This window comes from Lactuca virosa, chromosome 4 (genome assembly GCF_052849685.1).
Source record: "Lactuca virosa cultivar CGN04683 chromosome 4, Lactuca_virosa_CGN04683_v6, whole genome shotgun sequence".
NCBI classification, from domain to species: domain Eukaryota; kingdom Viridiplantae; phylum Streptophyta; class Magnoliopsida; order Asterales; family Asteraceae; genus Lactuca; species Lactuca virosa.
In genome coordinates, this window is record NC_136429.1 from 193,814,069 (window position 1) to 193,886,157 (window position 72,089).

The 72,089-nt window shown below is 34.5% G+C and overlaps 4 protein-coding genes and 1 long non-coding RNA gene across 7 annotated transcripts; 3 read left to right on the plus strand and 2 right to left on the minus strand.

The window, feature by feature from the left end:
- Positions 1-16,559: 16,559 nt before the first annotated feature.
- LOC145107860 (PX domain-containing protein EREX-like) lies at positions 16,560-18,789 on the plus strand. Of its 2 annotated transcripts, none has more exons than XM_079044816.1 (8): positions 16,560-16,873; positions 16,990-17,100; positions 17,241-17,339; positions 17,413-17,499; positions 17,593-17,701; positions 17,798-18,135; positions 18,204-18,437; positions 18,531-18,789. In XM_079044816.1, exons 1-8 carry the CDS (start codon positions 16,673-16,675, stop codon positions 18,684-18,686), a joined length of 1,335 nt encoding a protein of 444 aa, XP_078900942.1. In that variant the 5' UTR covers positions 16,560-16,672; the 3' UTR covers positions 18,687-18,789. The 2 variants fall into 2 exon arrangements, with proteins under 2 accessions (XP_078900942.1, XP_078900943.1); XM_079044817.1 differs by having other exon boundaries at positions 16,777-16,873; positions 16,963-17,100.
- A 6,961-nt stretch (positions 18,790-25,750) lies between these two features.
- LOC145107861 (PX domain-containing protein EREX-like) lies at positions 25,751-29,052 on the plus strand. The gene is made up of 9 exons (XM_079044818.1): positions 25,751-26,185; positions 26,355-26,456; positions 26,612-26,710; positions 26,783-26,869; positions 26,964-27,072; positions 27,707-27,927; positions 28,009-28,239; positions 28,416-28,616; positions 28,758-29,052. The coding sequence occupies exons 1-9, from the start codon at positions 25,922-25,924 to the stop codon at positions 28,923-28,925; spliced, it is 1,482 nt and encodes a 493-aa protein (XP_078900944.1). The 5' UTR covers positions 25,751-25,921; the 3' UTR covers positions 28,926-29,052.
- Positions 29,053-29,905: 853 nt separating this feature from the next.
- LOC145107862 (signal recognition particle subunit SRP54 2-like) lies at positions 29,906-32,472 on the minus strand. 2 transcript variants are annotated; one of them, XM_079044819.1, is made up of 9 exons: positions 32,019-32,472; positions 31,816-31,915; positions 31,590-31,743; positions 31,364-31,514; positions 31,125-31,273; positions 30,926-31,026; positions 30,686-30,843; positions 30,504-30,618; positions 29,906-30,438 (listed from the first exon to the last, which is right to left on the minus strand). In XM_079044819.1, exons 1-9 carry the CDS (start codon positions 32,247-32,249, stop codon positions 30,107-30,109), a joined length of 1,491 nt encoding a protein of 496 aa, XP_078900945.1. In that variant the 5' UTR covers positions 32,250-32,472; the 3' UTR covers positions 29,906-30,106. The 2 variants fall into 2 exon arrangements, with proteins under 2 accessions (XP_078900945.1, XP_078900946.1); XM_079044820.1 differs by having other exon boundaries at positions 31,816-31,954; positions 32,019-32,133.
- Positions 32,473-62,548: 30,076 nt separating this feature from the next.
- Positions 62,549-63,464, plus strand: LOC145168705 (uncharacterized). Its single transcript, XR_013742020.1, has 5 exons — positions 62,549-62,676; positions 62,818-62,873; positions 62,958-63,040; positions 63,129-63,171; positions 63,384-63,464. It is a non-coding gene; the product is annotated as an uncharacterized LOC145168705 (long non-coding RNA).
- A 5,556-nt stretch (positions 63,465-69,020) lies between these two features.
- LOC145107863 (uncharacterized) lies at positions 69,021-71,142 on the minus strand. The gene is made up of 5 exons (XM_079044821.1): positions 70,657-71,142; positions 69,937-70,063; positions 69,630-69,832; positions 69,385-69,558; positions 69,021-69,292 (listed from the first exon to the last, which is right to left on the minus strand). Exons 1-5 carry the CDS (start codon positions 70,867-70,869, stop codon positions 69,206-69,208), a joined length of 804 nt encoding a protein of 267 aa, XP_078900947.1. The 5' UTR covers positions 70,870-71,142; the 3' UTR covers positions 69,021-69,205.
- Between the last annotated feature and the right edge of the window lie 947 nt (positions 71,143-72,089).

A 72,089-nucleotide genomic window follows, 5' to 3' on the forward strand; every position in this document is an offset into this window, starting at 1 on the left:
TACTTGGGAGCAGTTCAGGGACATGTTCCGCGCCCGTTACATTCCGCGGGTTGAGCGGGAACGTTTGGCACAGGAGTTTCTGAGTTTGAGACAGGATGGGGAGTCGGTGACGGAGATCACCCGTATATTCACTGAGAGGGCGATGTTTTGCCCGGAGTTTGCTTCAGAGCAGGCTCAGATGACCCGTTATCTGAGCATGCTCAAGACGGATATCCGTCAGTTTGTGTCTACCCAGCGATGTGATACTCTTCTAGAGTTACAGGAGGCCGCCAGACGGCGTGAGTTGGAGATTGAGCTCCAGTTGAGAGAGCAGCGGCAGGCCCCGACACAGTCTCAGCCGACGCCTAAGCGGTCTAAGATCGCTGATACTAGGACCGGGGGTCAGCAGAGCCGCACTTGTGGGAAGTGTGGCAAGGGTCATTCTGGTATGTGTCGAGATGGTAGTGGGTGCCACAGGTGTGGCAAGGAGGGGCATTACGCGAAGGACTGCCGCCAAGCAGTCCCAATTCAGGGTATGAGGTTGCGATCAGGTTGGCCACGTTAAGGCCAACTGTCCGTTGCTAGCCGCCAAGCCGGCGCATGCTCCAGCGCCGACTACCTTGAGGATTACGGATGGGAGACCAGTCAGGACAGAGCCTCCAAAGGCTCAGGGTCATGCCTTCCAGCTTACAGCCGGGGAGGCCAGGGCAGCACCATATGTGGTTGCTGGTATGTTTCTATCCTTACTCTCATTGGTTATATCTGTTGTATGCTTATCCATTATACTTGTGATTAGGTACATTCCTAGTGAACTCCTTACCTGCATTGGTTTTATTTGATTTGGGGGCGAGTCGGTCTTTTGTATCTCAGACATTTAGTAAGGAGTTCAGAGTGCCAGTAGGCGAGTTAGAGTGTCCGTTGCGAGTTTCTATCGCCAACGAACACGGGGTTTCTGCTTCTTCGATCTACCGAGGGTGCGAGATGGAGATCTTCGGGGTACCTTTTCCGATAGACTTGATTCCGATCCCCATGGGGGATGTGTGCGTGATTGTGGGGATGAACTGGATCAGTCGTTTCGGTGCCATGATTGATTGCGAGGGTCAGCGGGTAGTGGTTCGAACCCCAAGTGGGGGAGTGATGCGACATCGACCTCCGGCGAGTCTTCTGGTCTTCTGCTGCGACGGAGATCTGGACATCACAGTGTAAAGTCATTAGAGCCGCCCCAGGGACTGTGCCCTGGGAGCGGACTCCGACGGTCAAGTTAGATCATATGGAAGATCTGAGATGGTTCTCCATAGCTGGAGGGAACCATCTTGGTGCTTGTGGTGGTGTATGGTGGTTGACGGCGGTGGGTGGCGGCTGAGCCATGGGGGAGATCTAGGGAAAGGTCTTAGTGGTGGCTGGACCACTTGGGAAAGAGTCCTCCTTCAAGGAGGAGGCACTATTCTATTTATAGTGGACAATTAGGTCAAAGGGAATTAGGGCAGGCCTTGGGCCAGCCCAATTCAGGCCCAACTAGCAAGGAGCTGGGCAAGGCCGCCCGGAGGCGCCAGGCGGGGCTGGCGGGCATGCACCAGGAAGGGATGACAAGGAGGGCGCCAGGCACGGGAGCGCCAGGCCGGGCCGGCAGGAGAGTCCCCAGCAGGGCTGGCAAGGGAGTCCCCAGCAAGGCTGGCAAGGGAACGCCAGGCAAGGCTGGCAGGAGCGCGCCAGGCCAAGCTGGCGCGCTAGAGCAGTCTAGGCCATGCTAGTGGACCATATATCATCAAGTCCCCCCAGTCTGGTGTTATTGGTACGCAGCCAATGACATCGGACTGGAACTAGTCATATAAACTGTGCGTCGTTAAGTCCCCCTAGTCTGATGCGATTGGGTTGCTGACAATCGGATCGGACTAGATAAAGCACCAAAACATTTAAATAATAGAGAGAATGACCGAACCTCACCCACGAGAGTCGTGGGGTTGTGCGATGACCCAAACATTGCTTATGCAGCTTGAGATGACTTGATACTCCTTCATTGAGAGGAGTGCGAGCCGATCGGTGCGATGCAACGTAACGATTGTTGCGATCATGTGGACCGAGGCTGCTAAGGAGTGTTACGCGACACTAATGTCGATAAAATGTCGGACCGGGGTAGCTAAGAAGCGTAACCTCGCCATGCAGTCTCTGAGACTGTTATTCGGCACAGATGTTGTTGTAGTTACGCGCAAATGGTATGTCACCGATAACCATCTACATGGTCTGCATTAATAACCGTCTTGGATGTATTTCTTGCTTGGGCTACACCTAGCTGGATTCCCCCCAGTCTGATTTGGGTAGCGTAGGTAGCCGCATCAGACTATGTTGTTGAACCAATAAACCGATAGGTTGCTGACCATAATATAAGTGGCAGAGACTCCGAGAGCTGGGCGATTAGGTTGCTAGCGAGGGTCACATAGTGAGACTATTGTCGATAGCCAGACAACAGAATTCTTGAGGAACAGGTAGTGAGGCTATAGGTAGGAAATATGCAGTAAGACTGTTGCCGAGAGCCAGGCAGCAGAGGTGCTAAGGGATAAGCGGTGAGGCCAGAGTTATGGGTTGCACAACAAGACCGTTTTCGAGGGTCAGGCAACAGTGATGCTAAGGGATACGCAGCGAGGCTACAGGTAAGGTTGCATAGCAAGACCGTTTCCGAGAGCCAGGAAACAGAGATGCTGTGGGATACGCGACGAGGCTACAGGTAAGGTTGCATAGCAAGACCGTTTCCGAGAGCCAGGAAACAGAGATGTTGTGGGATACGCGGCGAGGCTACAGGTAAGGTTGCATAGCAAGACCATTTCCGAGAGCCATGAAACAGAGATGCTGAAAGGTATTAGGTAGCAGGTCCGCTGTCGGGATGACCTTCTTGCTGGAGAGTAACCTCACTATAGCAGGTTGTAATGTAGATAACACTTCATCGATCGTCCGAGCACAAGAGAACCATGATGACTGTGAGAGGGGAAACACCAAGGGCGCGGTGTTAGGCGTAGAATAAATTTGTGGTGCACGACTTATGGTGCGCGATGATGTGCGACTTAGGAGAATAACTTGGGCTTAGCGGTTAGCGACCATGGAGATGTCACGCGTGAGAGCATCGCGTGGGATGGATCGGGCTTAGCTGCCAACGATCGTAGATACATCACGCGGGAGAGCATCGCGTGGAATGGATCGGGCTTAGCTTCCAACGATTGTAGATACCTCACGCGGGAGAGCATCGCGTGGGATGGATCGGGCTTGGCTGCCAACGATCATAGATACATCATGCGGGAGAGCATCGCGTGGAATGGATCGGGCTTAGCTGCCAACGATCATAGATACATCACGCGGGTGAGCATCACGTGGAATGGATAGGGCTTAGCTGCCAACGATCGTAGATAGATCACGCAGGAAAGCATCGCGTAGGATCATATAGGCTAAGGTTGCAAGCCTTTGAGCCTCGTATGCGGAGCATGCCGTTGGAGCCGAGCTGAGAAGCCAGGCGACTGAAGGCAAGGGTGTTGAACCTCGCATGCGGCGCTTGCCGCTATAACGGAGTCAGGCTGAAGAGCCAGGCGGCTCGGGGCGAGGGTACTGAACCTCGCATGCGGAGCTTGTCGCTGTAATGGAGTCGGGCTGCGAAGCCAGATGACTCGAGGCGAGGGTACTGAACCTCGCATGTGGAGCTTGCCGCTATAATGGAGTCGGGCTGCGAAGCCAGACGACTCGAGGCGAGGGTACTGAACCTCGCATGCGGAGCTTGCCGCTATAATGGAGTCGGGCTGAGAAGCCAGGCGACTCGGGGCGAGGGTACTGAACCTCGCATGCGGAGCTTGCCGCTGTAATGGAGTCAGGCTGAGAAGCCAGGCGACTCGAGGCGAGGGTACTGAACCTCGCATGCGGAACTTGCCGTTGTAATGGAGTCGGGCTGAGAAGCCAGGCGACTCAATGCGAGGGTACTGAACCTCGCATGAGTGGGCGTAGCGACCTACAATCTATGTGTCTAGCTCGTGTGATCAATTTGGGTTAAAGCAGAGTGGTACCTGATGCTTTGCTGCATCGCTAGTCGTACTAATAATTGATGCCTCGATGTCTTGGCTGTTTATGGAGAGCTATGTGGCGGTGCTACTTAGAGCTTGATAGTGTAGCTGCTGTTAAGAGATGCATAGCGAGACTGCTGTCAGGAATTGGTCAGCAGGGCCGTTGAGGCCCGGGTAGCGAGCTGCTAGCGATAAGTGAGCAACACGACTATTGAGAGTTGGGCAACAAGACTACCGAGAGTTGGACCACGAGGCTGCTCATTCAGCCCGGAATACTAATGTCGTCTCGGGAATGCACTATCGTGCATAGTATCTATTCTTCATGTACTTTAGCTCTTCCCCTTGGGAATAAAAATCACTTCTACATAGTGTCGTACCAACCCTTATCTCCCCCCCCCCCTTTTCTCAAAAAAGGCGAAGGAGGGGAGTAATGGATGCCTAGTTGTTGGAAACTGGGCGACATAACTGCTGGCAAAGGCTAAGTGAAAATAGGTGCCGACAAAGGTTGGGTAGCGTAGCTGCTGAGCTGGGTCGCATCGCTGATGAGGGCCGAACTGTGCGACTACTGAGAGCTGGGCGGCAAGATTAGTGGGGGCCGGTCAACGTGAATGGCGAGAGGTGAGTGGCGAGACTCCCTAAAGCTGGTCAACACGACTACTAATAGCCGGGCAGCGCAGTTGCTGAGGGTTATTTTGAAATGCGTCACGAGTAGTAGTAGCATACTACTCTTCTCCCTCCCTTTTTTTTGGAAACATCAGGTAGTCCGGGCTGCAACACATTTTCTGAAAACGTTTTTTGTTGAGTTAAGCATGCAACGCCCGGTCGTTAAATAGGTGATCTTGTAATGTTAGCCCATATAAGTTCTTGAGGTGGCCCAATAAAATAGAAAATTGGCTTGGAAGGAGCCCAAAATAATAATAGCCCAAGGAGGAGCCCATTTGAAATGTTGTAACCCATCTACAAATAGTAAGCCAATTTTTTTGTACGTAATAAAACTATCCCCTGGGTCCACCTCCATGTTTTTCTTTTTTGCTGACCCCCCGCTTTTTGCTTTAGACCCCTTTTTTTTTGTTTTTTTTTTTGAATTTTTCGAAGATGTTGAGTGGAATATTAGGCCCAATTTGACTTGTATATTTTTCCCGCTTTAATGCAGGTTAGCCCAGTAGAATGAGAAAACCAAGTTTGATTGACGCCCGAGTAAAATTATGCACCCTACTTATAAGCATGCAACCCACGATGAATCTGTTGGGCTCGCTGGAGGAGTTGTTGGCCCAAATCCTTTTCCCTTCCTTTTCTTTTACGAGTGGAGCACCAAGTTATGGGTCCATTCATCAGTTTTGAGTCCAGGTTTCCAGGCACGATTCGAAGACGTCAAAAGAGGAAAAACATCGGAGATTGTCAACTGTGATGTGAGGTCAGAATAGCGAGATCGCTGGGGATGTAGGGCTACCGGAAGTCATTGAAGGTGTTCGATGGTGACCAGGGTGATGATTTTGGTGGTTCTCGTTGGAGAATCGTCGTCTGGAGGCTAGATCGGCCAGATCATTTGGGCGTCGTGGCTTCGCCGGTGGTGCCGATCAATCGCGTCGTCTTGGTTGGGATCGATCGGTCGACGGATGCAGTTGTTCTTTAGATCAGACCGGTGACGACGACTCAAGAGAATGAGGGCTGCAATCACCATCGACATTGTTGTGGGCTACCTATAGATTACGTGCGATGGTGACCCGATTCTTATCGTCGGAGTCAAAAGCGCCTGGTGGTCTTTCAACCAACCAGGGGAAGAGCGTCAGAATCAGTAATCAACTTCTAGGAGTGGTGCTGGTCTGTTGGGTCACCATTGTTAAGGTAGATCAGAGGTGGCAACTGTCGAGAGGAGGTGGCACGAGCTTGTCGGTGACGTGGGGTCAGGTGGAGGTCGCGCTAACCAGAGTAGGTGGTCGACGGTGGTGGAGTAGCGATGTACGTCTGGTGGCAGCGGTGGTTGTTGACATTGAGGTTGCTACCGACGGAGAGCTGACCGGTGGCGCTGGCATTGACCGACAATGGCAATTGTTGATGAGTAGTTTTGTTGACTGCCAAGATGTGTTGACCGGGCGGGCCCCGACTTTTTTGTCTTTTCTGTTCATTGAGCATTGGACCACGTGGGTCCCACACGGATTTTTAACTTTTGGCTTATGGTGTACAACCTGTACACCCTTCCTTTTTTTTGTCGGTTGAAAGCAGAAAAATGCATATATCTTTTTGACCAACCACTTCTCGTGTACATCTCTCTTTCTCTTCTTTTTATATTGTTGGTTTGAGAGTGACAGCCCATGTATATATATATTTTTTAAAACCACTTTGAGTAGTGAATTGTAAATATGTGGGGTAAATGTCTAAGGTAAAATGTCGAAATATGATCTCGGAACGATTTTTTCCTTATTGGCTATTTTGAGATGTACAAGTAATATAACTGTGTGTACAAACAAATGTTTCAGAGAGTGAAATTGTTTGCAGAAAAAGCTCAAATATGTAGAGATTTTCGGGTTATGTATGGGTGTATGATGAGGCAAAATTTTATAAAAATTTATTTTCTACTCAAAACACCAAAATGATATTGAATATAGGGTAGGAACTCGTGAGAACCCACCTTTTTTTCTTTTTTTTCAAGCTTTTAAGCAACTTGAATATACAGAAAATCATATTCTAAATGAAATTTTCTAAAAGTATATGAACTAAGAGTGGGGTAGAAAACCATCAAAACTTCTTCTATCTTTTTTTTTGAAGGTATTGTAAAATGTACAAGCCACAGAGCTGTGAACACAAATAGCTGTCAAATTGGTAAAAACACACGAAAATCCTTAGCTAAAAAAGGGATTTTCTTTTCAATTTGAACAAACAAAATGATTTATGAACTGAAAATAAGGGTAGAAACTCAAAAAACTTTTTTTTTCTTCTGAAACTCCCAATAAACCCCCAAAATATAAACAAAAACGGATCTAAGAGAATTCTTGCAAACTTGAGGAATATTTGAGTGAAGAAAATCATGTAGATCCATAGATCTTGGAAAAACCAAGAAGATCTGGACAAATGATGGGGCAAAACTCATAGAGAACTTCTTTTCTTCTCAACTTACTGAGAAAACCCTCAAAATATGAACAAAAACGGATCTAACAAGGTTTTTTCGCACTAAACCTTCTCTACTCTTCAGCTTGCTCAACAGATCTGAAAATCTTTTGTTTTCCATCTCTAAGCTTCTAGAGGAAGCACCAAATAAACAACTTGAATGAAGTTGTACATGAGAAATTAGGAACCAAAACCGTTTTTCTTGAAAATGAGCAAGCAAGAGAGATAAAGACTTGTAAAATATTGTTTGCTCTTCAACTTGCTGAATAAAATTCGAAAATATGTACAAGATGGGGAAAAACTCATAGAAATCTCTTTTCTCCCCAACTTTCTGAATAATCCATCAAAATATAGATGAAAATGAGATCTGATAAAGTCCTTTAAGACTTGAGAGTTGCTCATGAGAACTAAAACAAAACATATCTAGACATATGAGTAAAAACAAGGCAGATCTGAAGATCTAAGCGAGAAAACTCAAACAGATCAAAAGATCTAAGTGAAAAAAAACAAGCAAATCAAAAGATCTGTGCATAAAACTAAGCAAATAAAGAGATCTGAACGATTGTTAGATAGATCTGAAAAGATCTTGGCAAAAACCAAGTCGATCTGAACAGATATTGGTAGAATCCAAATGGATCTGAACCAAATGGTGCTAAACATGAACAGATCTGAGCAAACCTGAGCTAAAGCACAACAGATCTGAACAGGTCTGAGAGAAAAACGAGCTTGAAACCAACTGAGGCTTTTGCTACTTGCTCGAATCCGGGATGGTGCCAAATGATGCGACATCGACCTCCAGCGAGTCTTATGGTCTTCTGCTGCTGCGGAGATCTGGACATCACAGTGCAAAGTCGTTAGAGCCGTCCCAGGGACTGTGCCCCGGGAGCGGACTCCGACGATCAAGTTAGATCAGCTGATAGATCTGAGATGATTCTCCCTAGCTGGAGAGAACCATCTTGGTGCTAGTGGTGGTGTATGGTGGATGACGGCGGCGGGTGGCGGCTGAGCCACCCGCCCGGAGTATAGTGTGGCGGCTGAGCCCTGGGGGAAAGAGTCCTCCTTCAAGGAGGAGGCACTATTCTATTTATAGTGGACAATTAGGTCAAGGGGAATTAGGGCAGGCTTTGGGCCAGCCCAATTAAGGCCCAACTAGCAAGGAGCTGGGCAAGGCCGCCCGGAGGCGTCGGGCGGGGCTGGCGGGCGCGCACCAGGAAGGGATGACAAGGAGGGCGCCACACACGGGAGCGCCAGGGACGGGAGCAGTCTGGGTGCGAGATGGAGATCTTCGGGGTACCTTTTCCGATAGATTTGATTCCGATCCCCATGGGGGATGTGTGCGTGATTGTGGGGATGGACTGGCTCAGTCGTTTCGGTGCCATGATTGATTGCGAGGGTCAGCGGGTAGTGGTTCGAACCCCAAGTGGGGGAGAGTTGATTATATATGGCGAGGGCACCAGATCGGGGTCAGGGTTTTGTTCAGCCGCCAGGGCTCGGCAGTAAATTCAGCACGGGGGTGCGGGTTACCTAGCGTATAATTGGATACGCGAGTCAGGGATCAGATTTCAGTTTCCGATGTTCCGATAGTCAGGGAGTTTGCATATATGTTTTCGGAGGAGTTGCCAGGGATACCTCCGGAGAGGCAGGTCGAGTTCAGGATCGACCTGGTGCCAGGTGCGGCCCCTATCGCTAAGGCGTCGTACCGATTGGCACCGCCAGAGATGCAGGAGCTGTCGTCACAGCTACAGGAACTGCTGGGCAAGCAGTTCATTCGACCTAGCAGTTCTCCATAGGGAGCGCCGATTCTTTTTGTCCGGAAGAAGGACGGTTCGCATCGGATGTGCATTGATTACCGGGAGTTGAATAAGTTAACGATGAAGAACCGTTACCCACTCCTGAGGATAGACGATCTCTTCGATCAGTTGCAGGGCACATCTTGGTTTTCCAAGATAGACTTGAGGTCTGGGTATCATCAGGTCAGGGTCAGAGAGGAGGACGTGGAGAAGACCGCGTTCCGAACTCGTTATGGACATTACGAGTTCGTGGTGATGCCGTTTGGGCTCACCAACGCGCCAGTAGTGTTCATGGACCTGATGAATCGGGTCTGCAGACCGATGCTTGATTGCTCGGTCATAGTGTTTATAGATGATATCTTGGTGTATTCCAAGACCCGAGAGTAGCATGAGGAGCATCTACGGGAGCTATTGGGAGTTCTGAGACGAGAACGGTTGTACGCCAAGTTCTCGAAGTGTGAGTTTTGGCTATGAGAGGTGCAGTTCCTCGGACATCTCGTTAACCAGGAGGGGATTTTGGTCGATCCGGCCAAAATCAAGGCGGTTATGCAGTGGGAGATTCCGAAATCTCCCTCAGATATTATGAGCTTTCTGGGATTGGCAGGGTACTACCGTAGGTTCATACAGGATTTCTCCAAGATTGCAGTACCCCTCACTCGTCTGACGAGGAAGGGGGTGGATTTCCGGTGGGGCCCTGAGCAGCAGAGGGCGTTTGAGACCCTCCGACAGCGTTTGTGCGAGGCCCCAGTCTTGACACTCCCGGAGGGAGTTGAGGATTTTGTGGTGTTCTGTGATGCACCCATCACAGGCTTAGGGGCGGTCCTCTTGCAGAGGGGACGAGTGATAGCTTATGCATCGCGGCAGCTGAAGCTGCATGAGACGAGATACCCTACGCATGACTTGGAGCTGGGGGCGGTGGTGTTCGCCCTCAAGATATGGAGACATTACCTTTATGGGGCCCGCTTTACCATTTACACGGATCACAAGAGTTTGAGACACATCATGGATCAGCCGAACCTGAACATGAGGCAGCGCAGCTGGTTGGACGTTGTCAAGGACTACGACTGCGAGATCCTTTACAATCCTGGTAAAGCGAATGTGGTTGTGAATGCTTTGAGCCGCAAGTCAGCTGGGTCTTCTACCCCAGCGGTATGTATGAGGATAGCAGTGGACTCTCCGCTTGTGAGTTTGATCAGAGATGCCCAGGTTGAGGGCATGCGACCGGAGAACTGGAAGCTGGAGAGGATCAAGGGTGAGAATACCCGGTTTGAGCAGGATAGTCGGGGATTATTGACTCGATGCGGTCGGGTTTGGGTACCGACGTCTGGTGGGGTTAGGCAGACGGTTATGGAGGAGGCTCATAAGTCTCATTTTTCTATTCACCCGGGGGCCACCAAGATGTACCGGGATTTGAGTTTGAGCTATTGGTGGTCGTGCATGAAGCGAGAAATCGCTTGGTATGTCGAGAGGTGCTTGACCTGTAGGATGGTCAAGGTCGAGCACCAGAGGCCGCATGGCAAGCTGCAACCTCTAGAGATTCCCATGTGGAAATGGGAACAGATCACGATGGATTTCATTACCAAGCTGCCGAGGACGGCAAATGGATTTGATGCTATATGGGTCATCGTGGATCGATTGACCAAGAGCGCCCATTTCTTGGCGATTCGGGAGAGTTCGTCGGTCGAGAAGCTGGCCGACATGCACGTTCGCGAGATCGTGTCTCGCCATGGGGTTCCCGTCTCCATTGTCTCCGATCGGGATGTCAGGTTTACATCCCGTTTCTGGCAGAAGTTTCACGAGGAGCTGGGCACACGGTTTCACTTCAGCACAACATTCCATCCGCAGACTGATGGTCAGAGCGAGCGGACCATTCAGACCCTCGAGGATATGTTGAGGGCGTGTGTCATTGATTTCGGTGGGAGCTAGGATTCCCACCTACCGCTTGCGGAGTTCGCCTACAACAACATCTATCATTCCAGCATTGGCGCCCCGCCTTTCAAGCTGTTGTATGGGCGGAGATGTCGCACCCCGGTTTGCTGGGGTGAGGTTGGTCACATGGTGATGGGTCGGACGGAGGTGGTCCTGTAGACTACCGAGAAGATTCAGCAGATTAGGCAGCGGCTACAGACCGCTCAGAGTCGGCAGAAGAGTTACGCCGACCGACGCCGATCCGAGTTAGAGTTTCAGGTCGGTGACATGGTACTCCTGAAGGTCTCGCCCTGGAAGGGTGTGATCCGCTTCAGGAAGAGGGGAAAATTGGGTCCTCGATACATTGGGCCGTTCAGGATCGTTGCCAGGGTTGGCAAGGTGGCTTACTGGCTAGAGCTGCCCGAGGAGCTTAGTCGGATCCACAACACTTTCCAAGTTTTGCAATTGCGAAAGTGCATTGTGGACCCGGAGGCAGTGGTGCCATTGGATGACATTCAGGTTGATGAGCGCCTGAATTATATTGAGAAGCCGATTGCTGTTTTGGAAAGGAAAGTGAAAGTCCTGTGCAACAAGGAAGTTCCGTTGGTGAAGATACAATGGGAGCATCGGATGGGATCCGAGTGGACGTGGGAGTCGGAGGCTGAGATGCGGGAGCATTACCCGGAGTTATTAGTTGCAGCAGACTTCGAGGACGAAGTCTAAGTTAAGTGGGGGAGAATTGTAACATCCCAACCGTCAGATCAAGAGGCTAGCATCAAGGTTTTGTGTGGATCCAGAGTCTACTCCACTTTGGGCACATCTTGAAGGTAATAAGCCGTTACCTTAATCTCTTTTTCATTCTTATGTGAAAACTAGGGCTTTCTTTAGTTGTTCATGAAGGGATTTTGGTATGGGAGCTAGATCTGAAGTTGAAACTTCAGATCTGAACCTCTTTTGAGTCCTAAGTCCATAAAGTTTCCAGCTCTTGCAAGGATGAGACTCTCCTAAGGTGTAAAGCTCCATTAGAAGCTTTGAATGGTCATTTAGAGCCTTTAGGGCCTTGCATGCGTGTAAAGTTTGCAAGTTTACGTGATAAGCATGCCTTAGAAGCTTGGATCTGTCATCTGGAACCTTGGCATGGCTTAAAAAGTGTCTGCATGGATGAAGGTCTGCAAGGACTCGGCGAGTTGCATAGTCAACTCGGCGAGTCATATGAAGATGGTCATGAACTCGTCGAGTTGACGAACAAACTCGGCGAGTCCGTTGAAGATTACCTTGAACTCGGCGAGTCGTTCGAAGACTCGGCGAGTCGGCTAGGGTTTCTCCCAATTCTTGGACACGTATGAACTCGGCGAGTTAAAGGGGAACTTGACGAGCCAATCAAGGATTTCACGACTTCTCGAGTTCATGAAGGACTCGACGAGTCGGTGAACTACACTCGACGAGTCGAGTCAACATGGACTGTTGACTTTGACTGTGGACTTTGACTTTGACCAAGAGTTGACCAGTTGACTTCTGAGGGTATTTTGGTAATTTGGAAACTTATGAAAAAGGGTTTTATGGTAACTATAGGTGGGGGAGTTCGCGTGGGTGATCCGGGAGTCGAGCTTTCTAGTTTCAGACGACAGTTGCGAGGTGAGTTATCCTCACTATACTAAGGGGTCTAAGGCACCAAGGCCGGCCCATTGGAAATGTTGTCCTAGCAGTGTTAGATGTTGAGTATGAGTTAGTGTTGCATGCCAGTGGTTATGCCAGATAGGTAGACCGGTAGGACTACCTGATATGTTATATGATTGTTGCATGCTAGTGGTTATGCCAGTTAGGTAGACCTGTAGGACTACCTGATATGTTATATGATTGTTGCATGCTCAGTAGTGATGTTGTATGTTATATGTTATGTGGGGTGGGTTGAGGTTGTACCGCTCCGTGCGGTAGCCAACAAACCCTAGGAGCATTCCAGATACGGGCTAAGGGAGACTCGTACTGTGGGCTCGGGAGCATTCCAGTTACGGGCTAAGGGAGACTCGTACTGTGGGCTCGATGGCAAGCCAAACGTGAGCTGTGGACCCGTAAGGCAATCCAGACTCACACTGTGGGCCCAGGGGGGGTAATCCAGTCTGTAAAGCTGTGGACCCAGTACATGCTGTTGTTTATATACGTGTTATGTGCAGTGTATCGGTATTTTGGGGGAACTCACTAAGCTCTCGGGCTTACAGTTTCAGTTTATTGTTTCAGGTACATCAGGGGATCACGGCAAGGCGAAGGCATGATCGTACAGCTCCTCACTTTATGTTTATGTTTCTGGGATATGCTCTGATAAATAATATTTTGAAAACAAAGTTGTAATGTTTGACAAAATTGATGTGTTCTTTAAAAGTTTAAATTTGCTTGAAATTTTCGGGTGTTACACTATTGAGGGTTTTTATGGCATAAAGGTGCCCACCTTGTTGCCATAAACACCCCATGCACCTTGTACACCACCTTTTATGGCTTTTTGAGCCAAGGACCCCATGCATGCACACCAAGTTTGGAACTTTACGTGTAAAATGGACATTAGGAGGCCAGATCTATGATTTTGGTGTGTTAAAACCCATTTAAATCGACTGTATAGTAATGGTCAAATATGGACTCGACGAGTCGTTCTTGGGACTCGGCGAGCCAGGGTGTAATGACCACCAAATCCTTTCTGTCGATGGACCAGATGATAGTGTGGAAGGTCCCTCAGTTGTTTAGGCCCTTAAGGGACCTGAGAATCATGGGACTCGACGAGTGGTTGAGCAAACTCGACGAGTCCAAGGCAATCTCCCAACTCATGAAGATGGACTCGACGAGTTGTTCATACAACTCGGCGAGTCATAGACTGAACACGTTCGTATGAGGGAGATGCACTCGACGAGTTCAAAGGGAACTCGGCGAGTCGATTGAAGATGGTCCCGATATTATGGTTGAAGAAGGACCCGTCGAGTTCTTGCTAGACTCGACGAGTAGAGTCGGGGGTTGTATCATTTTGAAAGGATAGGGACTCGACGAGTTGGAGGACCAACTCGGCGAGTCAAGTCAACTGGATGTTGACTTTGACCAGGGTTTGACCTTGACTTCGACTTGGATTTGGATTGACCCTTGTAAGGGTTATGAGTATGCAATAGTAATCGGAAAAGGTTGTTGTGTAGGGATTGGAGAGTAGAGACGAGTCGATTTCCGTGCCGAGGACAGTGTAGATACTACACGACATCGAGGTGAGTTACCTTCCAGTAGCGGTGGGTCAACGGCCACAATGTCGGCCCACCAGTAGGAGTTGTATGTGAGATGATTGTCTTTGTGATATTCATCTAGGTTTGCTACTACCTGATATGTTTATGTGGTAGCATGATATGATATATGTGATAGTGGTAGTAAGGGGAGAATAGTCCCCCAAGTTCGGTCGTTAGGACCGAAGGGTAGGCCGGGCACCCTAGAATTGCCTGACAATATGTTTATGCTATGATATTATGTGGTAGTAGTAGGAGGTGAAATAGTCCTCAGATGTCGGTCGTAAGGACTGTCGGGTAAATCAAGCACCCCAGAATGGCTTGACCTGGGTGGTCAGGCACCCAGAATTGTCTGGCAGTATATGTGTGTACGTGGTAGTGGTAGGGGTGAAATAGTCCGCATTGAGTTTTCTGGGATTGTACTCTAATTATTATTATTATTATCTGATGATATGATTTTGAGACACGACGAAATGGTTTTATGAATTAATGAAATACTAGCAATGTTTGATGAATGAGTTCACATGTTACCTAATTAAAAATGAAATTTTTAGCCTTGAAAATTGGGATGTTACATGATCCAAACCCTAAAAATTATGGTTTGGGACCTTCATGAGTACGCCATGCGTATCACTGGAGTACGCCCAACGTACTCAAAGGAACCTCGTCATCCACTTAATGAGTTACATATGTCATACCTACTAGGGGTACGCCTGCGTAAGGACCAAATTGCAACTTTTTTAAACTTTAAGCCAAAATGGAAAATTATCTGGAACACGGATGTTACACCTACGGATGCCCTTACAACAACAAATGATTAATTTTGTTTGTTATGGCTTCTTGGTTCCATAAATAAATGTAACACTATAAAATTTAGACATGAAATGGAGAGCAAATAAATGTAACACTATAACATTTGGACATGCAATGGTGAGCGGTGACTATGATGAGTTAGTCGATGTGTGCCACTTCAAAGGCGACAACACACTCATTAGGCAATCAGTGACTATATGAAGAGTGTTGAAACATGGGAAATGAGAAAAAAAACCATAATTAGCCAAAACCAACTCCTATATTCTTTTGCAAAGTTTGTCGTTTTAACAAGTAAATATTTTGCACATTTAAATGTATTTTGTTGCTTTTTTTAGAAAGTGTTACATATTATAAACATGTCATGCCATGTGTGAATGCATTATAAGGAGAATAAGAAAATGATTATTTGTCGCTAAACATTGATATTAAGTGTTGGTTTTTAGTTTCCAAATGAATTTGTATTTGACTTGTTAGTTTTTTAGTATTAACAGTGTAGTCTCTTATGTATTAACAAATAACAAAGTTAAACCTTTGTTAGTATTTTAGAGTTCTAGACAATCTCCAACCTTACCAAGTTCCCATCATTTTTTGCACAAAATATATATAAAAACATGGCAAATAGTTATGTATATTCGAAATGGTTTAAAAATATAGTAGATTTTAGGTTAAAAAAAATAAATTGTAGCTAGACAATTAAATTAACTTGAAATACATAGATTTATAATGTGTTTGGCAACGAGCTTAGAAAGGCTTTAACTTTTAGTTCCTAACAAAAAAACTCGATTTAAACAAAAGTTTTGCTTGAAAATACGAACTTTTAGCTTTTTGTTTAAATTTTAAATAAATAACTTCAAATCTAAAAACTAGTATATGTAACGTTAAAAAAAAAATTATTTAGTTTTTTCATCAATTTCTAGAATTGTCCTTAATAAAATTAATACATTCTATTTTAATCCTCATTTTATGTCATTTTATATATTTTAAAAGCTTACATAATAAATAAAAACTATAGTTTTCACAACTTTCATTTAGTTTTGACAAAAAAAAAAAAAGAAAAAAAAATCTCAAACTCCAAAAATCACAAATGGCACATGAAAGTAAAAATTGATGAATTATATATAAAAGCATCTCCAATGGAGACTTATTTTAGAGTTTTTTTTGATTAATTCATCACTTATTTTTATTTAACACCATTGGGGTTAATTGTTTTTTATGTATTTATATTGACCACTCAATATATATTGAGTGGTCAATATAGTATAAAGCTTTAAGCATCTAACCCTTTCTACTTTTAACATATTTTATTTTTACCCCTTAATTATATTGTAGTTTTATATGTTTTTCATTTATTTAACTATTTAATTATTTTTACCATAGTTTTTCATTTATTAAATGTTTATATACTAATCTTTAGTGATAATCTTAATTTGAAATATTTTCTATTTAATTATAATATGTTTAAAGACTATTAATTAAATTAAATAAGGAGGTTGTATGAATATTTTAGATAGATAAGGATCAATAAATTAAATTTATGAAAAAAGTTTAACCATTGAAGAGCCCATTTAATTAGAGGTCAAAAATATTAAATGAATGATGTTGCAAAAATATTAAGTGATAGGATAAGATTGAAAATACTCTGAAACAATTATATAACTTGGTTTTATTACATCTACTACACAAAATCAATATGGTGTTGCGATAGAAAATAACATCACTATCCAAACGAAGAGACAGCTGCGATTTTTTTAATTTTAATTTTTTTATTTTTAAAAAGGAGTCCAAGAACACGATGAGTGATGTATCTTTCTACGATTACGGTTCTTCTGATCCGGCGATCTCCGGTTCCCTCTATGGAGATTCACTTTCTCGGTTGGCAGCCGCAGTTGAGCATGATGATGGGCTTTATAGCATCAGGCCGCCGGAGCACCGCCATGACGGCACTTCTCCTCTTCCTCTAGGCATGGACTGGAGTTTCGCCCCTCTTATTTGGGTACTTCGACACCTCTGTGCATTTCCACAAGTTTATCATGTTTTCAATGATTCCAATTCCAATTCTAAACCTAAAAATTTCATTCATAGAACTAGAAATAAGAAATCTCTATGCAGGAAGGCAGAAACTCTGTTTGGCCACATGATTTACATAAAGGATGGAGTTACTGTGTCACAATTCCTTCCTTGATCAGTGGCATACCGACTGCTGGCTCTTCGGACACTGTGGTATGTCTTTTTGATTATCAGTTAATGAAATACGAATCCAAGTAATTTAACATGTAATTAGCTAGTTTCGTAGTGTATCTATGTGATAATTTCATGAATTTATTATGTGATACATGTTGATTTTTATGTTGTTCATTCAGTTTTATGGTGTTAAAGTTGGTATACAATCACCAGAAGGAATCACCACAACTCGAACAGTTCCAAGAAGATTTAACGAGTTCTTAAACCTATATTCTGAGGTTCTTCAAGAATTTATTATCCTTTTGGTTTTCAAAAATTATCATTTTTCTAATATTTCATTTCTTTTTACAGCTTAGAAAGGGATATCCTAAGAAAAATTTGCCCCGACCTCCCCCAAAGAGGTTTGTGAAAGCAAAAAGCAAGAAAGTTTTGGTAGATGTATGTTCATTTTTCACAAGTTTTGCATCCTTTTTTTATATTTATATCAATAAATTTATGAGATTTGTTATATTATTCTTAATGTTTTATCAGAGAATTTGTGCTTTGGAGTGTTGGATGACAAAATTATTGTCAGATATTGATGTGTCCAGAAGTGCTCCTGTGGCAATCTTTTTGGAGTTAGAAGCAGCTGCAAGAGAAGGCATGTTTCTCTTTCTATTTCTTCTAACTATTAAATAATAAATATAATATTTTATATTTTTATATATTTATATAAACTATTCAATTGGTATTTCAGCATGCAATGAGTTGAATCAGAATGATTCTGCTGACATGGAGAATTCTGATGAACTTAATTCAATCAAGGAAAATTTCAGTGATACTTCAAATGTAAATACAAATCATGATGATGATGATGAAAGAGATTCCAATTTGGGGTTAAAAAGTGAACAAAATGGTGTAAACATTGAAGATCTGATTAGAAGATTAAATCAAGAAACTGTTGCAAGACAATACTTGACAACAAAAATCAAAGATTTGGAAATGGAACTTGAAACCAGAATTCAAAGCAACAAAAATATGGAAGAGCTTCGAAGAAAGTGTATGGAATTGGATTTGAGATTGACAATTGAACAGGTAAATTTACTTTTTAGACCTTTTTGTAAACATGGCAAATAATGTATTGGAAATAATATACATATTAGGAGGCTAGAGCATATGCAGAATCAATGAAAGAAACCATGATCCAAAAGAATGAAATGTTGATGAAAGAGATTGAGATTTTGAGGAAAGAGAAAGAAGAGATGGAATTGAAACTGAAATCTTTTAGTAAAATTTCAGAAGATAAATTAATGGTGGATACTTGTGTATCATTATCAGACACCATTGATGTATTGGAAACATCTGATACCCAAATTGGTCTTATACTTGCAGCAGAGGTAACTAAATTTACACTTTTGGCCTAAGTTTTAATTTTTGTTACGAATTTGGTACGCGTTGTAAATATTGTTATGGAAACGGACATTTAACAGGCGGGGGTTGTTGGTGAAGATGGTGACAATGGTAATGAAGATGATGATGATGAGGAGTTGAGGAAGTTGTTAGGTGATATTTTAATTGAGAATGCAAAGTTGAGAGAACAAGTGAATTCTGTGATTAGTCATGCTCTTAGTAAACCTGTCAAATGAAATAACGATAATGTAATCTATTGAAAATACTTGTGGAGATATGTAAAGGAATGTAATAATATATTTAGTTGAGCTCATGGAATCTTAAAACGAAAATCATTTACATTTTTGGACCACTTTTGCATACACATGGTTATTGGCAAAACACAACATTCCTCTTTGTCACATTTCAACAAACATCATAGAAGTTGTATTTTGTGTTTCTTGCTTACAAAATTATTACTGCAATATTGTTCAAAATACGAATTATGAGCCAAACACTAGGTGTCCTCTTTCAAGTGTTATTTCTTACTCACGTTGTTTATCGCCTAAATATCAAGCTTATACTTTAGCATTATCCACACAATGCGAGTCAAAATTATATAATGAAGCTTTCAAATCCTTAGAATGGAAAGAGGCTATGAATGAAGAATTAAAGTAGCTTTAGAGTTAAATAATTAATACTTATAAAAATGGGTGTTAAGGGATTTAATCAACAAAAAACGTGTTAGAATTTTTGGATACTTTTTCACCGGTAGTTAAAATTCGTCACAATTAAATTGTTTTTAGCATTATCAACACAAAATTCATGGCCTTTCTTTGCCATTCTCTTTCTCTTGCCAAATGCTTTCCTCCTTTAGCTCCCACCTCGTTCACGTTGTTTGGACCAAACATACCCTTGAACCTCCACCATTATCACCACATACCCTTCACCGCTGCCATTTCCATTCTCCAAAAATTAAAAAAAACATATCTCTGTTCATCGCCTAACTCAAAGAGCCACACCTAACATCACCATTAATACTACCACCGGTCAGCCTTCATCGCCAACTTCACAAACCCACGTCTGCAATTTAAAAAATGAAAAAAAATAGGCCTGCAATTTGAAGGCTGGGGATAGAAAATCATGTATATGTGATTGATTTAGAGAGAAAGAAAGGCTAAAATTTTATTTTTTCCTTGGTAGATTGTGATCGTCGAGTTTGAGAAAGAAAATAACGAGATGCAACAAGGAAACAAAGGGAGTTTTCTTCTTATTTTACTAGATGTACATTTGTTCAAGAAGTGATGCAGTTTGCGGTTTTGAGTCTAACCACATCGTTAGCAACACTGTTAAATTCATTATCCAAAAAAATTTCTATTTATCAAAGTATTTTATTATGAGAAATTAAATATCCTCCTACCAATTGTTCCTACCAACCCTCCTATCCATTTAAATGATGACATGTGTCATTTTAGTATCCTAAAATATCATTAAATTTCATTAAATGAACATTAGGTATTACACGTGTTACCATTTAATTGGGTAGGATGATATGCAGGAACACAAAACAGAAGAATATTTAATTTCTCTTTTATTATTATTCTAAAAAACAAAATCACATTCCTAAACCTTATTTCATATCTCTAAATATTATTAAAATAGAACCTTAAATTCCAACCTAAAACAATCGGGACCGTTATTTGCATATCAATCCTATATTATCCATCATTGGATTATTTGCTGACATCACGCTTGAGTCAAACACGGTTACGTATTTGTATTCCTTCGTTCGTCTTTCTCTCTCTCTCTCTCTCTCTCTCTCTCTCTCTCTCTCTCTCTCTCTCTCTCTCTCTCCAATCGTAACCTAAAGAAACAAAGAAACCATTCCCGTCTACTTCAATCTTCTTCATCAATCTCATATTTTTGGGTTTCATGTAGTAATCTTCTTCTGTTCTTCAAGGAGTCTAGCAATTTGTTGGTGAGTTTCCATTTTTATTCTTTAATGTAGTTTTGTGATTGATTACTCCATGTGTGATCTATCGTTTTTGAAACTTTCGTTACAATGCATCTGTTGAGATGTTTAATTTTGTGACGAGGCTTGTGTTTTGCTAATTGCATCAATTGAATAGCTAACATAGGGAATTAGGGATGATGGTTTTGTTATTGACCGAATGTTATTACATATATGTAATCGGTCATTTGTTAAATTTCTATGGTTCGACCTGCGATTAGGATTGTACATGATCGATTCAAATTGGAGAATGAATCGATGGCCCAACATTTGGATTCCAGTTGATGTGTTGTACAACTAAACTTATTTCACCATTTTAAAGAATTGACAGTTATACCCATTAACCTAATAAATCCCTTGATACGTTTTTTTTTTAAATTTGCAAATCATTGACAAACAAATAATTGAAGCCACTGTTGATATGTTATGTTGCATCATTCTGTATTTTAGGTTTCAGAGAAACAGTTTGTTGGATCAAATGGCTCCCAGTGCTCTTCAAATGTTTGATACAGGTTTGCATTACCTTCGATTCTGTAGCAGATGCAGCCTCAAACACCGGTGAGAGAAATCTTGATCCCTTCATTAGATAACACATGTTATGAAGGTTCAAGTCTAACAATACTACCATCTGAAGTATCAAGTCTCCAACTCCAAGTTATTAGTAGCAGCATGAAAAGTTTGAGGACTTCCTCAACATTGATTGCTTCCCAAAATGCCCTTGCAAATAATATTTCAGAAGCTACCATGCTTCCCATGGTCAAACAGACCGTTTGGCTGCTAAAAAGTGCACATGATGAATTGGAATGTTTTAGGAGCTTCTTTGACATGGGAGAGATGTATTATTGAAAGAGATTCACCAAATTTGTGTAAAAACAAACTCCTGTCTTGCAAATAACTTTTCCAATTCCATCTAAAACCAATGAAGCTTGCTCTCTATCCACACACAATCCCAGAGTCAACTGTGCAGAGTGCCGAACAAAAATTTGAATAAGAGAAAATCCGGCTCAATGAAGAAGAGAAGAAGTTGTTGCTGCCAGTACAGTACATGTCAGTTTCCTGTTCGCTTTTTTTTTTTTTTTTTTTTTTTTGCTTTTGTTGTTATCACACTCTGGTTCTATAATAAGTTTATATGTTGTTGAATCAATTTTGAATATCTAACAACCATATCACATCAACTCCTCCCAGTGGTTGGATATAACAGTCTGATCCATATGTTATTGTATCTTTCACCTTACCTAGGTTCAGTTGTCATTCATGAACTATGTTATGTGCTAGGCGCAAATTAGTAGCTAGCGAGTTACATATACATGGTATATGAGTCATAGGTGAAGATGATTTGTGATTATTTAAGTTCAGATGATAATGATAGTGATATATTGACAAACAAATAATGCATGATATTAAACTATTCTTTAGGTTTATTTACATCCCATGATTCGCAATGTACATGGGCGGAAAATGTCGAAATCTTTGGGCAATGTGGTAGATCCTATACAACATACTACTTTGAAAAATAAAAAATTATCAAAGTACTTTCTTTAATGTGTTCATTAAAATATCATACTATAAATGCTAGTTGGTAAATAAACAAATAATTGGAATAAGTTGTTATTCTTGCATTTAGCTATTCATGAATTATTTCTATCACATTTATGACATTTAAGAATTATATATACCGTAATGGGCATAAATATAAAAAGGTTTAAATTTTTTTAATTGTGACAGGGATAGAGGGTGGTGGACCAACTTAAAGTGCTTCAGCATTGGCAGCCTTGAACTCTGCTTTTAAACCATATTTGGTGGAAATAAAGTAGGTTGTTATGTATCCAACATTTTTTTGGTGTTATTTCTTTATAAAGTACGATGTTCTTATTTGTATTTTTTCCTTTCACAAAATGATCTCAACAAAAAATAGGTAACTGGATGAAATGGTCATAAATTTGAGCAATTTGAAACAGGAAGGCAAATTGGTCATAATTTTCAACAGTGGAAGCAAGGCAAAGTAGGATGTTATAAAGACTCTTTTGCTGCCACTTGAAAATTATAGCATTATAGCTACCACTTGAAAAATTGTTTTATACATGCTAAAAAATAATGCTATAAAGAGTCTTGCATTAAAAAAATGTCCAACGGTTGAAGCAAGGGAAAGTAGGATGGTATAAAGAGTGATGTTGAACCATTTCTGTAATTTTTGTTACAGATGGAGTATTTATCTAATTTTTTTATTACATAGGGACCATCTTAAACAGTGCTAAATTTTCATTGTATGGATCAATAGGATACATCCGAAGTCCCGTTTGAATTGCTTCATAAATTGATTGATTCAGGGTATGATGTTTGAGATAAAAAATATAGTGCTTAAATCAATAAAATTGAATAAACGAACTATAACAAGTTTTATTTGCTACAAGATGAACTAAGAAGGCAAGTTTGATCAATTTTTTTACATTAATAACTATTTTTCCAGTTACGTTACCCTTCTCCCTTATTCTCTGTATTTATTTTACAATTTACAATTTCCTATGTCCCTTATTCTCCGTATCTATTTTGCTTTCTCACAATTGCATCTGTGTTGAGTTTTAATTTTGAAATTTTGCATTTTTATGAACATGTACTAAGGGACGTATGAGCAATATTTCAGCTAATTACAGCACTGACCCAACTGCATATTTGTTAATGGCATTATTATTGCTAAATGACCCAACTGCATATATATATATATATATATATATATATATATATTACATCATGGTAAAAACCATGATTGTGGTTCTTGATTAACATAATAACCAACAATGATGTTTGCATATGCTAATTTTTGTATGCATTGTCTCAAAATCCTAATAACTTCCTCAAGGGCGTTAAATGGTAAAATTGTCATCTATTCTTAAGTTCAATGCTCATTGTTTGTGCGTTGCTTGTGATGATGAATGTTGTTTCTATAGGTGGGTCGGATGGTTCGTGGTTTCTGACGAGCTCTGATAACAATACTCATACTCTTACTTTATTCACATCGTAAGTAACTTCTATTATCAATTCTCCCTTTAATTAAATTTATGTTGTTTTTGAGTTTTCTGAATAAAAATTACAAGTAATAATTATTCAACAAAGGTAGAAACATTTGTATGCAATTGAAATCATTCTGTTTTTCTTTTACAGACTAGATTATCAGAACTGTACAGATGAAAAGTCTTGGTCTTCAATTGCTTTTTAAGGTTAGTTTTTCTTTCACTGCCTTAAACTAATTAAAATTATCCTAAATTAGCATGAGTAAATGATAAATAATCAATCGCATGGAAAAAATTATACCCAAAGAATGATTAATGTTTTCATAAGAATTTTGATATTGACATTAGTTTGACATCAAGAGTGGAAGATATTAGTCTAGCTGTCAAAACTTGATAATGACCATTTTACCCTTCAACCAAAACTTAGAAAGTATAATGTACCATAGGGACCAAGTTTATCATTTTCTCTTATCTCTTAATTAAAGTTTATAATATTTCTAATTTGATCTTTTTTTTTGAAGGCCTGTTGGTTTTATTTTTCAGATCTCCTTCTAACAAGTTTTATCCTCCAAATCTCCTGTGTTGGGTGTTGCTGATTGTTCTATTTTTTTTACATCAAAATACAAAGCCCTAGATTTTTTTTCCATTCGATCTCTCTTGAAAAAGGGCATTAGGTGACATGCCATTACCTTTCCTCCTTAGAATTGTTAGTTTCTTGGTCTTTTGTTTTATATTAATATAATCGTTTTAATGAATTTGTTTTAATGTAGTGTAAAATGAGGAAGAGCATCAATAAATGGAAGCTACGAAGGAGAAGAATAATAAATATTTTAGTAAAAAATGACCCTGTAGCATAAATTCCAATAATTTCGGTTTTCAAGGTTGCTTACCATAAGTGTGGTTTTGCTTCAACTTAATTAAGTATTGATTAAAAGAATTACTAACATGATGAAGTCTGATTATGTTGAAATTTAGAGCTAAAAATCGTGCCTTCATTAAATGACAACCATTGCACATAGAATTGTAGAAGTTCGGGCAATAGTTGAATCGGTGCATAATAAACCTAATGCAGCCTATGGTTATATTGATGAGTGACCCTGTGTTCTTGGATGTTGTAGGTAACAGGATGTAAGATTTTAGAGGTAGCATAAACAAGATTATTATGGAAGATGGGATTTTTTGGTTGTTTTGAACCACATTTCTTGGGTAAAATTATGTTTATGATTTGCCATAGCTAAATTATAGTGTTTTTGTTTCAGTATTTCAATAAAGATTAAATAAATTTACGTTGGATTTTTATGTAGGTTTTACATTAAAAGTTAATATGAAATCTATTGTACAGAAAAACATATTATATTTTAGAACTCGATATGTTTAATATTTTGATATTCGATTGTATAATATTTTTTATGTGTATAGAAGAGATGACCATATTATATTTTAGAACTCGATATGTTTAATATTTTGAGATTCGATTGTATAATATTTTTTATGTGTATACAAGAGATGACCTTTTTTGTGAGTGACTTAATCTATTTCTAACCAATCGAAGGTGTGTCGCATCATAGTTAACTTTCAAAAAAAATAATAGCAAAATAATTACCTTTCAATCCAATAACAAAAATGAACTTATCTTTTTTACAAATAATAACATTCTTGTCTTTTTACCAAACAATAGCAACATATTTTTCTTTTCAACCAATAATAGCAACATATTTACATTTTAATCCAATAAATAGCATTGAAGTTATCTATTGTTACAAAAAATAAAAGCATGCTTAACTTTTTAAAAAATAATAGAAACATACTTTTCTTATGAACCAATAAAAGCAACATAATTATATTTTTATCTAATCATAGCATCATATTTATATTTTCAAGTAACTATTGTTTATTTGACACCATATAATGCATCATCAATTGTATAGACAATTATGTTATACAAATAAATTGTCAATTTATATTTTCAAGTAACAATCGATTCAATCTATTGCACTTTGTTATGACTTTTATCAATGTGATAAGATTCTAATAAATTGTCAATTTCTTGATCTTTTAGAAAAAAATGTTCTAACTGGATTACCATCTATAAAGAGGTCCTTCAACGACTATATATATTTACCGATTTCAATATATTTTTTACACATTTCAATAATACCAATAACCCTGATTTTTTTATAATTATTTTGCAATATCTATATACATTTGTATTTTATGTATGCGTTCCCCGCGTTTAACGCGGGTCATAATCTAGTTTTTATTTATTAAATCTGAAAAACGAAATCAATGTGGTCTTCCAATCTAAACTGATCATCCCCCCTTCGGCGCATTCCAATAGACCAATACTATTTCACCATTCTTCGAGTGAGAGAGCAGGAGGAAACAATAAACATCTTACACCATTGCAGTCGGGCGTAATCGGCGAAACGAAGACGGCAGCTACGAAATTGTTAAAAAGGAGTCGAAGATCACCATGAGTATGTACGGATACGATGTATCTTTCTACGATTACGGTTTTTCTGATCCGGCGATCAACGGTTCAATCTATGGAAATTCGATTTCTCGGATGGCACCCGCAATTGATTATGATGATGAGCTCTATGTCAGAAGAAGGCCGCCGCCGCGGCCGAGGCAGAGGTCTCCAAGCAAAACCCCTAGCAGCCCGCCGAAGCACCGCCATGACGGCACTTCTCCTCTTCCTCTAGGCATGGACTGGAGTCTACCTCCTCTGAATTGGGTATGATTATCATTTACCCCCTCTCTGATAGCTATATTCATGTATTTATATGCGTCTCTGTAATTTTCTCATGCTTTGAAATCCAGTGAGCTTCTGTTGAATTTTCGTAATTTCAATTCCAGTTAAAAACCTCTAAATTTCATTCATAGAACTAGAAATCTCTATGCAGGAAGGCAGAAACTCTGTTTGGCCTCATGATTTCCACAAAGGATGGAGTTACTGTGTCACAATTCCTTCTTTGAGTAGCGAAGCGTCTGCTGGCTCTTCTGTGGTATGCCTTTCTGATTATTAATCAATGAAATACGAATCCAAGTAATTTAACAACATTGGAATCTTATCATAACATGTACTTACCTACTTTCTTAGTGTATCTATGTGATTGAATTTATGATGTGATACATGTTGATGTTTATGTTCTTCATGCAGTTTTATGGTGTTAAAGTTGGTATACAATCACCAGAAGGAATCACCACAACTCGAACAGTCCCAAGAAGATTTAACGAGTTCTTGAACCTATATTCTGAGGTTCTTCAAGAATTTATTATCTTTTTGGTTTCCAAACATCATCATTTCCTAATATTTCATTTCTTTTTGCAGCTTAAAAAAGAATTTCCTAAGAAAAATTTGCCCCCACCTCCCCCAAAGAGTCTTTTGAAAACAAGAAGCAAGAAAGTTTTGGTATATGTATGTTCTTTCTTCACAAGTTTTTTTCCATCCTGTTTTTTTATAAATCTATGAGATTTGTTACATTATCCTTAATTGGTTTAAATTGTTACAGCGAATGTGTGCTTTGGAGGGTTGGATGACAAAATTATTGTCTGATATTGATGTTTCTAGAACTGCTCATGTGGCTATATTTTTGGAGTTAGAAGCAGCTGCAAGGGAAGGTATGTTTCTATTTCTTTTAAGGGGCAATGTCATTTAATAGTAATCAGGTTTTACATTTGTTCCACATAGCTACCTTAAACATTTTTTAAGAAGTATAATGACACTATAATCACTATACCTTTCATTTTTGTTCCATTCTTATGAAAATCTATACTCTTTTGTTTCATTTTTGTGAAAATTTCAATTGTGTTTTACCTTCCAGCAGTTATTTTTTAAATCTTTACTTAGATGTATTTATTCAGTTTTCCTTAAAAATGGCAGGATAATTGTCTTTAAGATTTATATCTTGTTGCTTGTAGAATATTTTATTATTATGTAAATCTAATATTATTTAGCTAGTATTGATATAAGCTTTTTTTTTCATTAATGCATATGATGAATTGAAAATAGTTAATACACCATTCTGAGAAAATAACTATATGAATCACTAACTTTGATGTATACAAGGAATATACAAGTATAATATTCACTCTATTAAACATAATAAACATTTTAAAATGGATTAACTACAAACGAATATTGAATATTGATTATACACTTTCCCTTCTTTTAAGCATAAATTTTGCTATAGCTGCTACAAAACTCAAGTGATTTTACTTATTTGTATAATAAACTACTTTATTTGTATTTCAGCATGTTGTGAGTCGACTCAGAATGAATATGCTGACATGGACAACAACTGTGCCCATGAAACATCTGATCTTAGTGCTCCTGAAGAGGAAAAATATGATGAAATTACCATAGAAAATGTATCTGAGAGAGGTATTAATAATTCAACTGGAGAAAATATCATGGATATGGAAGAGCTTCAAAGAAAGTGTACAGAGTTGGAGTTGAGAGTGACAACTGAACAGGTATAAGTATTTATTTTTGTCACATGAACTTTTTTGTAATTTTCATGGTGAATAATGTGTTGGAAATAATATACATATTAGGATGCTAGAGCATATGCAGAATCAATGAAAGAAACCATGATCCAAAAGAATGAATTGTTGATGGAAGAGTTGGATGATGTTAAGGAGCAGATTAAGATTTTGAGGAAAGAGAAAGATGAGGTGGAATTGAAGTCAAAATCAGATGTTGAGGAAGTCAACTCTCTTAGAGCATCACATTCAGAACTAAAGGAGGAACTTAACAAATGTCTGGAAAAAAAAGTTGAATTAGAGGTAACTTTTAGTATGTGGATTTTTTTCTTTCTTCTTCTATGCAAACAATGTTTTCATAACATAAAGAATTGCAATTTTGTGTTTAACAAATGGTGTTTGAAGGAATTAATAATTATTATATGAATTTGTTATATAAAATTTCTTGTAATTGTGTGCATTGTATGGATGTATACCAGAAGGAGAAGCAAAAATGGGAAGATGAAAATGCTTCTAAAGCCACATTTTTGAATGAATGTGAAATTCTTTGCAATCGGCTTCAAGAATGTAGTGCCAAATTTCTTGTTGAAGATGATAATTTGATGCTGAATGCTTCTTCATCAGATGTCATTGATGTGTTGGAAATATCTGATAGTCAAATCGATCTTTTACTTGAAGAGGTAAATGTTCAGGGTTTTTTGGGGTAACCCATTAAGTCATTCTATCTAGATTAAGTAAAAAAACAGCATGTATAGCTGTGTAGATGAAGTACTTAATACATTAAGCCCGTTAAGTATTCTTGTATCTGATAATTTTAACAGGTACAAGTGGTTGGTGAAAATGGTGCAAACGAAGATGATGATTTAAGGAAGTTGTTTGGTAATATTTTAATTGAGAATGCAAAGTTAAGAAAACAAATCAACTCCATCATCCGTCATGCTATGAGTAAAAAGCATGGGAATACTCTCGAGGACAATGTTGAAGAATGACATAATGATGTAATCATGCATAAAGACTCTTGTGAGATATGTAAACAAATGTAATAATATTTACTATTTAGTTGAGCTCATGTTGATCCATGATCATTAAGGTAATGAAAAAGGTGTGTTTCAGGAATGGAATGGATGGTTATGTTAATACTACTATTTGATAGTATAAATAAGGTCATAGAATGAGTTATTAAAAGCATGGTTGTTAAGATCCTGATGTTGACCATAAGATCTGATCCTATTAAGTGAAAAATGATGCCGCTCAGATTAAGATCCATCACTGAGATCTTAAAATATGGACTGAGATCTTAAAATCTTTAACCAGATCAGATCCTACCTTTTTAGTCTTTGTTATATAGTCGAGTCTAAAAAATTCTCCACTACAACTTGAAATCGAGCATTGTATGTCACAAGTGGCAAAAAGTCTTATCAAGTGACGTCATTTTATTAATTCATCTTGAATTAGGTAGAGAGTCATGACACTCAAGTTATTCTTTTTATGATCTTATGTCTTTAGTTGTATAATTTATAGTATATGATAACACTTATTTGTTCTCTTTTTATGTTTTGATGTTTTTGTTTCGTAATTTTGTGGTTTATAGCAATAAGAATTATGATTCATGCTTAAAAAGGTAAAATTAATTCCAACAACAATGTATTAATCAATATCAGTTATACCAAGTACCAAAAAACAAGACCTTTATTATTACTATAGTAACTGTAATAACAAATTAAAATTTATAATAATCATAATAACAACAGTTTTCTTAAATGTTCATAATCAATATTATGGTTTAACTATATAATAAAATAATTAAATTGTTAAATAAACAAAATAGTAAGTATTATTTCTGTATTTTATATTGATATCAAAACCAAATAATTAAAAAAAAAAGGGATAAAAATATAATGATTTAATAACTATAAAAAACTAACTAATCTTGCTAACAAACTGCATAAATTCAAAATGTGACAAATGATTAAAAAAAAACATGTATATCATAAACACATTCATGGTACTTACAAAGGGTGAGTAACATGCTCTTTCTCAAAAGATTAAAAAAAAAAAAACTCAAATTTCTTAACAATCAATTGCCTATATGACTTTAGCCTGAAATAACAATTACACTATAAAATAAAAGATTTAAGAGAATAATTAATTAATTAATTAATTAAAAGATTTACTTATCTCCAGCTCCTCCAAACATGCCCATCATGTCCTTATTCGAACCCATTTGCTTCATCAAATTTTGCAATCCACCCATTCCCCCAATTTGCTTTAGCATTTGTGGAGGAAGGACTTTACTCATATGTTGTGCATTCATGTTTCTAGACAAAGCACTCATTTCCCCTTTTTTAGGAATCTTAAGTCCTTTCATTTTGCTCCAAATCTTTGCAAGTCTTTTATATTCTTCCAACATCTCCATTACTTCCCTCACTTGTCTACCCGATCCCCTCCCTATCCTCATCATTCTTGACTCATTCATTAGCTTCGGATTCATACTATCCAACTCTACAAAATCAAATCCCACAAATTAAATCAAATAATTCATGTTTAAATAATATTTATATTTCTACCTTCATCAGTCATTGAGTCCATCATTGTCATGTATCGTTTGATCTTTGCTTGACTTTCCTTCTCTTGACCCTTTGGCATTAACTCTGAACTAAACCCCGGAAGCATTGAGAAAACCTATGATTTTAAAATTATGTTACTTAAAAGGGTATTATAGTCTATTTACTAAATAGTAAAGATGAACCTGGCCGATGGGACCCATTTTGAGAATATTATGAAACTGTTCATACATAATCCTTAATGTGAAATTTCCCTCTGAAAGCTTCTGTAGAAGCTCGGGTTGTTGATCCATTGGAACAATATCATGAATCTTGTCCATGAATCCAGACCAATCACCCATTCCTAATAATTTATAATAATTCAAATTTTTAAAATATAATTTAATTACAAATTCGCATGGAATGGAACAAGTAAATTTCAGAACCTAAAAGACGGCTGACAAATGGTTTAACATCAAAAACTTCAAATTCATCCATATGTTCTCCAGTTCCAATAAAAATTACTGGACTTTTTGTTGCTGCAACTCTGAGAAACAAGAAAATTTTTGTAAGATAATGGAATGGAATGGAATGTACGATTCCATTCCTTCCTTCAATTCCATCATATACCAAAACGACACTTACGCACTAAGAGCTCCACCTCCCTTTGCATGTCCATCCATTTTAGTAACAATTACAGCTCCAACAGCAACACTTTGTTTAAAAGCTTGAGCTTGGTCAAATGCAGCTTGACCAATGCTACTATCCATCACAAATATAACAAGATCTGGTTTCTATAACATTACAAATACCATTTTTTTATCATTTTCTAATAGGAAATTAAATTTATAAAGTAATAATCAATTTGAGTAAGAGTAACATACTGTTGCTTCAGAAACTTGACGCATCTCTTCAAAAAGAGCCACTTCTTGTTTATGTCTACCACTAGTATCAACAATAATAAGATCACAATTTTCTTTCCTGAATCTTTCTACACCTTCCACAGCAATTTTCACAGGGTCTGACTCCATATAGCTGTTGAAATGATAATCAAGAATCTGATAGTAAGTAACTGGAAATATGTTTAGTATACTATGAATGCAAATGTACCTTCCATAGAAAGGAATTTTAGCTTTTGTTGCATTTTGCTTCAATTGATCAAAAGCACCAGCCCTGAATGTATCTGCACATACTAAAGCTGGTTTCCAACCTTTCTTCTGGTGGTAGTAAGCGTATTTTGTACAAGTTGTAGTTTTTCCAGAACCTAAAATCATTCCGAATTTGTAAGAATGTAATTTGAGAAGAATTAGTATAAGATTTATGATCATGATAATACCTTGTAGACCAACAAACATGACAACACTTGGTTTGCCTTTTTTGGGTGTGAAAGAAGGTTTTCCAGGATCCAACATCTTGCAGAGCTCATTGAATATAGCCTAAGGTAAGAAGAGAATGCTCAATTCTTCATCGGTAGACTAAAAATTCAGGCGTTATTTCTCAATTTCGAAACCAGGAAGACGAAGTCAAACACAAGCTTACCTGTTGGATGATTTTGCTCTTATTATGACCTGCCGCGAGATCATCGAGATTGACGATCTTCTTAATATTGGTTTGCATATCACGAACGAGCTTGAACTGAACATCGGACTGAAGAAGAGCGCGAGTGATCTCATTTAAGCAATCATTAAGAACCTTCTCATCGATGATCGTGGCGTTGCTCATCTGCTGGAGAGCACGTGAAATGCTCCCCCCTAGCTCCGCCAACACCATCTTCGATTATGTTATTAACAACGAAAAATGTATGTTTAGATTAGAGGGGATTCTGTCCGAAAACCTGACAATTATGCTACCAATTGAATGTACGAAATTTGGGGAAACGGATAGGGTTTCAAATTTAGGGTTTGGAAGGACGAAAAGGAGGATAAGACTAAGAGAACCCGGCTTTCACCGGCGGGTTAACTGCGGCGGGAGGATGGGTAATTAGGAATCAAGATTCATGTTTTGTTTGCCTCCGGAATCAAGATTTATTATTATTATTATTATTATTTTTGAAAAAACATCATAAATGGTCCCTGTGTTTTCCTAGATTCTGAAGTTTAGTTCCCGTGGTTTAAAAATCTCATAAATGGTCCCTATGCTTTCAAAACTTTTGACAGATGGTCCTTATCCCTCACACCGTTAGAACCCCACCGTTAACCCTTATTTCATTAAAATAATATAAGGGCAAATCGGTCTTTTCGCCTGTGCCCTCTTCTTTATTGAGGGAAATGATTATGCCACTGTCACACCCCGCTAAAGCGGAAACACAGGGCGTGGCAGTACAAAGGGTTTCATCACAAAAGTTAAAAGACAACACCAACCATAGTATTAAAAATCATTACAAATTCACAATGGGTTTGAACAACTTTTAAAAGAAATTACAATGTAAATTGAAATACAACACATGCGAATGCTCCTAAAAGTGAAGTGTCCCTAAGTGCCACTTACTCGATGATTCCTGAAAAAGCATGTAAAATGAGCGTCAACTATAAAAATAGTTGGTGAGTACTCACAGATAAACAAAATAATACTGGTTCCATGAACTGAAATCAAAGTTTTGATAAAAGTTTCCAATAATAAAAGTATATTGTTAAAATGAGTCAATAAGTTTGTAAAAACAAAGTTCTTTGTCATCATGAGAGATAAGGTATGTTGCCCAAATAAGATGCAACATTCATATTCTCATGGAAGATAAAGTTCGTTACTCAAACGAGTAAACAAGTTTCATTGCTAAAATGAGCAATCAGTTTCGTTGCTACAAGGAGCAAACAATTTCATTGCTAAAACATGTATATAAGTTTTCAGTAATAAAAGTTCGTTGTTGTAATGAGAAACAAAGTTCATTGCTATAATTAATAACAAGTTTATTGCTATAACGAGAAACGAGTTTGTATGTGTATGAGCAAACAATGAGTCTCAACCAAACCTATGACTGAAGCCCTATCAAGATCTATGCTTATCGTTCCATAGATGAATATGGTATCATGCACTCCAGCAATAGGGCGAGTGAGGAGTTGTCAATTCCTAATAGCGTTATCCATAATGACCATTGGCTCAAAGAGTTAATGGTTAGAGATAAGGGAAGGGCCTTAGTACGATAAGTTCTCATGTTCCGTGTTGCATAGACATACATAGAGAGACATAGCAATAAAATAGCAATCATGTTTGATGCAAATCAATTTAAATACAACATTCAAATAATAGTTTTTCGGGACATGCTTTTCCACCCCAAAACATAAAAACCGAAAATAGGGGAGTGCGTGAATACTCACAATGCATTTAGATGATACAAATGGTGCCTTGAACTACGTTCCACGTGTACCACTACCGATTCCTACAATAATGGTATTCGCTAGTGAGTCTCTAATCGAAATCTAACACTTGTATACTTACTACTACAATAGAATTATGTCAATATTGTGTCAAAATTTAATATTGATAAGTTACAAACATTTTTCTGTGAAAATTAAATTTCAATGAATCAATTGTTATATAATAATTTAAGTGGAAATTTCTCATTATTGAAATGCTAATATTTAACAATTTAAGAGGTGTTCCAATGATTAAATATTCAAAAACTAAATTAATTTAGTTCTAAAATTTCCCAAAGTTTGCATTTCAGTTTTAATTGAAGTGAAAGACCTCAAGATAAATTTTCTTGAATTTTTTATTTGTCTGACTATTTTTCACGATTTTAGTTTCTTGAATAACCATAAAATCTTGAAAAATACTAAACAGTTAATAAATATTACCAAACTTCAGATTTTGGTTCTAAATGTACTAAAAGACTTCTAGATAAATTTTCATGGAGTATGAATATGTATAACCATTTTTCATATATTTAATTCTCTAAATAGATACAAATTCATGAAAAATAGAAATCAGTTTCCAAAATTACCCAAACTTTTTGTATTACTGTTATTAAACATTATTAAGCTGGGAAAAATATAAAAATTGATTTCTAAACTGTTTAACCCAATTTTATGATTTTTGAGCATTTATTCCAATAAAAATTGAAACAAATAGAAAACAGTTTCCAAAATTGCCCAAAATTTTTGTAACACTTTTATTATACATTTAGAAGCTGTGAAAAATATAAAAGATATTTTTCAATTAGTCTTTCTATTTTTCTTTGTTTTATCCTCTTAAATAATCATTAATTGGAGAATAATTATTAAACAGTTAAAGTAAATTACCAAAATTTTTGTACACTTCATTTTCAGAGTAAATAATCTGGGAAAAATACCAAATGTGGTTTTTATATACTGAAATCCGATTTTGTGTATTTAAGTGTATTTAATCTTAGAAAATAGGAGAAAAATAGTATACAGAAGAGAAAAATCATCAAAATTTTTATGTAGCCTCCTAATGTACTACAAGGTGTTCTGGTAAATTTGCATGAATTTTGGATGATTATAAATATTTTTTCTATTTTTAGGCCATTATAATTACAAAAATTGGGGAAAAATAGAAATTTATTATAAAAAATCTTGAAATTTTATTTTCTGAGTCTTCCACCTCTGGTAAGAGGTGCGAAAATTGCTAGATGGCATTTTCACACTCTCTAAAGTGGTTTTGTGATTTATTGGAACCACACAAAAAGAAAATCAAAAGACACATCAAACAGTAACAAAAATCGATGAAATTTTATGAGGGGTCATTATTCACCATAAGGGTCATCCACGAATGTTTCTAGGATTTATAGACCTCAGAAAGTATTTTATGTGATTTATGCCCTTGTTTTCTTGTAACAAATTTAATAAATCAAAGAAATGGTAAAAACTCTTGGGATTTTCCAGATATTCATATTATCTTAATGGGAATCTGGGAAAATTTTTATTTCGAACAGAAAGAACTTTTAGATATTTTTTATAAATAAAATCATTTACATGCACTATTAACAATGTACTTTAATCATCAAGCTCTTTAGCTTGGTGTTCATCACATGCATCACGGTTTGAAGACCATGCATGGACATATGTTGGTCATAGTGATGTTTTCAAAGGAAATACTTGAATGGATAAGGTATATGAACCTTCAAAACTTGTAAACATCCGTATTTTAGTGTTTGACATAGGTTTTGGTCCTTGGATTTCACCATTTACAACATGCATGTTGTTTTTGGTTGAAATCCTACCACCATCATCATCAAAACCATGAGTTTGTGTGTGTGTATGTTTATGTGTTCGTGATCTTTCATTAGAATGGTGTAGAAGAACAAAGAAATGCAAGAAAATCCATGAAAACTTGAAGGAAAATTAAAGGAAATCGTGTTCTACCTTAATGAACACCATTAGATGATGAAGATTTTGAGTATCTTGAGTGTTCTTGGACATGTTGGCTGTAAAATTTCGTGGTTCATAGTGGGAGGAAGAGAGAAAATGTGTGTGAGAGTGTGAGAGAGAAATGAGAGAAAATGAGGGAATATGGAGTGTGAGAGAGAAGAAGAATCATTTTGTGTTGGGAAGAGGAGAGGCATCTTGGGAGGAGGGAGTCCGACTTTGGAGTGGAGGGAGGGTCCCCCTCTCTTAAATTTTATAAAATTATAACTTTATTTTATAAAAATATCAAGTTTTTATAAAATATGCACCTTATTTTAATTTTCATTCACAAAACCTTGATTTTTTTTTTTTGCATAGAAAATAAGGTTAAATACTAATGACTTAAATTTTATTTTTTTTAAATGCATTATCATAATTTTTATTATTATAAGATCATATTATAAGTTTCATAATTATTTTTATAGAAAATTTTAAGGTTAAAGTTTATAAATATGAGTTTTTATGGCTTTTAGGGTTTTGGAGTTTAATAAACTTTGAATATCAAAATAAATAGAATATTTGAGACTTTAAATTATCTTATGGTATTATAACTCTTTTATAGTTATAAATAATGTTTGTAATTTATTTTTATCGGTTTATTGGCATTCTATGTAGTGACTCCGAGATTCAAGCGAAATTGAGGAATCAAGTATACTAGTCCTAGTCTACAACTTTGACTTAAGTTTCTATGAGACTCCGACCTAATTTCTACTACTAGGTCAAGTGCATAATGTGTGTATATGATTCATGAAAAGGTGTTCGAGTCAAAGAGTGGCCCGAATAAGGATAGTCACTACCGTTCAGTAGATGCAGAATTCACATATCAATGTGAAATCTAAGCACATTATCCATTGTTTCTAATTGTTTCCAAGTTTCTAGTAGGTCATAACTTAGCTTCTAGTTACTAAGTCTAGTATGTGTCGTGCCTATATGTGCAACTAAGTTTATTCAAATCTAGAACTAACTCGAATTTTGACGGTTGTCACAGTGTCCCCCGGTTGAAAGAATTTCGTCCCGAAATTCAATTCGTGACGTATTCTATTAGAACTCAGCCGAATACTATTGTATAGTTGGAGAGGTGGTGACTTGAAGAGCTATTTGATTATTTTGGGTTAATTCCTCAAGGGAAGAGCCTAACTCTTTAGCTATAATCAAATTAATGTTTCCCTAATTCGAGTTCTACAGTCTAGATTGCGAGAAATTTGGATCATGGAAATCATGATCCAACCATGGCGACCTAGTCGAAAAGGATCATCTAGTTAGATATTATCTGAATTAAGATAGCGGTATAAGAAGCACCAACTGCACTGAGCGTTAAATCCGCATTGATGCTTAAGTCGCATTCTAAATTAGCACTAAGTGTAAATTCGCCGCCTAGTAAAGAAGAGATTAGGAACAATTTGTTCACTTCCGGGTTAGCTATTACCTCTGGAAAAGATATATTTCGAAATAAGAAGGGGTAGCACGAATGCAAGGGAAGCGATCGAGGGTAAGTTCCTAAAAATACGTACTAAGGGTAGGCAACGAAGTTTTGGTACATCTCAAATGTAAAGGCTATTTAAGTGTCGTCCACAAAATAAATTACGAAATGATTGAGGATCTCCGAGGCTATAATTACTACTACGGTTACTCTTACAATAATAGAACTATATTCGAAGAGTATATATAATTAGAGAGTCATTGTTTCTAATGAAGGCGGTGAAAGTTTATGATAAATTAAATCACATTGTGTAGATAGCATTTTAAGTGCTTAGAAGTGATAAAAATCTCACTGTTATCAAAATGTGGGTTTAGAAATGATAATTAATCTCACTATTATCAAAATGTGTAATAATTCCAAGATAATGAAGATACATGTGTGGCGATCCAACAAAGTAGTGAAATAATATAAAGATTAATTAAGGTTAAAGGTTTAAGACGTCATTAAAAGAATTTGTATAGAAATATTTGTATTAAACTTTTGAGAAATTGTCCAATTGTCAAAGTCAGGACAAATTCAAGTTTACGAGGAGTCAGAATACTTATGAAAACAAGTTTGAAAGTTTAGGAACTCACTGAAAATTGCAAAGTAAAATACTATTTTAAGAAAGGTGTAAAAATATCGATCATTGAAAATAGTGCATTCATAGTCTAGTGTTTTTATAAAAACAATCATTTAGAGAATAGATAATCGTAAAATACAAAACTTTTGATGTATTTAAAAAAAAAGAAACATAAGGAAACATATCCTTCACATATATTTTATGGATTTAGAAAAATAATAAGAACAATGCTATTCTTCTTGTGTATTAATTGTAAGAAAAATACAATGAAAATTACATTTTAAATCAAGTTTCCGAATCTAGGACGAAAGAGCAATGTAAATAAGGATCACTTGTTTATAGAGATTTCAAAATAAAAACAAGATGTATATGATAAAAGGTGTAATTGAATATATCAGAGCTGACTAAATCAAAATTATGTCTCACGACTATACACGTATAAATCGCTCAAAACGAAAAGGGTAGACTCCTAGTCTTTATGTATACGAACATGATACCACGAGAAGCAAAATAGACAGAAACAAAGTTAGACAATGTATTATGTTACTATTATGGGCGTGCGAGATCTAAAATCAAAAAGAGAGCGAGAAATCAAGTTCGGGGGAAAGAAAAAGGAGGGTAGCGGCGGCAATGATTGTTATTGTTGAAATTATAAGAACAATACATATAGGTAGATTTAAAACCAGGTTGAGATATATTTCAAACTTCAACATGTGATGTATATTGATGATTAGATAGAAATGAAGAAGTTTTAAAGTGTTTTCTAAGGTTTGCTAAAAATTCACGAGTTATCTATTAAGTTAAACTCCATTTGTGAAAAAGAAGAAACACTAAAACTTGTAATTGAAAATCTGACAGTTTTGACCTTTTTGACCGGAGTCCAACAATGCTTAAAACGGATAAGGTAAAGACTTAACATATTTAGATGAATAATTGTGCATTGTCGAAAGTGCGCCACTGGAACTTTAAAAGTGAACACTAAGTTTTGCAATGCTTTATATTTTAGAATCTTTATAAAGTATAAAAGTAATTTGAAATAAAATAAATAAATGAGGTATGTTGGAAATGTAGGAATTAGAGATTTCTTATAAACATGTTTGAATTAGAAAGTTGTAAAAATACCATGTTGGGTTTCAGGAAAACACATTTAAGTAAAGTAAAATGCCTAAATGAGAAAGTGGTCAAAAGAGCCAAAACAAAACTCGTTTGAAAGATCCGATGAAGCTTTTACACGTAATATGAACTTCAATGTCATATGTCTAAGTTTTATAGCATAGAATTTAAACACTTTTATAAAATAAAATGTTTCTAAGTTTTTCGAAAACGTGTCAAAATGGTAATCAAAGTTTAAAATGGTTTATATGCCCTTAAAAGCACATCTATCCATTGAAATGGATTGAAATGAAATTGAAATAGCAATGTTAAAACCAATATTGGTTAAATTGAGTTTTGAAGAAAAGTGTTAAATTAAAGCAAGTTGTCAAATTTTTTTTTAGCGAGAATATGGCTTACATTGTTAGGAAATGTCTACTAAGTTAACTGAAGTGGTTATAAAATATTTTATCGATGATAAATAAAACCGATGAAGCGAAATAATTTTTCGATGGAAGATTAAGAAGTAAGGAGAAAGTATGTTAGTGTAGTTGATCGTACCTAAATACTAAGGCGAGTACAAGGCGAGTATAAGACGAGTACCGATGTCTTTTTCCCCTAAGATAAAAGGCAAGAAAATTGTTTGAAAAACGTTTTATGGTGTCAATGCAGTTTACGACCTTTTATAGAGGTCAAAGGGACATCCTATGTTAAGTTTTAAGCTCAAGGTGGAAACAACATAGAGCTAAATCATAGCGTAGTAATAAGGTCTCACGTATGCGTTAAACCTCCGTGTCTCCTTGTGAGTCGAATCCGGAATGCCCACCAATGGTATCCAAGTGATTACTTAGAAACGACCCATCTATCTCCTTACGCGATGCTCCAATTTTCATCCGTGTCAGTATCAGAACGCTTTCCTAGTTGTAACTCTAGTACGAAGACGATGAAGAGGTATTGAGGAATAATTGGTATAGGTTTCGACTTAAGATTATTACTAGTGTATATCTAGCTACTAACCTTACATCTAAAGTCAATAGCTACCGAGGAATACCCATTATCAGTACTAAGTGCATTGCTCCTAGAGTGACTAGTGATATAACCTAAGTGGTTAACCTAGCACTTGATAAGGGGTAAGAATATTTCTAAATAAAGGCATTGTTATAAAAGTGAACTTAGTTTCTAAGTGTGTCTAGATGAATGCCTATAATATGCAATGCCCGTACGCACACCGAGTTTTTCAAAAGTTTAAGTTGAAAATTGTTTTGAACATAATTCTACTATAACCGTTTCCAGCCTCACATTAACTTTCCTTAATTAAGCATAGTTGGCCAGGCTATACTTAATTAAAGTCTGATAATGCGTACTCGAATTAGTTATACCAGTAGTATGTTCAGTATTTTAAAAACGTTTAGAAAATTTTTGGCTATAGTTGTGGTTTTCCAAAGGAAAACCGGTATTCTCTATAACCTTCGGCTCTGATACCATTTTCTGTCACACCCCGCTAAAGCGGAAACACAGGGCGTGACAGTACAAAGGGTTTCATCGCAAAAGTTAAAAGACAACACCAACCATAGTATTAAAAATCATTACAAATTCACAATGGGTTTGAACAACTTTTAAAAGAAATTACAATGTAAATTGAAATACAACACATGCGAATGCTCCTAAAAGTGAAGTGTCCCTAAGTGCCACTTACTCGATGATTCTTGAAAAAGCATGTAAAACGAGCGTCAACTATAAAAATAGTTGGTGAGTACTCACAGATAAACAAAATAATACTGGTTCCATGAACTGAAATCAAAGTTTTGATAAAAGTTTCCAATAATAAAAGTATATTGTTAAAATGAGTCAATAAGTTTGTAAAAACAAAGTTTTTTGTCATCATGAGAGATAAGGTATGTTGCCCAAATAAGATGCAACATTCATATTCTCATGGAAGATAAAGTTCGTTACTCAAACGAGTAAACAAGTTTCATTGCTAAAATGAACAATCAGTTTCGTTGCTACAAGGAGCAAACAATTTCATTGCTAAAACATGTATATAAGTTTTCAGTAATAAAAGTTCGTTGTTGTAATGAGAAACAAAGTTCATTGCTATAATTAATAACAAGTTTATTGCTATAACGAGAAACGAGTTTGTATGTGTATGAGCAAACAATGAGTCTCAACCAAACCTATGACTGAAGCCCTATCAAGATCTATGCTTATCGTTCCATAGATGAATATGGTATCATGCACTCCAGCAATAGGGCGAGTGAGGAGTTGTCAATTCCTAATAGCGCTATCCATAATGACCATTGGCTCAAAGAGTTAATGGTTAGAGATAAGGGAAGGGCCTTAGTACGATAAGTTCTCATGTTCCGTGTTGCATAGACATACATAGAGAGACATAGCAATAAAATAGCAATCATGTTTGATGCAAATCAATTTAAATACAACATTCAAATAATAGTTTTTCGGGACATGCTTTTTCACCCCAAAACATAAAAACCGAAAATAGGGGAGTGCGTGAATACTCACAATGCATTTAGATGATACAAATGGTGCCTTGAACTACGTTCCACGTGTACCACTACCGATTCCTACAATAATGGTATTCGCTAGTGAGTCTCTAATCGAAATCTAACACTTGTATACTTACTACTACAATAGAATTATGCCAATATTGTGTCAAAATTTAATATTGATAAGTTACAAACATTTTTCTGTGAAAATTAAATTTCAATGAATCAATTGTTATATAACAATTTAAGTGGAAATTTCTCATTATTGAAATGCTAATATTTAACAATTTAAGAGGTGTTCCAATGATTAAATATTCAAAAACTAAATTAATTTAGTTCTAAAATTTCCCAAAGTTTGCATTTCAGTTTTAATTGAAGTGAAAGACCTCAAGATAAATTTTCTTGAATTTTTTATTTGTCTGACTATTTTTCACGATTTTAGTTTCTTGAATAACCAAAAAATCTTGAAAAATACTAAACAGTTAATAAATATTACCAAACTTCAGATTTTGGTTCTAAATGTACTAAAAGACTTCTAGATAAATTTTCATGGAGTATGAATATGTATAACCATTTTTCATATATTTAATTCTCTAAATAGATACAAATTCATGAAAAATAGAAATCAGTTTCCAAAATTACCCAAACTTTTTGTATTACTGTTATTAAACATTATTAAGCTGGGAAAAATATAAAAATTGATTTCTAAACTGTTTAACCCAATTTTATGATTTTTGAGCATTTATTCCAATAAAAATTGAAACAAAAAGAAAACAGTTTCCAAAATTGCCCAAAATTTTTGTAACACTTTTATTATACATTTAGAAGCTGTGAAAAATATAAAAGATATTTTTCAATTAGTCTTTCTATTTTTTTTTGTTTTATCCTCTTAAATAACCATTAATTGGAGAATAATTATTAAACAGTTAAAGTAAATTACCAAAATTTTTGTACACTTCATTTTCAGAGTAAATAATCTGAGAAAAATACCAAATGTGGTTTTTATATACTGAAATCCGATTTTGTGTATTTAATCTTAGAAAATAGGAGAAAAATAGTATACAGAAGAGAAAAATCATCAAAATTTTTATGTAGCCTCCTAATGTACTACAAGGTGTTCTGGTAAATTTGCATGAATTTTGGATGATTATAAATATTTTTTCTATTTTTAGGCCATTATAATTACAAAAATTAGGGAAAAATAGAAATTTATTATAAAAAATCTTGAAATTTTATTTTCTGAGTCTTCCACCTCTGGTAAGAGGTGCGAAAATTGCTAGATGGCATTTTCACACTCTCTAAAGTGGTTTTGTGATTTATTGGAACCACACAAAAAGAAAATCAAAAGACACATCAAACAGTAACAAAAATCGATGAAATTTTATGAGGGGTCATTATTCACCATAAGGGTCATCCACGAATGTTTCTAGGATTTATAGACCTCAGAAAGTATTTTATGTGATTTATGCCCTTGTTTTCTTGTAACAAATTTAATAAATCAAAGAAATGGTAAAAACTCTTGGGATTTTCCAGATATTCATATTATCTTAATGGGAATCTGGGAAAATTTTTATTTCGAACAGAAAGAACTTTTAGATATTTTTTATAAATAAAATCATTTACATGCACTATTAACAATGTACTTTAATCATCAAGCTCTTTAGCTTGGTGTTCATCACATGCATCACGGTTTGAAGACCATGCATGGACATATGTTGGTCATAGTGATGTTTTCAAAGGAAATACTTGAATGGATAAGGTATATGAACCTTCAAAACTTGTAAACATCCGTATTTTAGTGTTTGACATAGGTTTTGGTCCTTGGATTTCACCATTTACAACATGCATGTTGTTTTTGGTTGAAATCCTACCACCATCATCATCAAAACCATGAGTTTGTGTGTGTGTATGTTTATGTGTTCGTGATCTTTCATTAGAATGGTGTAGAAGAACAAAGAAATGCAAGAAAATCCATGAAAACTTGAAGGAAAATTAAAGGAAATCGTGTTCTACCTTAATGAACACCATTAGATGATGAAGATTTTGAGTATCTTGAGTGTTCTTGGACATGTTGGCTGTAAAATTTCGTGGTTCATAGTGGGAGGAAGAGAGAAAATGTGTGTGAGAGTGTGAGAGAGAAATGAGAGAAAATGAGGGAATATGGAGTGTGAGAGAGAAGAAGAATCATTTTGTGTTGGGAAGAGGAGAGGCATCTTGGGAGGAGGGAGTCCGACTTTGGAGTGGAGAGAGGGTCCCCCTCTCTTAAATTTTATAAAATTATAACTTTATTTTATAAAAATATCAAGTTTTTATAAAATATGCACCTTATTTTAATTTTCATTCACAAAACCTTGATTTTTTTTTTGCATAGAAAATAAGGTTAAATACTAATGACTTAAATTTTATTTTTTTTAAATGCATTATCATAATTTTTATTATTATAAGATCATATTATAAGTTTCATAATTATTTTTATAGAAAATTTTAAGGTTAAAGTTTATAAATATGAGTTTTTATGGCTTTTAGGGTTTTGGAGTTTAATAAACTTTGAATATCAAAATAAATAGAATATTTGAGACTTTAAATTATCTTATGGTATTATAACTCTTTTATAGTTATAAATAATGTTTGTAATTTATTTTTATCGGTTTATTGGCATTCTATGTAGTGACTCCGAGATTCAAGCGAAATTGAGGAATCAAGTATACTAGTCCTAGTCTACAACTTTGACTTAAGTTTCTATGAGACTCCGACCTAATTTCTACTACTAGGTCAAGTGCATAATGTGTGTATATGATTCATGAAAAGGTGTTCGAGTCAAAGAGTGGCCCGAATAAGGATAGTCACTACCGTTCAGTAGATGCAGAATTCACATATCAATGTGAAATCTAAGCACATTATCCATTGTTTCTAATTGTTTCCAAGTTTCTAGTAGGTCATAACTTAGCTTCTAGTTACTAAGTCTAGTATGTGTCGTGCCTATATGTGCAACTAAGTTTATTCAAATCTAGAACTAACTCGAATTTTGACGGTTGTCACAGTGTCCCCCGGTTGAAAGAATTTCGTCCCGAAATTCAATTCGTGACGTATTCTATTAGAACTCAGCCGAATACTATTGTATAGTTGGAGAGGTGGTGACTTGAAGAGCTATTTGATTATTTTGGGTTAATTCCTCAAGGGAAGAGCCTAACTCTTTAGCTATAATCAAATTAATGTTTCCCTAATTCGAGTTCTACAGTCTAGATTGCGAGAAATTTGGATCATGGAAATCATGATCCAACCATGGCGACCTAGTCGAAAAGGATCATCTAGTTAGATATTATCTGAATTAAGAGAGCGGTATAAGAAGCACCAACTGCACTGAGCGTTAAATCCGCATTGATGCTTAAGTCGCATTCTAAATTAGCACTAAGTGTAAATTCGCCGCCTAGTAAAGAAGAGATTAGGAACAATTTGTTCACTTCCGGGTTAGCTATTACCTCTGGAAAAGATATATTTCGAAATAAGAAGGGGTAGCACGAATGCAAGGGAAGCGATCGAGGGTAAGTTCCTAAAAATACGTACTAAGGGTAGGCAACGAAGTTTTGGTACATCTCAAATGTAAAGGCTATTTAAGTGTCGTCCACAAAATAAATTACGAAATGATTGAGGATCTCCGAGGCTATAATTACTACTACGGTTACTCTTACAATAATAGAACTATATTCGAAGAGTATATATAATTAGAGAGTCATTGTTTCTAATGAAGGCGGTGAAAGTTTATGATAAATTAAATCACATTGTGTAGATAGCATTTTAAGTGCTTAGAAGTGATAAAAATCTCACTGTTATCAAAATGTGGGTTTAGAAATGATAATTAATCTCACTATTATCAAAATGTGTAATAATTCCAAGATAATGAAGATACATGTGTGGCGATCCAACAAAGTAGTGAAATAATATAAAGATTAATTAAGGTTAAAGGTTTAAGACGTCATTAAAAGAATTTGTATAGAAATATTTGTATTAAACTTTTGAGAAATTGTCCAATTGTCAAAGTCAGGACAAATTCAAGTTTACGAGGAGTCAGAATACTTATGAAAACAAGTTTGAAAGTTTAGGAACTCACTGAAAATTGCAAAGTAAAATACTATTTTAAGAAAGGTGTAAAAATATCGATCATTGAAAATAGTGCATTCATAGTCTAGTGTTTTTATAAAAACAATCATTTAGAGAATAGATAATCGTAAAATACAAAACTTTTGATGTATTTAAAAAAAAAGAAACATAAGGAAACATATCCTTCACATATATTTTATGGATTTAGAAAAATAATAAGAACAATGCTATTCTTCTTGTGTATTAATTGTAAGAAAAATACAATGAAAATTACATTTTAAATCAAGTTTCCGAATCTAGGACGAAAGAGCAATGTAAATAAGGATCACTTGTTTATAGAGATTTCAAAATAAAAACAAGATGTATATGATAAAAGGTGTAATTGAATATATCAGAGCTGACTAAATCAAAATTATGTCTCACGACTATACACGTATAAATCGCTCAAAACGAAAAGGGTAGACTCCTAGTCTTTATGTATACGAACATGATACCACGAGAAGCAAAATAGACAGAAACAAAGTTAGACAATGTATTATGTTACTATTATGGGCGTGCGAGATCTAAAATCAAAAAGAGAGCGAGAAATCAAGTTCGGGGGAAAGAAAAAGGAGGGTAGCGGCGGCAATGATTGTTATTGTTGAAATTATAAGAACAATACATATAGGTAGATTTAAAACCAGGTTGAGATATATTTCAAACTTCAACATGTGATGTATATTGATGATTAGATAGAAATGAAGAAGTTTTAAAGTGTTTTCTAAGGTTTGCTAAAAATTCACGAGTTATCTATTAAGTTAAACTCCATTTGTGAAAAAGAAGAAACACTAAAACTTGTAATTGAAAATCTGACAGTTTTGACCTTTTTGACCGGAGTCCAACAATGCTTAAAACGGATAAGGTAAAGACTTAACATATTTAGATGAATAATTGTGCATTGTCGAAAGTGCGCCACTGGAACTTTAAAAGTGAACACTAAGTTTTGCAATGCTTTATATTTTAGAATCTTTATAAAGTATAAAAGTAATTTGAAATAAAATAAATAAATGAGGTATGTTGGAAATGTAGGAATTAGAGATTTCTTATAAACATGTTTGAATTAGAAAGTTGTAAAAATACCATGTTGGGTTTCAGGAAAACACATTTAAGTAAAGTAAAATGCCTAAATGAGAAAGTGGTCAAAAGAGCCAAAACAAAACTCGTTTGAAAGATCCGATGAAGCTTTTACACGTAATATGAACTTCAATGTCATATGTCTAAGTTTTATAGCATAGAATTTAAACACTTTTATAAAATAAAATGTTTCTAAGTTTTTCGAAAACGTGTCAAAATGGTAATCAAAGTTTAAAATGGTTTATATGCCCTTAAAAGCACATCTATCCATTGAAATGGATTGAAATGAAATTGAAATAGCAATGTTAAAACCAATATTGGTTAAATTGAGTTTTGAAGAAAAGTGTTAAATTAAAGCAAGTTGTCAAATTTTTTTTTTAGTGAGAATATGGCTTACATTGTTAGGAAATGTCTACTAAGTTAACTGAAGTGGTTATAAAATATTTTATCGATGATAAATAAAACCGATGAAGCGAAATAATTTTTCGATGGAAGATTAAGAAGTAAGGAGAAAGTATGTTAGTGTAGTTGATCGTACCTAAATACTAAGGCGAGTACAAGGCGAGTATAAGACGAGTACCGATGTCTTTTTCCCCTAAGATAAAAGGCAAGAAAATTGTTTGAAAAACGTTTTATGGTGTCAATGCAGTTTACGACCTTTTATAGAGGTCAAAGGGACATCCTATGTTAAGTTTTAAGCTCAAGGTGGAAACAACATAGAGCTAAATCATAGCGTAGTAATAAGGTCTCACGTATGCGTTAAACCTCCGTGTCTCCTTGTGAGTCGAATCCGGAATGCCCACCAATGGTATCCAAGTGATTACTTAGAAACGACCCATCTATCTCCTTACGCGATGCTCCAATTTTCATCCGTGTCAATATCAGAACGCTTTCCTAGTTGTAACTCTAGTACGAAGACGATGAAGAGGTATTGAGGAATAATTGGTATAGGTTTCGACTTAAGATTATTACTAGTGTATATCTAGCTACTAACCTTACATCTAAAGTCAATAGCTACCGAGGAATACCCATTATCAGTACTAAGTGCATTGCTCCTAGAGTGACTAGTGATATAACCTAAGTGGTTAACCTAGCACTTGATAAGGGGTAAGAATATTTCTAAATAAAGGCATTGTTATAAAAGTGAACTTAGTTTCTAAGTGTGTCTAGATGAATGCCTATAATATGCAATGCCCGTACGCACACCGAGTTTTTCAAAAGTTTAAGTTGAAAATTGTTTTGAACATAATTCTACTATAACCGTTTCCAGCCTCACATTAACTTTCCTTAATTAAGCATAGTTGGCCAGGCTATACTTAATTAAAGTCTGATAATGCGTACTCGAATTAGTTATACCAGTAGTATGTTCAGTATTTTAAAAACGTTTAGAAATTTTTTAGCTATAGTTGTGGTTTTCCAAAGGAAAACCGGTATTCTCTATAACCTTCGGCTCTGATACCATTTTCTGTCACACCCCGCTAAAGCGGAAACACATGGCGTGACAGTACAAAGGGTTTCATCGCAAAAGTTAAAAGACAACACCAACCATAGTATTAAAAATCATTACAAATTCACAATGGGTTTGAACAACTTTTAAAAGAAATTACAATGTAAATTGAAATACAACACATGCGAATGCTCCTAAAAGTGAAGTGTCCCTAAGTGCCACTTACTCGATGATTCCTGAAAAAGCATGTAAAATGAGCGTCAACTATAAAAATAGTTGGTGAGTACTCACAGATAAACAAAATAATACTGGTTCCATGAACTGAAATCAAAGTTTTGATAAAAGTTTCCAATAATAAAAGTATATTGTTAAAATGAGTCAATAAGTTTGTAAAAACAAAGTTCTTTGTCATCATGAGAGATAAGGTATGTTGCCCAAATAAGATGCAACATTCATATTCTCATGGAAGATAAAGTTCGTTACTCAAACGAGTAAACAAGTTTCATTGCTAAAATGAGCAATCAGTTTCGTTGCTACAAGGAGCAAACAATTTCATTGCTAAAACATGTATAAGTTTTCAGTAATAAAAGTTCGTTGTTGTAATGAGAAACAAAGTTCATTGCTATAATTAATAACAAGTTTATTGCTATAACGAGAAACGAGTTTGTATGTGTATGAGCAAACAATGAGTCTCAACCAAACCTATGGCTGAAGCCTTATCAAGATCTATGCTTATCGTTCCATAGATGAATATGGTATCATGCACTCCAGCAATAGGGCGAGTGAGGAGTTGTCAATTCCTAATAGCGTTATCCATAATGATCACTGGCTCAAAGAGTTAATGGTTAGAGATAAGGGAAGGGCCTTAGTACGATAAGTTCTCATGTTCCGTCTTGCATAGACATACATAGAGAGACATAGCAATAAAATAGCAATCATGTTTGATGCAAATCAATTTAAATACAACATTCAAATAATAGTTTTTCGGGACATGCTTTTCCACCCCAAAACATAAAAACCGAAAATAGGGGAGTGCGTGAATACTCACAATGCATTTAGATGATACAAATGGTGCCTTGAACTACGTTCCACGTGTACCACTACCGATTCCTACAATAATGGTATTCGCTAGTGAGTCTCTAATCGAAATCTAACACTTGTATACTTACTACTACAATAGAATTATGCCAATATTGTGTCAAAATTTAATATTGATAAGTTACAAACATTTTTCTATGAAAATTAAATTTCAATGAATCAATTGTTATATAACAATTTAAGTGGAAATTTCCCATTATTGAAATGCTAATATTTAACAATTTAAGAAGTGTTCCAATGATTAAATATTCAAAAACTAAATTAATTTAGTTCTAAAATTTCCCAAAGTTTGCATTTCAGTTTTAATTGAAGTGAAAGACCTCAAGATAAATTTTCTTGAATTTTTTATTTGTCTGACTATTTTTCACGATTTTAGTTTCTTGAATAACCATAAAATCTTGAAAAATACTAAACAGTTAATAAATATTACCAAACTTCAGATTTTGGTTCTAAATGTACTAAAAGACTTCTAGATAAATTTTCATGGAGTATGAATATGTATAACCATTTTTCACATATTTAATTCTCTAAATAGATACAAATTCATGAAAAATAGAAATCAGTTTCCAAAATTACCCAAACTTTTTGTATTACTGTTATTAAACATTATTAAGCTGGGAAAAATATAAAAATTGATTTCTAAACTGTTTAACCCAATTTTATGATTTTTGAGCATTTATTCCAATAAAAATTGAAACAAATAGAAAACAGTTTCCAAAATTGCTCAAAATTTTTGTAACACTTTTATTATACATTTAGAAGCTGTGAAAAATATAAAAGATATTTTTCAATTAGTCTTTCTATTTTTCTTTGTTTTATCCTCTTAAATAATCATTAATTGGAGAATAATTATTAAACAGTTAAAGTAAATTACCAAAATTTTTGTACACTTCATTTTCAGAGTAAATAATCTGGGAAAAATACCAAATCTGGTTTTTATATACTGAAATCCGATTTTGTGTATTTAAGTGTATTTAATCTTAGAAAATAGGAGAAAAATAGTATACAGAAGAGAAAAATCATCAAAATTTTTATGTAGCCTCCTAATGTACTACAAGGTGTTCTGGTAAATTTGCATGAATTTTGGATGATTATAAATATTTTTTCTATTTTTAGGCCATTATAATTACAAAAATTGGGGAAAAATAGAAATTTATTATAAAAAATCTTGAAATTATTTTTCTGAGTCTTCCACCTCTGGTAAGAGGTGCGAAAATTGCTAGATGGCATTTTCACACTCTCTAAAGTGGTTTTGTGATTTATTGGAACCACACAAAAAGAAAATCAAAAGACACATCAAACAGTAACAAAAATCGATGAAATTTTATGAGGGGTCATTATTCACCATAAGGGTCATCCACGAATTTTTTCTAGGATTTATAGACCTCAGAAAGTATTTTATGTGATTTATGCCCTTGTTTTCTTGTAACAAATTTAATAAATCAAAGAAATGGTAAACACTCTTGGGATTTTCCAGATATTCATATTATCTTAATGGGAATTTGGGAAAATTTTTATTTCGAACAGAAAGAACTTTTAGATATTTTTTATAAATAAAATCATTTACATGCACTATTAACAATGTACTTTAATCATCAAGCTCTTTAGCTTGGTGTTCATCACATGCATCACGGTTTGAAGACCATGCATGGACATATGTTGGTCATAGTGATGTTTTCAAAGGAAATACTTGAATGCATAAGGTATATGAACCTTCAAAACTTGTAAAAATCCCTATTTTAGTGTTTGACATAGGTTTTGGTCCTTGGATTTCACCATTTACAACATGCATGTTGTTTTTGGTTGAAATCCTACCACCATCATCATCAAAACCATGAGTTTGTGTGTGTGTATGTTTATGTGTTCATGATCTTTCATTAGAATGGTGTAGAAGAACAAAGAAATGCAAGAAAATCCATGAAAACTTGAAGGAAAATGAAAGGAAATCGTGTTCTACCTTAATGAACACCATTAGATGATGAAGATTTTGAGTATCTTGAGTGTTCTTGGACATGTTGGCTGTAAAATTTCGTGGTTCATAGTGGGAGGAAGAGAGAAAATGTGTGTGAGAGTGTGAGAGAGAAATGAGAGAAAATGAGGGAATATGGAATGTGAGAGAGAAGAAGAATCATTTTGTGTTGGGAAGAGGAGAGACATCTTGGGAGGAGGGAGTCCGACTTTGGAGTGGAGAGAGGGTCTCCCTCTCTTAAATTTTATAAAATTATAACTTTATTTTATAAAAATATCAAGTTTTTATAAAATATGCACCTTATTTTAATTTTCATTCACAAAACCTTGATTTTTTTTTTGCATAGAAAATAAGGTTAAATACTAATGAATTAAATTTTATTTTTTTTAAATGCATTCTCATAATTTTTATTATTATAAGATCATATTATAAGTTTCATAATTATTTTTATAGAAATTTTTAAGGTTAAAGTTTATAAATATGAGTTTTTATGGCTTTTAGGGTTTTGGAGTTTAATAAACTTTGAATATCAAAATAAATAGAATATTTGAGACTTTAAATTATCTTATGGTATTATAACTCTTTTATAGTTATAAATAATGTTTGTAATTTATTTTTATCGGTTTATTGGCATTCTATGTAGTGACTCCGAGATTCAAGCGAAATTGAGGAATCAAGTATACTAGTCCTAGTCTACAACTTTGACTTAAGTTTCTATGAGACTCCGACCTAATTTCTACTACTAGGTCAAGTGCATAATGTGTGTATATGATTCATGAAAAGGTGTTCGAGTCAAAGAGTGGCCCGAATAAGGATAGTCACTACCGTTCAGTAGATGCAGAATTCACATATCAATGTGAAATCTAAGCACATTATCCATTGTTTCTAATTGTTTCCAAGTTTCTAGTAGGTCATAACTTAGCTTCTAGTTACTAAGTCTAGTATGTGTCGTGCCTATATGTGCAACTAAGTTTATTCAAATCTAGAACTAACTCGAATTTTGACGGTTGTCACAGCCACTGTCTTCTTCACGTCAACTCCCAAACACTCTTCATCTCCCAAGAGTACAGTGACTTCGTCTTCAACAGATCACTCTCATCCAAGAAACGAAATTGGGGTTTAGGGTTTACACAGCACCAAAGGACAATGGTTCTGTCAATATGGTGTTTGCGTGAAAAAAATGCGTGCTTGAAGGACTTGCAATCGAGATACGGTAAGATTAATCATAAAAAAAAAAAAACTTAAGTTTTTGTTTTCCTTGAATGTATTCGTGAAGATAAATCATCTTCTTTACCCTTTCTATTTTTGTGTTTGCAGAGGGATATGATAACTATTTCACGTTGAAGATACACTATAGTGGTGTCTTCACCAAGTCACCTGGAAGGAAATACGTCGATGGTACTGTATCATACGTAGATGACGTTGACACTGATTTATTTTCAGTCCATGAACTCGATGACATGGTTCGAGAATTAGGGTACAAGGTGAACAAACTCTTTACTACCATTTCTGTATCCCTGAATTTCCCTTAGACTACGGGTTATTGCCTTTAGGTAATGACCAAGATGTTCTTAAATTGGTTTCGTATGTCCCTAAGCACAGACTTGTAAAGGTCTATATTGAAATTGGTCAGACTAGGGTAGCTAGTTATTTTAAGTCTCCTTCCAAAGTTGTTATTGAGGAACTGGAACCTGAGAGTGTGTCACCGGAACTTAATAGAAAAAAACCTTGTAGAAGCGAAGTAGGATCGTGTAGTAAAAAGCTTGAGTTAGACCACCCTGCCAACCATGTTGTTGACCAGTCACAGGTAATAGATATGGATGAAAGTCAGGATCATTCAAAGACTATTGTTCCATATATTATGTCTCAAGTTAGCCAACGAAGTAATGTCATTGATGTGAATGAAGGATTGATCATGGGCCACATAGAAGAAGTGTGTAAGGGTAATTTAGGCAATCTTGCAGAGGAACCAATTTGTGAAGATATTGATGGACAACAAAGTGTAAGACTCGATGAATTTGAAGCATTTACAGATGATTATTCAACTTATGCTGACTTTGATGCTGAGTACAGTGTACCAAATGGTGAAGACAATCAAGTAGAAATGGAAATTCTAGAGGGCATGGTAAGTGATGACAGTGGAGATGCTTTCTATAGTCAGAATGAAGATGGTTTTGATTATAGTGGAGATGATTATGATGATAGTGACTACATTGTACATGAGTCTAACTTGCAATTTGATGTGGATGTAGACATGAGTGAATTCCAAAGTGCTGTGGATGTAGATGAACATGGAATTTTAAACAAGCAAACCGAAAGTATAGGGAATGACATAGTTGATGAAGAGTTGGAAGTTATTCAAAGTGATGATTATCAGTATGCAGGATTTTATGAAGATGAAAGGACAAAAATGCTTAAGGAGTTGAGTAGGTCAACTCCATGCTCACATGGGGAGATCCATTTAAAACCATATAGGGTGGGGCAGTGTTTCAAAACAAAGAAGGAAGTTGTGGACTACATGCATGCACATGTTGTAAATACAAGGAGGTCCCTATACTTAGCAAAAAATGATAAAATCAGGATAAGGGTCAAATGTGGAGGTGTTGTGGGCCAATATACTGAAACAGTTCAATGTGGTGGGCCATCAACTATAAGTAAGGTAAAGTGCAAGGGACAATCTACTGAAACAGTTGAATGTGGTGCGGCATCAACAAGAAGTAAGGTAAAGTGCAAGGGCAAAAATGTTATTAGTAAAAAAGGAAAATGTCCTTGGGCAGTCCAAATCTCGAGGCCATATGAGAATAAGGAATGGTTGGTGAAAACAGTACATGATGTCCATAAATGTTTGCAGGCAAGATCAATTAAAGCTTGTACTTCCAAATATCTAGCAAACTTAATTGTCCCACAAATTCAGAGTAACCCTAAAATTCCAATCAAAGCTTTACACGAGGAGTTGTGTAAGAAGCTGGAGCTTGGTATGTCAGTTCAAAAGGTTGGTAGGGCAAAGCAAATGGCTGAACGTGTGATTAGTGGGGACTACCAACTTCAATATGGGTATCTGAGGGATTATGCTTTGGAACTGCTAAACACTAATCTTGGTTCAACTGTTAGGATAGATGTGTATCCTGAACCATGCTTGTCGACTACTACAAGAACTTTTAGAAGAATATATGTATGTCTAGGTGCATTGAAGTTGGGATTCAAAGCTGGGTTAAGGGATTTCCTGGGAGTTGATGGTACATTCTTGAAAGGCCCATTTCCTGGGCAGGTACTAACTGCTGTGGGTCTAGACTCAAATAATGGAATATACCCTGTAGCATATGCAGTGGTAGAGGCTGAGACAACTAGTTCTTGGACCTGGTTCATGGAACTGTTAGGAGAAGACTTGGAATTGGGAGCAAATTCAAATTTTACCTTCATTTCTGATAGACAAAAGGTATGTTTTACCTAATTATTTCTCATGATAGTGTACCTTACTTTCTATTTTTATAAATGAAACTGACTGTATTTGCATTTGTTAAGGGGATAATCCCAGCAGTTGCAAAGGTATTCCCCAATGCAGAACATAGGTTTTGTTTGAGGCATATTTAGGAGAATTTGAAGAAACAATGGAAAGGAAAAGAGTTGAGTGACTTGGTTTGGGAATGTGGTAGAGCAACAACATTAAATCACTTTAAATATGCAATGGATGAGTTGAAGAAAATGAATGATGAAGCTCATGCTTGGTTGTGTAAGATTCCTGCAGAGACATGGTCTAAATCTCACTTCAGTGGTATGTCATTTAGAAGTTGTTGAGTTTTATGTTTTAATATAAAATTTGTAATTTCTCTTTTTGAATATGTTTTTCACAGGTAGGGCACACACTGATTGTTTGTTGAATAATCTTTGTGAGGTATTCAATGCTAAGATAGAGGAAGGTAGGGATAAACCAATCATCACCTGCTTAGAGTATATTAGAGAGTATCTCATGAAGAGATTGTGTGCTGTGCAAAAGGAAATAGATAAGTGTCAAGGCGAACTAAGTAATACTGCAACTATAATTTTAGAGGAGATTAAGACTCAAGCAGCAAAGTATGTAGCTAAGTATAATGGGGCAGGAAAGTACCAAGTTGCAAGCACATGGCAGGATCAGTATGTGGTGAACCTAAATGAAAGAAGTTGCACTTGTAGGTTCTGGGAGATTACAGGTTTTCCATGTAGGCATGCTGTTTCTGCTATATGGAACAAAATTGAAAATGGAGAAGATGCCCCTGATGTTGAGGATTGGGTCCATCCTTGCTATAAGTTATCAACATGGAGAGCCATGTATCTGAACAAAATTGATCCAATAAATGGTCGTTCAATGTGGCCAAAAAGTGATTGTCCATTCACTTTAACTCCACCAAAACATCACACACAAGTTGTTATGTCAACTAGATTAGATATGTACTTTTAATGCCAACATGTATGTTAATGTTTTAAATATAATAAATGCATATGTGTAGGTTGGGAGGCCAAAAAAGAAAAGAAGGAGAGGTGTTGATGAGCCCAACAGCCAAACCACTAAATTGAGCAGGAAATTTCTTGCAGTCACTTGTTCAAAGTGTCATAACAAGGGGCATAATTCCAGAACATGTAAAGGGCAGGGAGGCATTGGTGAAGTTGGATCAAAGGGGAAGACACAGGGAAAAAGGGAAGACACAGGCAAAGGGGAAGACACAAGGAAAGGGAAAGGGTAATTTATGCAATTCTGTTAAGTAGTTAGTTGGATGTTTGGGTAGTTAGGTCTTTTGAAACTTAAATTATGGTTTGGTTGTTTAAATTATGGTAATTAGGTCTTTTGTAATGTTTGTATGGGTTAAGACCTTCCATCAGTAAGTATGTTGAAAGCAAGTCTCATGTTTGTATGGGTTAAACACAGACTTGTAATGATTTTATCAACATTTTGCTTATGAATTACCCTCTCCAAACCTTTCTCAAAAAGATGCATGTATAACAATGTAGATTTGAAATACCATTCCTAACCATTTGCAAGATGCAGTTATAACAATGTATCATACGAAAATGCACATCAAACCCACTGATTTATAACAAAATACATAATCATCATTTCCATTAACTTAATGTGTTACACTTCATACAACAAAATGAAACCAAAAATACCCATTCCATCACAATCCAAAACCCCCTGAACTAGTTAGATGCGTACAAAAGAAACCAAAAACCCCCATCCTATTACCATCCAAATCCTTACTGGTTAAAATAAAACCAAAAAAAAAAACATCCATAAACAGAACAACATCAGCTGGTAGTTCCAAAGTTCTGCACTTGCAATCGCAACCCTCTCTTCCAATCGATTCATTGATCTTATCAAACCTGGAATCACCACCACTGCCCTTGCACACATCGGAGGGTCAACCCACCTTACGAACCCACATCTTGAACAATTCAAAAATTGCCTTCCTGGGTTACGATCCATCCATGAGGTCAACTTCGTTGTTTCCATTCCACATCTACAAATCGCCATCTTCAACACTCGCAGAAATCGTTTTGCAATTGGATGCACAGTAGAGTGACAGTAGAAGAGGGTGGGTGCGAGAAGGGTTTTCAAAATATAGACATGCATTTGGTTATAAAGAAGAGGGCACAGGCGAAAAGACCGATTTGCCCTTATATTATTTTAATGAAATAAGGGTTAACGGTGGGGTTCTAACGGTGTGAGGGATAAGGACCATCTGTCAAAAGTTTTGAAAGCACAGGGACCATTTATGAGATTTTTAAACCACGAGGACTAAACTTCAGAATCTGGAAAAACACAGGGACCATTTATGATGTTTTTTTTTATAGTCAAAGTTTTAATGTTTTAATTTACTATTAACCAGGTGTGAGATCCGTATGTTATACGGGTTTGATAAAACAAAAGATTAAATATGAAAGTTTAAACAAACATTTATTTAAATTTGAAAATTTAGATTTAAAATTTAAAATTTAAAATTTGAATTTAAAAGGAAACATATTAAATATTATATGAGTACTAATATTGTAATTTATTTGTTATTTTTAATAAAGACAATTATTAATTGAGGTGTAAATATGATGTGTTAATTAAGAAAAGATAAAAAAAAGAGAAAATAACAAATGAAAAAAACATTTATTCAAAAATACCAAAAAATGACATGTGTCCAAGTTAATGAAAGAGTGACAGGTGGTAAAATTATTTTCATTTATTAGGGAGGATTATATCAAGTTTAATTTTGACAAAATTGCAAAAATGGTCCTTGTGGTTTGTCAATTTCTGTGGGTAAGGCCCAAAAAAAAGTTTATTAGCAAAAAAGGTCCCTACTTTATGATTTTGTTGTGGTTTTGGTCCATACCCCATTAAGTTTAACAACATGACTGTTAATTTTTGTCAAATGATGGATTTACCCCTGGGACTATTTCTGCAGTTTTATCTTTTTACCAAACTACAAGGACCAATTATGCAATTTTTCTTTTTCGTTTTATTGAATTATTAAATAATTTAATTATTTTTTTCTTTTTAACTTTTTTCTTATTGTATTATTTTTTATTGGATTATTATTTATTAAAAAATATTACTTTTTTTATTATTAATTTTTTTTAATTAAATTTTTTGAATTTCTTCTTTATTGCATCAATTCTTTTTTATTGGATTATTATATATTAATAAACATTATTTTTAACATATAATATTTATCTATTGGTAAGTGTTACTTTATTGGATTATTAAATTCATTTAATTATTTTTTTTTAATTTTTTATTACGTTAATTCTTTTTATCGGATTATTATATATTAATAAATGTTATTTTTAATATATTATATTTATATATTAATAAATATTACTTTTTTTATTATTAATTTTTTTAATTGATTTTTTTAAATTTCTTCTTTATTGCATTAATTCTTTTTTTATTGGATTATTATATATTAACAAATATTATTTTTAACATATAATATTTATCTATTAGTAAGTGTTACTTTATTGGATTATTAATTTTATTTAATTAATTTTTTTTTATTTTTTTGTGCATTAGTTCTTTTTATTGGATTATTATATATTAACAAATATTACTTTTATTTTTTTTATTGCATTAATTATTTTTATTGGATTATTATATATTAACAAATATTAATTTTTTTATTAATTTTATTTAATTAAACGAGGCCATATATATATATATATATATATATATATATATATATATATATATAATAAAAATATTATTTTATTTTTATATATTAAAATAAATAATAATTTAATAAATACCATTTTAGGAAATCAGAGTATACCGTATACGAGCCGAGCCCAAACCGAGCCCGAGCCCGTATAATTCTTAACGAACCGATCTCGAGCTTTGTACCACAAGGCTCGAAACGAGCAGAGCTCGAGCTCGAGCCTATAAATATTTAAACGACCCGAGCCCAAGCCTGGACAGGCTCGAGCTCGGCTCGGCTCGTTTGCAGCCCTAGTGGTATCTGTAATGAATGGTCGGCTGGAAGAAATATGCTTTCTGGGGTTTATTTCACATTGTGTGGGTAGTCAACTGGTGTAGTTTTCGTTGAGAATGACCGAGTATAGTCGATGATCGATGATTTCCAGCGAGATGATACGACGACGCAAGGTGGTAAAATGCAACGAATGGAGGAGCTGACCCGGAGTGTTTAGTATTTTTATTTAAAACAAAAAAGAAAGAAATTAAAATAAAATAAAAACTATTAAATAAATATTATTTATTATAAATAAGAAAAATAAATTTAATTTAATAATCCAACAAAAAGAACTAATGCAATAAAAAAATAAAAAAAATAATTAAATGAAATTAATAATCCAATAAAGTAGCACTTTCTAATAGATAAATATTATATGCTAAAAATAATATTTGTTAATATATAATAATCCAATAAAAAAGAATTAATACAATAAAGAAGAAATTAAAAAAATCAATTAAAAAATTAATAATAATAAAAGTAATATTTATTAATATATAAATATAATATATTAAAAATAATATTTATTAATATATAATAATCCAATCAAAAGAATTAACGAAATAAAAAAATTAAAAAAAATTAATTAAATGAATTTAATAATCCAAAAAAGTAACAATTACTAATAGATAAATATTATATGTTAAAAATAATATTTATTAATATCTAATAATGCATCAAAAAAGAATTAATGCAATAAAAAAGAAATTAAAAAAATAATTAAAAAAATTAATAATAAAAGAAGTAATATTTATTAATATATAAATATAATATATTAAAAATAATACTTATTAATATATAATAATCCAATAAAAAATAATACAATAAGAAAAAAGTTAAAAAGAAAAAATAATCAAAATTATTTATATATAATAATTCATTAAAATGAAAAAGAAAAATTGCATAATTGGTCCTTGTAGTTTGGTAAAAAGATAGAACTGCAGAAATGGTCCCAGGGGTAAATCTGTCATTTGACAAAAGTTAACAGTCATGCTGTTAAATTTAACGAGGTTGGGACTAAAACCGCAACAAAACTATCAAATAGGGACCTCTTTTGCTAATAAACTTTTTTTGGACCTTACGCACAGAAATTGACAAACCATAGGGACCATTTTTGCAATTTTGTCTTTAATTTCTCTTGAAAACTCGAGAAATTTTTTTTTTTTAATTATGACAAGTGTAATAAAACTTTAATAATTTTATTAAATATTAGATTAAAACTCATGAAAAATACGATTAAAAAGAAAAAACACTATTGATAATTTAAAATGGTAATAAAAAATCATATATTTATTAAATTTTATTAAATTATAAAGATAGAACTTTTGTCTATAAGTTTATAATGATTAATTAAAATTAATATATACATTGTTTTGAATGCCTGATCAACGTTTTGTATGTGTAGACATTTGATAAAATATGTTATAAAGAAATATATTTCAAACATATGTCCTACGGACACATATAAAAACATTAATTATGAGAAAAATACTATAATTAAATGTAAAATGCATTAATTATAAAGAATATTTTTCATAATTAATACATTTCATATTTTTCAATAAAAATTATGCTCTATAATTAATGTATTTCACATTTAATTATGATAATATTATTTATAATTAATACTTTTTATATATGTCTTAGGCATATGTTAGAAAATCCAGTGTATTATTTTTCTATAAATTTGTAAACACTTCTTTATATACAACATTCAAATATATATATATATATATATATATATATATATATATATATATATATATATAAAAGTCCATGATCTTTATCTAAAATTAAAAAAATTAATCATTTTCTATTTTGAACTCTAAAGTAATGCAACATATAATTGTTGGTATGTGAAAAAAGATTCTCTAAGAAACAAACCAACTTTCGATAACATTTGTCCATTACTCTTGTTAATTGTCATTACAAAACATAAGTCCACCTGAAATTGTCTTCTTGGAATTTGAAATAAGTTTTTTTTTTCCAACGGAGTAAAAGACATTTAGAATAAAATCCTGGTTTCTAATATTATTTCCATATAAAAATACATATTTTAATGTTTTTCAAGTTTGGATTGTATGGATTGAACATTATATATATATATATATATATATATATATATATATATATATATATATATATATATATATATATATATATATATAACCCGTGAAAACCACGATAACATATTTAAAATTATTATATAGATAAATAGATAAAATATAATTAATCTCAAAAAAGTTTCAGCATATTGTTGATTGTAAATAATTCTGATTTCTAAATAAATTTGTTACGTAAAATAAACATAGTAATATTTTACTATAAACTTCGAAAATGTTATTATGAATAAGATTTTGTATTTTCAAAATTTGAATTGAAGTTGATTTGTTACAAAAAAAAAATGGTAGAAATCGTAGAAAATTGCTACGTGTCAAAAAGGAATGCTAGAAAATGGACACGTGGCATTTTCAGGTTTCATTTATTAAGATATATATATATATATATATATATATATATATATATATATATATATATATATATATATATTTATACCTTAATAAGCATTTATCATGTTTTGCTGAATTTTAAGAGGTACAATCCCTTATGCAATATATACAATCAACTTATGCATTACGATAACATGAATCTAGCTGAAAAAGTCAAGGTATTGATTTGAGTTCTTATCCAACCGTGACTTAATGGATTGATAGTTGAATACCAAACTACCCTTATTCTCGGCCCCTATCTCTACCATCTCCTTCTATATTTTACTGCTCCTCCAATTCCACAAACCTGATCGCTCTTCACTACCACTCCAAAACCTTATATCGTATATTCCATTTCCACCATCGCCTCCCTCTCCAGGTCACAATCATCGCATCTGTATCCCCTTCTCCCCTACACCACCGCCATCACCCACCATCCTCGATCAAAAGCATTTGTACCCCTACCACTTCCCCTCTCTTTTAGATTCTTCCTCTCCCCTGTAAAAAGGTTGAAGTTCCGTTCTTTCTTATTTCCATTTGTTTGTTTTTGATTTTGGAATCAATTGAAGTTAATGTTTGATTTGCTGGGTTTTTTTAGGAGTAATTTCTCTGTTTCGCTCCCATCTCCGTCTCTTGCTCAAAAAGCCATAAACGCCACTATCTCGCTCTTTCTCTAACATGTATCAACAAAGGCATTTCAAACCCTCAATCACATACTACACTCACAATGGGATTCAAAATTTGAAATTGGATTTCATTCTATCAAACACAGATTCAAATTTGAAATTTTGAAATCTGATTTCATGTAATTCTCTATTTCTCTCTAAACCTCTTTAATGTAGTCACCGACCTTCTATGGTTCGCTATCCCCTCCCTCAATTTCTCTGTGATTAAAGATGAAGAGGAATGCCACCACGCTACTCTGCCACTCACCCACTTGCTCTGTCCATGCACATACACCATGACAACTCATTATTTCTCTTTTGTTTTGATTAATGGCAGGTTAGATAGACTTTGGATGACGAGATGATGACCAACGCTTCTTTCCCTTTGAAGCCACGTTCATCAACGCTCTTTCATTTGACTGTGATTCAAAATCGCTACAAGAAGACCACCGTTTACAGCCATCAATATTTCTTTTGACTGTGATTCATCTCAGACCTCCTCACGCATATCTGCCAACAACATCTCTGCTTCCTAGCAAAAGATTTCCAGGTGACCTTTAAACAATATTTTTACAGTAATTTTCAATTCCATTTTCGGATTCTTTAAAGGTAAGTTCGAATGGTTTTGGGTTTTGTGAATTTTACAATTATTTATTTATGGTTATCACTCTTTTCTTCTTCTTTTAAAAAAATCCTACAGATAACAGATGCCTATCTGTGGATATGGGGATAGGTAAAATGATTCCATTATGTTTTGGGCTTTATGGCAAGGCTAGAAGAAATGGAGTAACCAGTTGTCAAATAAGAAAAGCATGTAGTTCTCCATCATATAAGTAAGTATTGTGATCTCTATCCATCATTATAATTTGACACTTACTCATATATATATATATATATATATATATATATATATATATATATATATATATCTACAACAAAGGATTACAACCAAGAACAAACAATACATGTTGTAGGTGTTCTTCAATTTTTCGCTACAACTATTATTTTCAACTCGGATTGGAAGCCGAAGGTAATAAATACATCTATAGTTAAAATAATTCTTATTATGTAGTAAAATTGAATATCATGCTAAATGGTATTATGTTTATCCTAGGTGGTTAGGTTAAACTGCAAGCACAACCTACAACTCATTGAATTGGTCAGAACCAGGAGGTAATGGTTCTTTGGTTAGAAATGGTAGGTCGACCTTACACGATTTAGTCATCTTTAAGGTTTAATATGCTTGCATTGCAAGTAAATTACATATATCTTCTTAAACTTTCAGTTATGTTGATGTAAGATGGGAGGGAAAAGATCTCTACAAATTTGTAAGTTTAATTACTGTACAATGTATGAAATGGCATACACCCATTGATTTCTTATTTTTCGCAAGATCAAGATATCCTTTCAAACTCAGGAAAAACTTGGTTCTGGTCAGGCCTGGCCCGAAGGCTTAGTTGTTTTCATTACCAAAGATTATAGTAAAACATGCAATTTGTGGGGTTTTTCAAGCTTTTGAATGGGAGTTTTATTGAAACAGGGGAAGAATGGATGTTTTCATTACGAAAGATTTTACCAGCTATCCTTGTAATTTCTGACATAATTCAATTACTATGGTAAGAAAATACTATTTTAACTATGGATTAAAATTAATATTTGTTATTTGCTTGTGTTTGGTGTCTATATATTGGAAGTGAGTGCTTTTACATTAGAGAGGCTCTATGTAGTAGAAGTTATAGCCAAGACATAAGAATCATTCATTTGATTTTACCAAACCATTTTTTTTGAACTCACCAGGTAAACACAATGAAAAATTTAATAACAATTCATTTTATTTTATTTCAATTCGTGTTAGTTGTTTATGGACTTAATGGGATCAGTAAGTCTCTGTTTTTAGGTAACGCTATAGATGAAGATGTTGAGAACTTCAACTTGGCTTGAAAATATGTCGAATGTATGATATTTTTACAGTATCTCAACTAGAATAATTTTTTTTGAAATCTTTAAGTTTTATGGGCTTCAAACTGATTTTTGACTGATAATATCTCTCTATTAATTACTCATAAATGCATATGGTTTAGTTTTTTCATTTTATTTTTCAGATCTAGAAATTCTTAGAGGATACTTAAGTGAAAGTTCTTCATTACATAAAACTATAAACCAAGTATAGTCAGATATTTGGTGATGGATGATCTAGGTCAAGGTTCAGGTTGGTCACAATAGTGGTAAGTTATGTTATGCCATGTTTTTCCATAAATCCATTCTTTAGTTAAGACAATACGATGAATCATTTTTTGTGTTCCTTTTGAGCCACTCTTAACAGTGAATGTTGATGCTCAACCCTCAAGGAAGGGATGTAAAAGGGCCGAAGACTACCATTTGATCAAACTAGATGTAATATCCTTCCATGTAATTCTTTTATGCTCATTTTTTATATTTCTTTATGGTTTTAATGGTTAGCTTTAGGAGTCTTTAGTTGTTTATTTTCTTAGTTTTTGCTTATTCTTATAGATCAAGATGGGAATTTAGTGCTTGGATTTTAAAAATATGTTTCTAATGTGTTGTGGATTGAGTAAATTGTAGGAGGATGAACCACCATTGACGTAGGATGATGCAAGTATATTTTTGTTCAATAAACTAAAAATGTTTTATATATTGTTGGTCATTGTTATGGTTCATTAAGAAAAAGCTTGAAGTATAATATCTTTAAATCTTGAGAGAATAAACTGATATTATCTCAATTTGTAGACCTTGTTGATGCTACTGAAAAAAAAAATCAGATGGATGGTCAAATCCTAGATGTTAGTATTTTAATGTAATTCAGGAATTAAAATTTAAAAAAGCATGATGTCTTGAAATTGGTCATACAATCTACTATGCTCAGGGTTCATTCAAATCATCCAATAAGTCTTTGGACTCTTGGCCTTTTCATTGACGTTATCCTGGACCATGTTACCCCTAAAAATGGAGTGGCTAATTACTGAAGTTGTCCACTGCTTACAGCATGCAAAGTGTAATCTATAAAGATTTGGTTAGATGGAATACTCTACTCCCTTGCTTGATGGACTTTCTCCACTTATTGACGGTTTTACCCTTGCCCTATTTCACCCTTGATATGGGCAATTTCACTATGCATATGGTACTTTCAGAAAATTGGATTTTTAGCAGTTTTCCAAAAATGAAAATTACCAATACAGCTTTAAAAAATCTCCCAAAAAATTAACTTTTGACTTTAAGAATCAGATTTTCTGCATATTTTCCCCATAAAAGGAAAATTGGCAAGAAAATTGATTCTGGTGGTCATCAATCTCCTGGTGCTGCTTTGGGTACCTATAAATAGGTTGCTATAAGTGGCGTTACAGCCTTACATGGTTTCCATTATTGGCTTTGGTGGTATTTTTTTTAGCTTAGTCTGTACATTTTTTGGTTTCTTAGTTGTTTATTTGTTTGTTTTATTTTTTTGTGAATTTTATACACTATGTAATTAAACGAGTAGTAGTGTTTGTATTATAATTTTTAATTAAAATTGTATTGTGGAGAGTTTTTTATACACTATTAATTGTATTGTGCATAATGTTTATGTGCAAATTTTGAGATGTTTTTAGAACCTTAATGTTATTTGTATATATTTGGTGATGTCATAGCAAACTAATGCCAATAGAAGATATTAGTGTTTGTATTATAATTTCCAATTAAAATTTTAAAGATTTTGAAGATTATGAATAATATTTTAATTTCTATTTAAAATTCTAAAGATTTTTTTGAAGGAAAACAACTTAAAAACCTCTTGACTCTAGCAACCAACAAAATTCAAAAATTATGGTTAATTTGGCAAATAAATTATCTCTTCATATTTATTTGAATATGTAATCATTTATTTGATTACAAGATTACGTGAAACTGATTAAAAAACATCAAAATCAATATCATCGCCCCTCAAATGTTTGTTAAATTAGTCTTTATAATTACTAAAGAAAGGATAAATTGTATCTTTGCACTTGAAAGCTACATCTCAAATCGTAAACCCTAAGTTTTAAACTCTAACCCATAAACCTTAGCTTCTAAGCCCTAAACCATTATCTATAAACACTAAACCTAAACCTTAAACCCTAATTCTCAAAACAAAACATTTAATTGAAATATAACAATCTGTTGTTGGCGCGTTACATGTGTAAACTATTCATGCAATAATATAATGATGACCACACATAAGGCCGCAACAAATCAACCAAATACGAACAATGGTTGTTTATGTTCGTTTGCATATTAAATAAATGAACTTTCCGCCTAACGGTTCACATACAATTCGTTAAACGATCGGTTCGTTTACAGCCCTAATCGCATCTTCAACTAATTTTCGAATGAAAGTATTCACACCCGTCGCTTGGCGCGGGTAAACGGCTAGTATATATATATATATATATATATATATATATATATATATATATATATATATATATATATATATATATATATAAACAATCTTACGATTTAATGCTACGATCCTACCACCATTCCATATTGTTATTAAAGTTTGAAATCTTTTTTTCTACATGTACAAGACCGAGCTAATATCTCTCTATATATTAAAGCAGAAACCTAATTACATCACCTAAAACAATCTGACCCCTTCAATGTTTTTCATTGATTATTTTAAACCACTGGATCAATTTCGCTGATGTCATCGTAACAAAAGGGAACTACAAATACGCCTTTGTTACCGTCTATAACCATTTTTCCTCCAAAATAGGGATTGCACTCTTCCTCTTTCTCTCTCCGATGAAGATAATATCAAGAGCCGATGATCTCTCCAATTTCTATCCATGTTCTTCCTCCCCAAGAGCCGATGATCTCTCCAATTTCTATCCATGTTCTTCTCCATCAATGCATCTCGTGCATCGTGTTTGTCACCAACAACTTGAAATTGAGATTCACTACCAAAGATTATTGCCATTGCGCTTTTCTTCTTCTCAAGGTATTTAAATTTTTATGAATCTGCAACTGGTTTTCCATTTTGATTATTCTAACGGGAATTTTGATTTGAAACACTCTTATTTGGGTTTTAGGTTTATATTATGCGTATCCAATTTATGTTTCTGAATTAATTAAGTTTGTTATGTATTAAGTCGAAAAAACACTAATGTGTTCTTCAAATTTGAAGACAGCAGTAGTCAGAACACAGCTGATGGCATTGTTACCACCTACACATACTATGATTATACTTCTGGATTCATCCATCATTGCAATCTTACTAATTTGGAGGTACTAATTTTGATTTCTACTACCAAACTTTCTTATAATTCGTCAACATTTAGGATCTTTACCCTAATTAAAATAAAATTTTGTTTGGAATCATATTGATTAGTTCTGTTTTGCAGCATGATACAATTATATTTCAACTATTTTTTAAAAGTATATACACATTATATCATCCTACTTTGCAAATCTGCAATAGGATTCCAATATTTGACTTTACCGGTTAGACTTTGGCCAAAAAGTTACTTCTTCATCCCTTAACCTTTGGCTTAAGCCACTGAGTTTGTTATTCCACAAACAAGATTTTATAACAATAATTTTTTTAATTGTTCGTAATAAACTATGTTGACCAAATCTATTATTGTCAATTTGTTTTAAGTTTAAATAGCAAACTATGTTGACCAAGTCTATTATTGTCAATTTGTTTTAAGTTTAAAGGTAATCTCCTTAATCTTTGGCTTAAGCCACTGAGTTTGTTATTCAACAAACAAGATTTTATAACAATAATTTTTTTTTATTGTTACTAACAAATATGTTGACCAAGTCTATTATTGTCAATTTGTTTTAAGTTTAAATAACAAATTATGTTTATCAAGTCTATTATTGTCAATTTGTTTTATGTTTAAAGGTAATTTCCTTATGACCAATGGTATAATTGTCAACACGAGCATATACTCTACAAATTTTAATTTCTTTAATGAATCTTATATTCTTATTTATGCAGATTATCATTCCAATTATACCGTCAATCATAAACACTTTCCAAAATAATTATATGTATATTTATCATGTTTCAATATATAGAATGCATACATTTATGATTAAATCATTTAATAAGTAAATATTATCTTTAAATCTTTTCAAAATCATGTACCCTTATCAATTTAGAAACAATCATTTAATTTAATCTTACTAAAAAGGATTTAATTCATCTATTTTTTATATATATTTTTATTTAATATAAAATCACGACACATGTTTTCCAATTATATCTCTATATTTGTTAACAAACTTTAATTCGTTATTATCTTCACCAATATTCTTTAATTTCATTCTTTGTATAACCATGATGACTCTTATAGATGCTTCAACAACTCTATTTGCTAGAGGTGTTGGCAAAACTGTTATTTCCATATGTTCAGCAAATGTATATTGCTTACTTTTGATTTATTACCATATCACATTAGACAAACCTCACAATTGCACAATTGCAGATGCGTTCATTAAAATTAATAAGATATAAGTTTTTTCAGACTGTTATACTAATGATTTTAAATTAATATATACTTTTATTTTAATATTTGATATATGTTATGTATGTTAGGACATTTAATATAATTATGCCTTATAGAACATAATATAATTTTAAGATCCATCTATAGGTTAAAATCTATGTACTACACATGTTGATAACATAAATGAGCAAAAATAACAATGTACTTTGAAAGTATGTTGCTATAAATAACAGAAATTGTTCATGTTACTATTTTTTGTTAATAATTTTTTTTATAGTTTTTAGAACTCAATAAAATTATATTTTTCGGGAAATAACCCTAAAATAACAATCGAAATTATATAGGTTTTGTTCATAACCCTAAAATAACAAAGTATACTTCGAAATAAAAAAAAAACAAATAATATTTAAATAATAATTTCCAAAGACGTTTTTATGTTTTTTATGCATTCCTCCACATTTAACGCATGTTATAATCTAGTTTAAAATCTAAAAAGAAATAATGAAACATACCAAACCTAAGTAGATACTAATACAAGGGCATACGAATGTTATTTACCTGAAAACGCACATAATAATAAATAATTCATATTTTAGGAGTGGAAGAAATTTTAACAAACAAACTAGAAATATATACATTCAAATACTAACAGATAGAAACACCAAATCATGATACAAATAAAAAAGTGAAGTGAGGTCTTGTCATCTAAATTAACCTTTCAATCAATGTTTTTAAACATAATATAATCATACAATCTACACGCCTTTACATGGCATATATTAATCACCAAACAACAACAAACAATAACAATAACAATAACATACTTATATATATCTTAATTAGATCATTTTCCTAAATATCATTATTCTAATTAGAACACATCAGGATGAAACCTTCCAGGCATACAGTTGCTTTCTTGAGCTTGCTTTAGATGCATTGTCAATGCATAGTTATTCACCTACATTACATACCACAAAACTTACTATTATTATTATTATTATATATACTTTTTTCCCTAAATAAAATGAAAGTCAAAGTTAGAAGTTTGACCTCAAGGGTCCTCAATTGCTCTTGATACATTGACAACAACTGTTTCAAATGTTGCACTTCTTGAGTGCTCTCTTCATAAACTTTCTGTCTTTCATGCTGAATGGATACAGCACGTTTCAGTATTGTATTTTCCCTTAAAAGAACTTCAATTTGCTCCTTCACAACCATGTTTTCCTAAAGTCAAACAGTTGGTCAACACAATTTAGAAACAAGTTGAAAATACACACACACACACACACACTAACCTTATGAAGGGTTTGTGCATGATCACCAGAATTTTGAGTTATAGATTTTTCCAAACTCTCTAGCATTCTCATGGCGCGACACCTGGCATCATCAACACTGGTGGCATTCATCATTTCTGTGACAAAAAGCTCAACCCATTCTGCACCATTTCTGGGATTCTTCTCTGATTGGTTTTCTAATGTTATATATTCTTCATTGGTAGCTGTTATAAAAGATACAAGTTTTTTGCATCAATCAAAGAATCATGTTTATGGGATAGTTATAACTTATAAACTTTACACTAAGAACATCATGTTTATGTCATACCTGTATTTGATAATGATAATGCAACAGAAGATGAGTTTACATCAACATATCCAAGACAAAGTTCATTAAGACTCTTGATGGCAGAATCTAAATCATTTCCACTATCTTCAAGCGCTTTCTCCAGAAGCTGGAAGTAAACATGAATAAAGCCTTAGATTTTGATTAAGATATAGTTTATATTTTGAAATTTGATCAACATTTGATGCATCAAAGAGATGTGTTTACAAGCAATTTTTGACATTACAAAATGCACTTTGTTATGCAATCACAGAGTTTCCAGATTCTAGACAAATTGATTTGAATCATTGGATTCAAGCAACAAAATGAGTCGGTTTGAAATTTGATTGAACAACTAAACAAGCAAAAATATCTTGAAAAACAAGTTTGAGACTTTTTTTTTATATACATACAGATAGAAAGAGTTGAATTTAATTAATGATAGATATCAGTTTCTCCATGCCAAAAAAGAACAACAGAAATGATTAACATACGCATTCCTGTCTAACAAAAAGTGAATCAGACGCAAGGCCGAAATTCACGCAATGATCAATATCACATATGAATTAAAAGTGTAAATCTAAATACAAATACAGCTACAGAAGAAGAATTTGACCGGGGCTTCTAATTGACAATCTAATCTAAGATACTAGATTAAGCAGTAATTGAACGGTTTTGAAGTTGTACGTAGATGCATATGTGAGATAACTGTAGAAATGAAACCTGCTTATCCATGTTAGGGTAAACCGCCCGGAGCTGATCGATGAGTGCGGAGGACGGCGGTGAGTTAGTAAAAGGCGAAAGGCGAACGGGAGAAGTCGAACTCGAATTTGAAGAAGAACAACGAAGCTTCTTGGCAACAGGAGGCGCCGTAGAAGTCGATGACGTTGGTAATTCTTCGAAGAAAGATCTCTTCCCACACACAATCGCAGACATTGTGTCACCAAATCGAAGGCAGATCAAGTTCTGCTCCTCCTATAAACCAACAATCAAATCAATGGGATCGTATGCAACAGAAGAATCTGAATAAATTAGGTGGGTAATTTAGGGTTAGGGTTTTGATTTTGGATAATATAGTGAAATAGTTGTTGCGGGATTGGGATTGGGATTGGATATACGAAAGCGGTGGATTATGGGGAAAGCGAGCATATGATATGGATATGGAGGGCGCGTGTTTCCTTGAAGTTGGGGATACTTTCAAATGGGTGACAACATTACTTGTTCCTTTTTCGCACTACTTCTTTTCTAAATATATATATTAAAAAACTTCGAGAAATTAAATAATTTTATATCCATATTAATAGAGATCTTAAAATTTTTTTTTAGCAGATTTCACATATTATTTTATATGAGTAAGATAATAAAAAAAATAATAAGATATTAATTTTTCAAAAACATTATTAAAAAAAAGCACAAAAATACGTTTTCATCAATAACTAGAAATTGCATTGGGGGACGCAAATAAAGGTTTGCATGTGCATGGTTTGGCCGAGAGGGATGGGGTGGTTGGTTGGAGTAGTTGACATCATCCGTTATATACATTAAACGGGTCACGAACCACAAACAAACTCTGGTATACATATCACGACCACGAAGAGAGAACGAATAGAGAGGGGAAGAAGCAGAAGGATGAGATCTCTCTCATTGGTCGTTGTCTTTCGTCTCCCCCACCACGAAAACGTCCGACCACGATAGGTCGGGGTAGAGTGCAAGGACAACGCTCGTGGCCACGTAAACCTCGAGCCTCTTCGTCGTTGGTATACCAGAAGGCCTAACAACTTTGTAATTTTTTTTAAACATATATATCGTTTCTATAAACAAAATGCACAATGACCTTTTTTGTTAATTACATGAACAATTTTGTTATTTATTTTCTACATAGAGGTCAAAGCTGTCAACATACAAAAATCGTAAAATAAGTACTTTTTCTATATACAAAAAAAAATCCTCACAATGAAATTTTCTATAAATTACAAAATTATAAGAACTAAATGTCCCAATTGAAAAGATAGGTGACAAAAATCTGAAATTTATAAAGTTCACTATTCATATGCTCATTTATATTTAATATATATTATAATTTATGTCTTTCATTTTGAAAGAATGCCACAAAAGTCGTTAAAATTGTTATTTTTTAACAGTTTTATTGTAATATT

Coding starts and splice junctions, on each gene's coding strand:
- LOC145107862 (XM_079044819.1), bottom strand. CDS start 32,249: ATGGTGTTGGCGGAGCTAGGGGGGAGCATTTCACGTGCTCTCCAGCAG. Junction 31,916..32,018: donor AGAGCAAAATCATCCAACAG/GTAAGCTTGTGT, acceptor TTCTTACCTTAG/GCTATATTCAATGAGCTCTG. Junction 31,274..31,363: donor GTCAAGTTTCTGAAGCAACA/GTATGTTACTCT, acceptor GTAATGTTATAG/AAACCAGATCTTGTTATATT.
- LOC145107861 (XM_079044818.1), top strand. CDS start 25,922: ATGAGTATGTACGGATACGATGTATCTTTCTACGATTACGGTTTTTCT. Junction 26,457..26,611: donor CGTCTGCTGGCTCTTCTGTG/GTATGCCTTTCT, acceptor TTCTTCATGCAG/TTTTATGGTGTTAAAGTTGG. Junction 26,711..26,782: donor TCTTGAACCTATATTCTGAG/GTTCTTCAAGAA, acceptor TTCTTTTTGCAG/CTTAAAAAAGAATTTCCTAA.
- LOC145107860 (XM_079044816.1), top strand. CDS start 16,673: ATGAGTGATGTATCTTTCTACGATTACGGTTCTTCTGATCCGGCGATC. Junction 17,702..17,797: donor AGAAGCAGCTGCAAGAGAAG/GCATGTTTCTCT, acceptor TTGGTATTTCAG/CATGCAATGAGTTGAATCAG. Junction 18,136..18,203: donor TGAGATTGACAATTGAACAG/GTAAATTTACTT, acceptor TATACATATTAG/GAGGCTAGAGCATATGCAGA.
- LOC145107863 (XM_079044821.1), bottom strand. CDS start 70,869: ATGTCTGCGATTGTGTGTGGGAAGAGATCTTTCTTCGAAGAATTACCA. Junction 70,064..70,656: donor ACCCTAACATGGATAAGCAG/GTTTCATTTCTA, acceptor GTTTACTTCCAG/CTTCTGGAGAAAGCGCTTGA. Junction 69,293..69,384: donor AGCAATTGAGGACCCTTGAG/GTCAAACTTCTA, acceptor TATGTAATGTAG/GTGAATAACTATGCATTGAC.